At 42.7% G+C, this 70565-nt stretch overlaps 1 protein-coding gene across 5 annotated transcripts; it reads right to left on the reverse strand.

Moving 5' to 3' along the window:
- Positions 1 to 13239: 13239 nt before the first annotated feature.
- On the reverse strand, positions 13240 to 51797 carry KRCC1 (lysine rich coiled-coil 1). 5 transcript variants are annotated; one of them, XM_036751049.1, is made up of 7 exons: positions 51743 to 51797; positions 24517 to 24623; positions 23162 to 23269; positions 22904 to 23078; positions 20769 to 21053; positions 17409 to 17508; positions 13240 to 14596 (listed from the first exon to the last, which is right to left on the reverse strand). In XM_036751049.1, exons 2-7 carry the CDS (start codon positions 24553 to 24555, stop codon positions 13822 to 13824), a joined length of 1482 nt encoding a protein of 493 aa, XP_036606944.1. In that variant the 5' UTR covers positions 24556 to 24623; positions 51743 to 51797; the 3' UTR covers positions 13240 to 13821. The 5 variants fall into 5 exon arrangements, with proteins under 5 accessions (XP_036606944.1, XP_036606945.1, XP_036606946.1 ...); XM_036751050.1 differs by lacking the exon at positions 51743 to 51797 and having other exon boundaries at positions 20769 to 21050; positions 24517 to 24947; XM_036751051.1 differs by lacking the exons at positions 24517 to 24623; positions 51743 to 51797 and having other exon boundaries at positions 22904 to 23016; positions 23162 to 24500.
- Positions 51798 to 70565: the final 18768 nt, after the last annotated feature.

A 70565-nucleotide genomic window follows, 5' to 3' on the forward strand; every position in this document is an offset into this window, starting at 1 on the left:
GGGCCCCGGGAGGTTTCCCCTTCTTACCCTTTAGACCCTGAGATTCTCTCATCTTCCCTGAATCTCTAAAGAGCCCACGAGGTCCGGCCCAGGCTGCTTCCGACAGCTGCCCCTAGCCCCATTCCGTGGTGGCGGGATCCCTGCGTGGGTTGTGGGTCGTACAGCATCTTATGGGGTGGCGTCTGTCCCCTTTTCCTCCCAGATTCTCCCCTCCAACAGGAAGGAAAAAGCAGGGTTTGGGATCCACCCTAAGTCTTGGAGAGGGGTTCTGTTTTTCCCTTCAGATTATGAGCAGAGAGGAGCGGGTGCGTGAACAAGAAACCATGAAGACAGCATCTTCAAGAGAGGAGAGGTGATCCCTTTTCAGGTACATTGTAGAAGCTCTTCCCATTCAGGGACAGGTGTCACTATGACCCCTGAGGTCTCGTCCAACTCAGTCATCAAATACAATGCTCTCCAAAATCCACGGATGGGAGATTTAGCCCCTCACGGGACCTGAGAGGCCGTGGGCTCCGACCCTCCCATTTTATGATGGAGAAGCTGGTTGAGGTGACCGAGGTCACACAGATCACAATTTGAACTCAGGTTCTGACTCTAAATCCAGAACTCTAGAAATTTCACATGCACTCTTCTGTCTACACTCTTACACATTTAATGAAAGATTTAAGCTTTATAAACATAGGCTTTAGTGATAAGCACATAACTAATTAAGTGAGGTACAACCTTTTTTTTTTCCCAGTTTCTGAGTTTTTCTGTTTTCACTGGGTTCTCCATCTCTATATTCAGCAAAAATGTCTCCAGTACCTTGTAGGGTCTTGTTCTTCTCATGTCTCCACACACAGATGTTAAACACACATGTTAAAAGTTAATGGTCTGTTCAAAGATTTTTCCGAGCAGCCTTATATGTAATTGCTAAAAGCTGAAAGCAACCTAAATGTAGAGGAGATAGTTCAGTACATGATCATAATCCATGATCCTAATCGAATGCTATAATGCAGTTGAGACTGACAGGTATGAGTATTACAGAGAAATCTGGAAAGATCTTTATGAAATAATGCAAAGGAAGGCGAAAAAGTGCTCCAGAGAGAGTGGGCACCAACTAGGCTCATATGAGGAAAAATGAACAAGAATGAATGACAAGGACTCTGATGGGGACTGAAAAGTGAAATGATTTGGTATGTCTTGGGCTTCATTAAAGAATTATTATTGTGCTTATGAGAGGCAGCCTTTTAGTGATGGCAGAAGAGCCAGATCTCAGCATGAGAAGCACGGGCTTCAGAAGCCTGGGCTTGGTCCTGTATTGCCTGTACCATCCCAGGCACGTCACTTCACTTTTCAGGGCCCCACGTGGTAACTCTTAGAGTTCTCTGCCCCAGAAAGCGAACGAAACCCAAAGTAGAACAAACCCAAAAAGCTGCCTACATGTCCAACAACAGGGGAATTCTTAATTCAATTGTGGTCCAGTAATTTAAGGGAATCACCTAGCTGGGGTGGGGAGGCCACATACAGCCTTCTAGGTCCTTGGGGGCAGCCTTTTGACTGAGTGCAAGTTTTATAGAACAAATCCTTTTATTCAGGGGATTTGTTCTGTGAAGTTTGGATTCAGTCAAAGGGACACACTTGAGGACCTAGAGGGCTACGTGTAGCCTTGAGGATGCAGACAATTGACATGGGCGAGTCTGAGGAATATAAAGAAATCAGGAAGGGTCTTCTTCTGATGATAAGACCAGGGCTATACCAGATCCCTCAGTTAGAGACAATCTGATCGCTGAAATCCCAGGAAGGGAGTTTGTGACTGCTAATGGGTCAATGTGTGATCTTGGGGGTGTTGGAATTCCCAGCTCTGCCCCTTAGTGCTTGTGTGAACTTAGGCCAGTCATGACCTGGCTGGACCCCAGCTTCCTTGTGAGTAAAACAAGGGTGTTGGCTGATCTCTAAGGTGCTGTTCAGTTTGAAATCTTAGGATTCCCTCCAAAACTGATGCTTCTACCTTGGGACATGTACAGGGCAATCCTGGATGCTTCTGGTATAGTGTGTGTGTGTGTGTGTGTGTGTGTGTGTGTGTGTGTGTGTGCTCATGCACGCGCATACTAGGGCACATTCTTAAGGATGACAAACCTCTGGCTACTGCTAGCTGGTCACGTGTGACTCAGTGAGGATCAAACGAGACAATTTTTGTAAAGTGCTTGGCACAGTGCCTGGCACATAGTTGGTGCTTAATAAATGCTTGTTTTCTTCCCTTCCCCCCTTATTGGCCACTAAGCAGGAAGAAATGATGACTTGGTGGCTCTTTAAAATCCCTCGGTTGACTCCCCTTTTTCCATCTAAAGACTGGATAAAGAGTATTCTAGTCTGTTGGAGGGGAATGGGTGAAAAAGCTGCATCCCTTCCTCCCACCCCAGCCCTAATGACCGCTCCCTGGTGGTAGGCTCTGGGCAAGCCTTGGAGCAAGCTTTGGAGTTCAGGAGGTTGGCAATCCTGGGGTCCTTGGTCAGAACTGACTGGGGGCAGGAGGCATGCTTGGAGCAGATGGCCACCAGCTGGAGAATGAGCCCATGCCCCGACTTGCCAGAAAACACCAAAGACAGAGGAGAGTTGGGTGAAATGTCATGGTGCCCGTTCAGCTGCCCTGAAAACAGCTTCTCCCAAAACTAATTGCCACTGCTTGTTTGACCTGTTCCAGTTCTTCTATCAAGGCTACTTGTGAGACCTTGCCTTTCCACTGTGTGGAGGGAATGAGTGAATACCTGTCCCATACCTAATTCATATTGTATATTGAGTAGTTTTCTCTTCTCACCTGTGCAGAGACCACAGCCATGAGGTCAAACTGAACCCTTAAGTAGTTTTTCCCTGGTGTCAGAGTAGGAGTGTGATGAGCCAGAGGGGCTGAGGAGGAGCCTGACTCCCTTTCTAGGTGGCCAGGCTCTCCTGAGACTGACTTTGGTTTGGGATCAGACAAGAGGTATTCCATTAGTAGAGAGGTGCAGAGTATAGTGCCTTAGCCCAGGAGTGGTTTTATTGTTAGATAGCAGACATAGTAAGTAGCACATAGTAAGTGCTGTGTAAATGTTAACTATTAGGTGTGTAGTATCTATATGTGTGTATGTATGTATGTATATGTATAGTTTAGTCTATATACACACATATGTGTGTATAGTGTATATACAAATATATATATATATATATAGTATACACGTATAATAGTTAACATTTATACAGTACCTACTATGTGCCAGGCACTGTGCCAAGTGCTTTATAATTATCATCTCATTTGGCCCCCACAACAACCCTAGGAAGTAGCTACTATTATTATCCCCACATAACTGATGAGGAAATCTAGGCAAATAGAGGTTCAATGACTTGCCCAAGGTCACACAACTAGAGAGTATATGAGATAAGATCTGAACTCAGATCTTCCTGTTTCCAGGCCTGGTATTATATCTAATGTTCAATGTAGCTGTCCCAATGCATACATACACACGTATTAAAATATATAGAATATGTACATATGCTACACACATAGAGAATATATAGAAATATATAAATGTATGATAGACACACATAAGTAGACACAATATAAATATACAACACACAGAGAAAAACAGGTATATACATATATAAATATATAACACATATATAAATATACAACTCAGGGAAATATATACATACAAAGTATAATAATGTATATATACTTTATATATGCTATGTGTATATGTAAAATATGTTTATATGTGTGTATACTGTTTTATGTATGTATGTATGTCTTTGTATGTATATCTATATGTATGCATGTATATATGTATACATACACATACACACGTACACAGAGTGTGACCTGGTGTAAGTAGGCATAGCTGAGACAAGGCATCTGTCTGTCTGCCCTAGGAGAGGCTTGAGCATTGTGACTGTCACGTGTCACTGACCACGGAAGCCTTTGCGTTTTTGCCATGAGATGCAAGGCTTGACTCGTCCTCAGACAGGGGCCCCTGGGAGTCAGAGGTGGAAGGGCCTTCCAAAGCCAACCAGGCCAGCAGGCTCACGTTACAGATGAGGACACTGAGGCCCCCAGAGGTAAGGTGAATTTTTCAGGGTCCCACAGGCGGAAAGCAGCAGATTTTGGATCCATTCCTGCTCCTCCCACTACCACTACTCTGCCCTCAAGGTGCTCGGAATGTTTGCCTTAACAGAGAGAAGGCTCACAGAGCCGGTGGGTTGGAACGGGAGCTCAGTGGCCATCGAGGCCCAGACTCTGAATGGCCCCCAAAGAGTCCACACTGTGACATGTTTGCTTGAGGGTCATCCAGCATCTGCCAAAGAGGGGAAATCATTATCTCCCGGAGGCCGCCCAGGCTTCTTTTGGCTCTCAAGTGCTTAGAAAATTTTCCTCGACATCAAGCTTAGTTTGCCTATTTGCACATTCTCCTCACTGTCCCTGGTTCTCTTCTCTGGAGCCAAACAGAAAAGTCTAATCCTCTTCTATGTCGCAGCCATTCAAATACTTGAAGTTGGCTGGCGTGGCCCTCCTGAGTCTTCTCCAGGCAAACTATCCCTAGTCCGTCTTCAGGGGTCCTCATACAGTGGGCAAGAGGCCCTTTTCTATCCTCTATTGGCAGGCATTAACTCATCAATGGGTCACTCAGATCTGAATGTGGTTTGACCTGGGCAGAGTGTAGAGGGTTTATCACCCCTTGATGAAGAATAGGAAAATTCAAATGTTCCTCATTGTAACCCTTATGTGTTGTGTGCCTGCCTTACCCCAGTCCCCACTCTGTGGGTAGGGGTGGGAAGTGGTCTCCTTCCACCCAACAAATCAGCCTGCACAGGGAGTTGTTTACCCACTGGATGGAGGGGTGGGGGGAAAGGGAGCGGTGTCTCTGCAGCTGCTGTGGGTTAACCTACCGCATGTCTCAGGACTGGCACACCTGGTGTTGCTACCACTGTGGGAGCCCCTGAGAAAGTCTGCCTGTGGTGGGCTTCTTATCTCACTGGGGGGGGACCAGCTGGGGGCTGGGAAAAAATCAAACTATCACATCGCAAGTGCCAACAGTGCTGGGATAACTCAGATGCTCTGTCACTGAGCGGGCCATTATCCTGATTCCTTGAACAATGACATGGCAAGTAGACAAATAGGGCGAAGCTTGGCTTTGCTACTTCCAAGTGAGTTTTCCACATACACAGTCCATATATGGTCATTTAGTGCTGTTCAGGTAAAAGGCCAAGCATTCAATCTCTGGAACTAAGGTACCTCGATTCAGAGGTATTGGGACATAATGGGAAAAGCTCCAGGACTGGAGTCCAGACATGCTGGCTTAGCCAGTTCTAAGCTCTGTAAGTTTGGATCAATTGCTCATTTTCTCTGGGCCTCATGAATTCTTTTTTTAAAAACATATTTCCGCATTAGTCACGTTGTGAAAGAAGAATCAGAACTAAAGAGAAAAGCCATAAGTGCAATAAATATTTTTGTACATATGGGTCCTTTTCTTATTTTTTTTTATCTCTTTCAGCTACAGACCTAGTAGTGCTATTGCTGGATCAAAGGGTATGCATAGTTTTATAGCCCTTAGGACATAGTTCCAAATTGCTATTCAGAATGGTTGGATCAGTTCACAACTCCACCAACAATGCATGAGAATTCCAATTTTCTCGTGTCTTCTCCAACATTTATCATTTTTTCTTTTTTTTATTATATTAGCCTGTTTGATAGGTGTGAGGTAGTACCTCAGAGTTGTTTCGATATGCATTTCCCTAATCAATAGTGATTTAGAGCATTTTTTCATATGATTAAAGATAGCTTTAATTTCTTCCTCTGAAAACTGTCCGTTCACATCCTTTGACCATTTATCAATTGGGGAATGACTTGCATTCTTATAAATTTGACTCAGTTCTTTATATATTTTAGAAATGAGGCCTTTGTCAGAAACACTGGCTGTGAAAATTGTTTCCCAGCTTTTTGCTTCCCTTCTAATCTTGGTTGCATTGGTTTAGTTTGTGCAAAACCTTTTTAATTTAGTGTAATCAAAATTACCCCTTTGGTATTTCATAATTTTCTCTGCCTCTTGTTTGGTCATAAATTCTTTCATTCTTTATAAATCTGACAGGTAAACTATTCCTTGCTTTCCTAAAGACCTTGGAGCATTCTGCATCAGTTAATCAACCAGCATTTATTAAATACCTACTTTGTGTCAAGCACTGTGCCGGCTGTTCAGGATACAGATACAAAGCACCAAATAATCTCTGCTCTTTACATTCTAAGGGGTAGGGGTTGAGTGTATAGGGTATTCATAGGTCCCCAAAGTGAGCAATACTGCCTCCTGGGGAGTGCTGGAAGGATGGGGGTGTGGTAGTAGCCTTGGGTGCAACTAGGGGCGGCGTAAAATAAAAAAAGGGGGCGGTGGAAGCAAAAGGAAAGAAGAGAAGAAAATTTTGAAAAACCATTCATTCATGTTTCATCTGTTGTGTAATAGAGTTAAAGTCATAGGGATTACATTATTTGCCAAATAAAACACACAAAATACAAATTATAACGGATCAGTGGTCAAGTCTGCCAATAGGTCTTAATAAGCAAGTGTTGGCAGGTGAGTGTGCGGTGAATCGTTGGGAAGTCCAGCATGCATTGGCAAGAATATGTGCATGTCGGGGCAGCCAGGTGGCACAGTGAGTAGATCATCGGCCCTGGAGTCAGGAGGACCTGAGTGCAAATGTGACCTCAGACTCTTGAAACACTTACTAGCTGTGTGACCTTGGGCAAGTCACTTAACCCCAATTGTTCTGCCTTTCCCCATCAAAAGAAAAAGAATATATGTATGTCATGACTTGTTTATAATACAACATTATATGGTTACATGACACAATGTTTCATCAACAAAATTTTAATGCAGGAAAAACGCAAATTTATAATAAATTACTAAATTTAAGATGTGTCATTTAAAAAAGTTATATTTTTGAAATGATGCAAATTTTTAAAAAGACATTAAAGAGTTAAAGAAAATAGATTTCCCGGGGGAGTGCTGAGTAATTTTTTTTGAAAAGGGGGTAGTAGTCCAATAAGTTTGGGAACTTCTGGTCTATATTAATAATAGCTAACATTTACATGGGGCAGCTAGGTGGCACCATAGTGCACAGAGTACGGGGCCTGGAGTCAGAAAGACTCCTCTTCATGAGTTCTAATCTGGCCTTAGACACTGACTGGCTATGTGATCCTGGGCAAGTCACTTAACCTCTGTTTGCCTTAGTTTCCTCATCTGTAAAATAAGCTGGAGAAGGGAATGGCAAACCACCCCAGTATCTTGGCAAAGGAAACTCCAAATGGGGTCACAATTGAAAAGGGCATGTATACTATGTGCCAAGCACTGTGCTAAGGACTTTGTAATTTTTATCTCATGGGATCCTGTGAAGCAGATATTATTATCCCCATTTTACAGAAGCGTAAATTTACATTAAATGACTTGCCCAGAGTTACACACCTACTGTCTGAGGCTGCATTTGACCTCAGGTCATCTTGGCTACAGGCCCAATGCTCTAACCATGCACCATCCAGCGGCCCCCAACTCTATAGAAACACATGGAAAGGACTATTTTTTTTGAAAATTATTTTTATTGACATATTTTGTTTTTATATCACATTAATGTCTAAATATGCCACCCCTATACCCTTCCTTATAATAAAGATTTAAAAAGAAAGTGGGGGGGGGAAGCAATTTGACCAAAGTAACACATCCCGGGTGTCTGACAATGTATCTCATATTCCACGTGTACTATACGGGAGCATCCTGTCAAGTCCCTGTCTCTGCCACTAACTAGCTGTGGCCTTGTACAGTATCCTACCTTCTCCGAGACTCAGTTTCTTCTTTTATTAAAGGGATGGTTCACCTAGGCTGCCTCATGGGGATATGAAGTTTGAACCACTCCACAAAGGGCTCTGAAAGAATGCTGATCAATGCATTGACCAACCATGATTCCTTCCTGAGGACCAGTGATGATGCCTGCATGCTCTCCAATACTGAGAGGGGTAAGGGAGTTGTAGCACAGAGTGAGATGCGCAGTTTTAGACATGGCTGCTGTGTGTTTGTTTTGGCTGACTATGCCTGTTTGCTTTCTTTTCCCATTGGGGGGAAGAGAAAATAGTTAATAAAAATAATGTATACTAGTAAATATAATGATTTAATATTTAAAAATTAAACAATAGTAAATCAATTCAGTGCGAAGTTATACATGGTAGTTATATGAGATTCCAGGCCATCTTGGGGAGGGAAGAGAGAAAATCTGGAACTCAAAATTATGTAGAACCGTGTGTGGTAAACTAAAAATAAAAAAATATTAAAAAAATTAAACAATAGGATGTAATATAGATATATATACAATTATATAATCAAAACACACAAACTATATCATATTATATTATATATAATATATATTACCTGTAATTATAATTCTATTTCATATATAATTATAATTTATAACAATAATATAATTAAAGAATGATTAATTTTCAACATTAATAAAAAGGAAAGACAATTTCTCTCCCAATGAAACATAGAAAGGAGTATTTTGTTTTTGAAAATTATTTTTATTGACATGTTTTGTTTTTATATCACATTAATGTCTAAATATGCCACCCCTATGCCCTTTCTTATGATAAAGATTTAAAAAGAAAGTGGGGAGGGGAAGCAATTCGATCAAAGTAACACATCCCCAGTGTCTGACAATATGTGTCATATTCCACATGTACTGTATGGGAGCATTCTTACTGCATTGTTTTCTGGTTATTCTCATGTATATATTCTTTTCTCCCCAACTCCATCATGTGATATTTCAGGGTAGGTATTTAAATTCTGAACTTAAAAAACACCAAATATAATGGGCATTTCCACATATATGGTAGAACAGATAAAAGGGGATTGATTGTACGTGAAACTGTAAATCTCTGTTATGCTCACTTGGCTTTTCTTTTAAAATTGTTAAGGCCAGTGTGGTATTTTCAAAGCTGCCTGGCCTTCCTCCTGTTCTCTCCCATGCAATAATATCCAGCCTGCGCTCAGGCACCAGGATGCAGATCACAAAGCCTTTGCCCTCCACTCTGGGGTAGGACAGTCCTCGCCAGAGGCACGGTATGACTTCAGGGCCTCTCAAGTTCTGTTCCCACCCTAGGATATAATATAGAAAGGGCAAAACACCTGAATGTCACCCATACCCACCATACCTCCTGCAGTTGGCTAAAAACTAAAATGATTCAGAAAGTCATCCAGCAGAGGAGAGAGCTGGAAAGGAGGTAACAATTTTAACTGCAGCCTAGAGATTTTTCTTCGAAGACGCACTTGGTTGTTGGGTTTCTTTGGGGCTATTTCTGTCCTCTAGTCAGTGACAAATGAGTCAGTGCTCTGCTGGCCCAAAGAATTTGCTGGAATTCGGGATGACTTGGCTGAGGACTAGCTTTGAAATGCTGTGCTTCCAGCCTTTCTGGGCCTTCTTCCTTCTTTCCAGAGGTTCTTCTTTAATCAACCTGCGTCACAGTAGCAGGGCCCCATGCCTGTTGTTAATCCCAAGGATGACACCCCCCTGAGCAAATAATACTGCTAAGCCCCCAGATTCAAATGATATTTTCCTGGTCACTATAGACCACTCCCAGTTCCCCTACAAGGTCTTATCACTGATGGGAACAGGGTTTATCTTAGAAACAGACCTATGGAGACTTTCAGGGACCTTGGAAAGGGTCCCAATTCCTGAAACTCCACCATTTGAAATTCACTCCTTTGAATTAGATTTTATCAACCACTTTTGACAGAAGGAGGGGAGGGGACAGAGAAAGAATCAGAGAAAAAGGCACCAGGACTGATGAATTTGGTTGCTACCAAAAAATAAACTTGGCTAAGGGCCCATCCCGTCTTAGAGCCAGTCCTAATCTGAGACTGAGGGTGATCCCAGTGACATATGAAGAAATAGATGAATTGGGTTGGACAAGCACTAGCTAAACGATTGAAAAACACTGGGCAGCATCCAGGGGTTCAGCACCTAAGGGTAAGTGATCATGCCTTGTCCGGCCACGAGGCAAGTGTCCTGCTGCAGTCTGGGGTGATAGGCCACGTTTCCAAATGCTTCTCGACATGCCTGTGAAGAAGTGTTATATCCCCATCACACAGATGAGGAAATTAGGGGTGACTGATGCTGGGTCACAGAGCCAAAAAGGGTCCGAATCCAGGGGGCCTGACTCAAGTCTAGGGCTCTTGTTTAGTTGAGGAATACAGACCTCCCAGGATGTGTCCCCTTACCACACAACTGTCTTCCTTCTTCTCTCCTTGTTTTGCAGCCTTGCTGAAAGTTTGGACTCTGCCTCCAAACCCCGTCCTGAGCCACACTGTATGTGGGGGTGGAATCCTGACCTCTTCTAGGTGATTCTGGGTGTTAAGTGGATTTATGATAAATCAAGCCAGACAGGGGTCTCCAAGTGACATGACTGAAATGATGAAACAAAAACAGGAGGCCCTAATAAGCAGTTAGGTGTGCAAGAATGAATCTAGATTCCTAGAAATAGGGTCTTGACAAAGTATAAGAAAAAAATGGATTCATCAAATTGACAATTTGGAGGACAGGCAAGATGCCTGAACCCAAAGCCAGTTGGACAGAGAGGGTTTCTGAAGCCAGGAGTAAGAAGGGCAGTTATTTCATCATTCAGGTGTTTGCAGAGTTCCATTTCACCATAGGGAGGGGGGTTGGGGCTGGAATCTAGGGAGAAAGTTCTGAGGACCCTCCAACGGAGGTGGATTAAAGTCAGTCATCTTGGGGATAACTGGAGTGAGACATGTAAGAATCAGCTATTATTATTGTTGGAATTCAGAGCCCTCCACAATATGGAACCACCCTTACCTTTCTAGCCTTTCCTCCAAAAAACTCTTACCTCAAGCAAAATAGGACTGTTGGTTATCTTCAGATGGATCCTTCATGTTTTAGCTAGTGTCCTGTACTCGAAATGTGTTCCTGCCCCTCACACTTCCCATGCTGAATTCCTACCCACCCACTCCTCAAAACCCACTGCAAATGCCCCCACAAGCTGAGGCTGATAGGTGCAACTCATCGTAGAAGGGCTATCTTTGTCCCTTGGACTGCACATACCATTTTTTGTATCTTTCTTATGCATTTATCATGTACAGTGAGTTCTGCTATCATTACTGTAGCTTGGAAAATACTAATTTGCTCCAACTAGATGGATATATTAGGGAATCGTTTTAGCATGGTGCCAATTTTGCGTTTGCTGATGCACGAGTTCCTACTGAAGATTTTACCCATCTGAATCCTAGCCCTATAGGAACACACAAGACATATGCGAGTACCAGTTACTTGTTCCCTCTGTGATATCCCAAAGACTGTGTTTCGCATTCTTTTCATTTGTGAACTTTTCTAGGTATGTTAAAAAAAAAAAAGACAACATTCATTCAACAGCCCAAAGAGGTTAAGTGTTATATTTAGGAGTGCGGCCACCAGGAGTGCAGGCTGAGGAAGAGCCTGAGGCCCCAGCTGTCACGAGTTATTGTAATGTTTATGTACTTAACCATTTAACATCTAAAACTGTTACCATTTTTATTTAGGTTTCTACCTTTTTAAAAAATGCAGTAGTGAAGAAGTTTTTGTGTGTCGTGCCCTGAACCCCTTTCCCCCATAGGCCCTGTACTTTTGTGTGATTTTGCCCAAGAGCTGAATCTTGGTAGGATCACCTGTACTTTTGCATCGTACTTGATGATTCCTGCCCCCATTCTGAACGGTGAGTCTCATCAGGGCAGAGCTTGTGTCCTATATACTTCTGGATTGCCTCCCCTGCCCTGTGGTCAGCAGGGTTTATGATCATACAGAAGGCCCTTTTCGAACGGTGCTAAGTTTTCAAAGATTGAGGACAGGCAGGCCAGGAGAAGCTGTATTACTTTTCAAACACATCTTCCCTCATCATGGCCAGGAATGTTTTCAATTAATTTCAAAGAGAACATACAGAAAATGGCTTCGGCTAGAACACTGAAGAATCAGGAGGCAGAATTGGTGTGAAGGCTAAATGGATGCAAACCTGGTCCACCATTGAGTTTTTCTAAGAGGGAGTGAGAGTAACTAAACTGGAGCTGGGGAAAGGAATGGCTGGGCTGGCCTGATGTAGCTCAGTGTGATGGAAAGAGGGCTGGGGTGGTGGGAGCCAGGAGGCCCGGTGACAGGCCTGGCTCTACCTCTAACTGGCTGGGAGACCTCAGTCAAGTGACTTCATTTCTCTGGAGCAAAGTTTCCTCATCTGTGAAATGATTTTAAGCTAGATCATCACTTCTCAAAATGGGGGTCCCTAAGCCCCTTCTAGGAGGTTCTTCAAGCTCAAAACATTTTTATAATAATTCTAAAATCTCTTAATTTCAAATACAGCCAATATCAAATGCTCTTGGGGTTCTCCATACTTTTTAGGAGTGTAAAATGGTTCTGAGACCAGTTTGAGAACTGCTGAGCCAGACAATCTCCTAAGTCCTTTCTATCTCTAAATTCTGTGATTCTACATTCAACTTCATTTAAACAAACATAACACAACACTGCAGGTTGATTCCACCTGTTCCAATGTGCCTTTCATAACTTAGCTTTGTTTATTTGTGCAGGGACTGAGTCGGGGTCCAGGTAGGATGGGGATGTTACACCATAGTCTTAGGAAAGGGTCAACAGCTCCCCATCCTCTGTGTCCACTGGGCCAGACTGCTAGTGAGGGCGGTCCTAAAGTGCTACCTCATTTTGTGTGCTTGGACAGTCTGATCTATATTCTGTGGCAGGAATAGTGTCTTGGGGTGGGAGAAACTTCCTGTCCATGTTCTCAAGGTAGAAAGCATTTCACTAAGCAAGAGTCCTCTAATCCAGGGCTTCTTAAACTAACCTTTTCCACTCACAAGCCCTGGCCACCCCTTTTCCCATTCTGCAGTTTGTTGGTGTTTTGTGGCCTGAGGGCAGGTGCAGTGCAAAGCACGTGTGCTTTGGGTTCAGAACCAAGGCTTCTGTGAAGCTGCACAATGCAACATGGGCAAGAGCTGCCAGAAACACCTTGATTCATTATGTGTTTGATTTTTAATTGATTTTTGGGCTTTGCGTGTACAGAAACCTTTTACTGTTGGCAAATTTGAGAAGTGCTGCTCTAATCAGCCTAGGCTTCCCTGCTCTTGAACCTCCTCCTTACCCGCTGTGGTCAGAGCAGCTGTTGTGGCCAAATAACAGGAATGAAGTACTAAGTCCAAATCATTCAGTGAAAGATACAACTCTATTATAAAGGGAAGACATCATTTATATAGAATAGCACATAAAATTAGAATATTTTTAATATGAACACTTCCCGAATTCATGCTGAAATCTCATCAGTATTATTTACTTGAGAACATTTTGAACTATGTCTATCTGAATTTATCCTATGTCATTTGTACTTTCAGACCTGGAAAATACACTGTAAATTAAGTCTAAACATGGAAAAAATAATCCTACACTGCTCCATAAAAAAACAACAAAGCAAAAACAAAACACCAAACCTTAACTCATACTAAAACAGGAACCTAAGCAAGAAAGAAATTCAGAAAGGTCATTTGAAATAAAGGATAACTTAAAGATATCATTGCCACCTGGGGAAAAAAAGTAGTCTTCCATACAAAATGAAGCAGCATTACCTAGAAAAAACAAGGCATTTTCATGAAATCATTTTTAGAAAATGTTAAGAGAAGTTATTTCTCCTCATTTTAAAGTGCTGAAGGCCAATGACCTTCTGGTAGCCTCTTGATGGCTGGTGGTCTGAGGCCATGTTGCCATCAGGTACCTCTCATCAGCCGAGAAGCCTCAGAAGCCCAGGATGGACTCGTCCCACAACATCTCCTCCTCTGTCCTCCTGGGCAGGGGCTTCTTCTTCTCCTTCCGGTGTCGGCGGTCTTCTTTGTCGGTGGCTACTTCCTGATTTCTTCTCTCTTTCCTATGCTTAGGCTTTCGTACACTGGTGGCATCTGCCTCTGCCTTCCTCCTCCGGACGGCCTTGTGGTCTTTGCCTGAGTCTTTGTCCTCCATGGTTTTCTTCCTCTTCTTTTCCTCATTTGGCCGGACTTCTCTCTCGTCCCTTGGATGCCTCTTCTTCCTCTGGTGAGTCACTTTTGGTTTATGACCCGCTTGGTAGGAATTGGTACTGTTGTCAGAGGAGATGCTGGATGGGCCTGAGTTATCATCCTGCTGAGTGGGCCCCAAGGCCATTAATTTTTCTGAGAACTCTTCCTTGCTGGGCTGGCAGTGGCCAAGAGATTCCAGCCTGAGTCTGCTGTCATGGACTGGTGACCAATGGGACAGTGTGTTCTCTACTGTTCGAGTGAGGGCATACGTTCCTGGGCAGGCCTGGAAAGTCTCGGGTGGGAGTCTCTGCTCAAATGCCGCCAGTACACTTTGGGGCCTGGCATCTCGCTCCTCCTTGTGCTTGTCCATCTCAAAGTGCTCCTCCGCCATCTTTCTAAAGTAAGTCTTGGGCTCCAGCCCTCGGGCTTTCTGTACCTGGATGTAGTCGGCCAGCTCATCTTGGAAAGAGTGAAAGGTTCTCTTTGAATTCTTCATCAGATTGACAACCAGGGATTCTCTGAAGGAAAGAAGGGGGAGAAAGGTTTGGTTACTGGGCTGCTTTGTTAAGAATATGTCCTTTCAAAAAGTCACTAGGCTCAAGGAAACAGTGGGAGCCAATGGAGCACAGCTGGATTTGGAGCCAAAGGACCTGGGTAGTTACCATGTGGGCAGGTCATGTCCCTTCCCTTGGCCTCAGTTTCCTCATTTGTAAAAAGAGGGTTGGCTAGATGATCTTCAAGTTCCCTCCCAGCTCTAAATCCTTGGTTCCTCAACTGAGATCTAAAATCCAGAAAACAGACCCAACTCCACTTCTAGAAGCTGCCCCCAGGGTCTCCAGCTCATTCACAAATCAACTTGACTGGGGCCCTGGCCTTGGGCTCTCCTCCCCACTCTCTGCTTAGGAGATACAACTTAGGCCAGGGTTTTCTGAGCCACAGGGAGAAGGCGCTGGAGGCCACATGGTCAAGTCTCGGTCATGTTCAGAAGGCTCAGATCATTGTCAAAGGTCAAACTAGGGAAGGTACTTGGTTCTTGGGCCTCTGAAGACAGGCCTGAGAAAAGGGCCCTGGAGATTCCAATAGGGACATACTGTGTGGCCAGGGGCAAGGAATTTTATTTTTGAAAATTTTAGTTTACCAAATTAAATAAAAATAATGTGTGCTTATAAAATCACAGAAAAGGAACTCAGGGTCATCTCATCTAGTCTGTATCTGAAGTGTCCAGCTCCTCTAGACCATTCCCATCAATCTGCCTTTGCCTGAATACCTCCAGTGACAGAGAACTCATTACATCAAAAGGCAGCCCCACCCCTTTTGCTCAGCTCTACACAGACTCCAGCCTCACTCCTGGGTTGTTCACCAACTCTGTTCTCACCCCGAGGGTCAAGCAGACTGAGTGTTAACCCCACCCAACAACAATCTTACAAAGGTTTGAAGATGCTTCATGGTTGCCCAAAGTCTTTTCTTCTGAAGATTAAATTCCCTGACTTCCTTCTTATTACAAGTTAATAAGTCCCCTTATCATTCAGGTCATTTCTATTTGGATAAAACAGCGCTCATCAAGGTCCCTAAAATGTGCTCAGAGATGGACGTTCACACTCTAGGTGGGGCTGCTCAGGAAGGAGAACAGTGCAAGGACCTCTTCCCCTCCTCTGCTGTTGTCTTTCTTAGGATGAGGCCCAAGGCCGCCTTCCCTCCTGGGATGCCAAACCACGTCCCATTACACCACAGCTCTCACACTGAGCTTGTGGGCCACTAGGTCCCCCCACCCAAGTCTTTGTTCTACAAACTGCCTGGTTGCATTCCCCTCTCCTCTTTTTGTGTAGGCTCTGTTCATCATTCCTGCTGTGGAGATCTTTGTGGATTCTGAGTCTAGCAGCTTTGGATCACCTTACCAATAGGAGCTGACTGTGCAGCTCAATTAAAGCACATGCATACATGGGCTGAAGTAAGAGCCATCTGGAGGGCATGTAAAAACGTCCCTCAGTGCACAATGTGAGTTGAGATGGAATGATATTCCAGTTCTTCTTGTGAGGGTTTTAATTTCTTTCCCCTTCTGTGAATTAGATGAGGACCAAAGTATCCAGCTGTGTTCTCAGCCTTGTTCTTACTCTGTCAGGGGCTGGGACCGGAGGGAGAAGGGCAGGGAAGGGAGTGCGGCACTGACAAGTTTCACAGGAAATCTGAATGAGAACTTTTCGAAGAAAAACAAGCACAGCACAAAGAGAGAAAGAACATGGATTCACCCTGAAGTGTCCATGAACCTTAATGCCCACAGGAAGGCGGCAGAAGCTCCCAGCAGAGCCAGCCTGAGAGACGGGCCTGGCGAAGTGCTCCAGAGCCACTGAGTATTTCTGAGTGAAAAGGACTCATTCTGATGCCTCCAGAAGAAAGACAAGAACTACAGACAAGACCAGGGCAGTTTGCCAAAAAATTTAACTCCCAAATTAAAAAAAACAAAATAGAAAAGACAAATTTCCTAACTAGAAAAAAATGAAAACAGAAGATGTGGACAGCCAGCTATATCCTGTTTAGGCCTCATCGGACCTCTGCAAAGCAGCCTTTTTAGATCTCTGCACGGCAGGCTCAATTGAGGAAGGGCAAAAGGCCATGTTTAGGATAAGAAGATGTGGCAAAGAAAACCCACCTTCGTAGCTGACTATCCACATGGGAAAGAAATGAAATGTTTCAGTATGATTACCCATATGGGAAAGAACAGAAATGTTTCAATTCAGTTAGCCTGTAGGAGACTGCAGTCTTATTCCCAGGAACAAGGAGATAAAAATATTAACCAATGCTCCATTGTACTCTTCTGAGAAGTCAGGATGACTCAGCGATTAACCTGTATAAAGTACTGTCAGTAACTCCATTAAAATTAGTCTATTGCCTGACTATACGACTTGCCTAGCCCCATGTTTGTGTCTTTTTGTGTCAATTACTTCATCATATATTTGGGCACAAGAAATACTGTATTTTGATTTAAACACTATCACTACGATACCCAAACCCTCAAAAGCCAGCTCTCCCACTGCAGAGCCCTCTAGCTGACTCTTCTGAACCAAAAGAAGCCCCCGACTCAAGTCAGGAGACCAGTCCTGGCACTGGCTGAGCTACCAAGCATGGCTGCCAAGCCAGAAGCCCACTTTCCTGGCCTAGCCTGGGATGTTCTGGAAGCTTCTTTCTAGAGGCAGTTGGAAGGTAGGGAAGCCAGAATAAGGAGACTCAGGCGTCTAGGATCTGCTCATGCAGAGGGAAAATCTGCAGGCAGACACTAATGTACAGGGGCCCTAATCACCCGGGTCACAGGAGCATTGTCACAGAATTACTTACTTAATCTGGTGTTTATTTCCTTGCATGTGGGACTGGTACATTTCTATAGATGTAAGGGTGATACTACAAATGGGACAGATGTAGTTACCCACACCAAGTGCTGAAAGAACACAGAATTCAGGTTAATGTCAGTATGCAGACACATCAAAAAGAAACCCACTTATCTGATCCCATTACCAGGGAATACCACCTTGAGCCAGGCTGCCCAAAGTGGCTCCCGCAGACAGGCCAGCTCTGCCCCTAAGGGATCTCACCCTGCTTCCCCCATCTCTGAGGCTCTACAGCTCTCCTTTCCCAAGCCCTCGGCTGAATCCAGGAAAACCATCATCCTCTTAGGCACAGCTTGTCGGCGACGGATGTGGCTGAGCTAGAGATTGTCTCCTGGATGTGCACCCCACAGGTCTTAGGGACGCCCCAAAGATGATGAGGATGAAGGTGATGATGACGACAAGACTAAGAAAGGAGTCCGAGTGAGGCCGAGCAGCGGCTCGAGCAGGGGAAGGTGGCCCGTCAGCTGCCTCCACTCCCCTGCTCTGCCAGGACCAGCTCAGACTGTGGAATAGCCCGGAATCCAACGAGACCCCTGACTTCTGCTGCCTCTTCCACTAAGGTGTCACCTCCTCCTCCTCCTCCTCTATTTTCTCTCTCTAATACAACTGCCTTTTTAGCTTGTTCCTTTTTCCTCATGCTTTATTTCCTAGCTCCATCCCCTACCAAACCAGTTCTTTGTGGCAGGCAGAACCTTAAGGCCACTTATTCAATCAGAGCAAGGGGATTTAATCCCAAGCCCCAGCCCCTGCTCCCCGAAAGATGTTCATACCTTTCAGGAGGTTCCTACCCAAAGTCCCAAATAGCAAGCGCATCCCACCAGGGCTCTCAGATCAACCCCCATGACTGCCCATGCTGAAGTGGAAGCAGGCTGGACAGTGTCCAGGGGCCTGAGCTCTGCCCACAGCTGCCGTTAACCAGCTGGACTTTGTGCAGCTGCTTACACTCATGGCCTTAGCTCCCTCATCTGTAAAATGAAGGGTCTGGATAGATGGTCCCTAAGGTCCTCAAAGCACTACAACTTTCCAAAGGGGTTTTAACAAGACTTCATGGCATCTAATACTCAGGAACACAGGAACTGCTCAGTTATATTTGTTGATTCCCAAGGGGCAAAAACTTCTTTTAAATGGGGAGGGGGAGCCCTGTCAGAACCTAAAAGTGTAACTTGCCCTAATCAACCAGCCACAGATTCAAATAGTAATTTGTAAATGTTCCTCAAGAGATGATGAAGCTGATGAGCCACGCCCACTGCCCTTGTTAAGAGGACAAATGGCTAATAGAGAATGAATACCCAAGCTCAGTAAAGTGAGAGCACCTGGCTGTCCTCGATGAATCTGAACATCAGGTCCAGATGAATCACATTTCTGGAACTGAAAGAACTCGAGAATGTGGTTGTCAAGCCATTCGTGGTCATGGAGAATGGGGGAGGGATACCACAAATGTCTCAATTTGTTAAAAAAAAAAAGGTAAGAGAACATAGTCTGTAACTAAACTCCAGTGAGATTCAATTTCTGGGAGACAAGTGGCTTAGTTCAATTAAATGGGTTTGGAACTGGACGAATGGTCCAAGATGGTAGTGGTTTGGTGTCAATGCAGCAGGAGGTCTTTGGGGAAGTGCCCCAGGGATCTGTGTTCTTCAATGTTTTTAATCAGTGACATGGATAAAAGCATAAATGGTAGGCTCATTAAATGTGCAGATGACACAAAGTTGGGAGGGATAATTAATATTATGATGACAGAGTGAGGATCCAAAAATATCCCAAGAGGGCAGACTATTGGGCAGAATCTCTTAAGATGAAATTGAATACAGATAAATGTAAACTCATGTACTTGTGTAGAAAAAAACTAATGTTCCAAGTATAAGGTAGGGGAGAACAGTTAGTAGTTTGTGTGAAAAAGATCTGGGGGTTTTTGTACACAGCCAACGTAAGAGAAGTCCGCCATACTGTATGAGAGCCCCCAAAGCTAAGGTGGTCTCAGGCCACGTAAGACGGGCAGAGTTTTAAGGTCAAAGGGGGTGACCATACCTGTTGTGCTGGGTTTGGTTCTGGGGCCATGGCTTAGGAAAGTTGCAGATAAGCTGGAGAGAATCAAGAGAGGACAAGGGGGACAGGAAGGGTCTTGAGCTCCTGCCAAATGAACTGGGGATATTTAGCTTAGAGGAAAACTGTCTGAAAGACCATTATGTGAAAGGGAGATGAAATTTGGCCTGCTTGGCCCTAGAAACTGCAAAGAAGAAAATTTAGGCTTGATATGAGAAAGACCTTCCTAACAACCCCCTGAGTGGGATAAGATGTCTCCATGAGGCCTGGGTCCCTCGATTGGAGGTCTTTAAGCAGAAAGCTGTCCGAGTACTTGTAGGGCACGCTGCAGTGAGGACTCCTTTTCAGGTATGGGTTGGACTAGACAGTCAATGAATTCCCTTAAAACTCTCAAATTCTGTGATATCTCCAAAATTCTACTTTAACTTACAAAACCCTACCACACCTTTAGTATTTGGCTAAACCAACTTCTCTGAAGGCAGGAGGTGCTCAACAAATCCATTTTGGTTGGCTTGCATGATGGGGGAAGGTGGGTGACAAGGATATGGAAGGGAAGACATTATGGCTGAGTGGGTAGGACAAAGCAGGGTGAGTAAAAGAGCAGGTTGTGAGAAGGGTAACCAAGTACTTCCTCACTGTCCCTGCCGTGTCCTAAGCTCATTCTTGCCTTAGCACCTCTGCTCATAATGTCCCCAATGCCTGCGATGTCTGATTATCCTATCTTACCCCTCCCATGAGTTCAATCCTTCCTGACTGAAACTCCCCATATAAAGGCTTTTCACTTCTCTGGATCCCTCTGGCATGCCTATCCAGGACAACCCAGCGCCTGATCATCTGTCCCACACTGTCCTTTCAGGTAAATCTGGTCTATACAATCAGTTGGTAAGCTTCCTGAGGGCAGAAGCTACATCTGCTTGGTCTCCCTGAAACGCCAACATAGTGGTGGGTACAGAGTAGGGGCTTTCTATGTAAGGGTCGGGGCTTTAAAGCTGAGAGGCATCTTAAAAGTCTCCAACCCTTTCATTCTATAAGTGACGAGACTCAAGTCCCAGAGAAATTAAATGCCTTGCCCCAGGTGCCATAGAAGCTAAACTGGAACCCAGGACCTCTGGCTCCAAATCTAATGCTTTTTCCAAGGCACTAGCTTGTTACTCTTTGTGCAAAACTTCAGATGCTAGACTATGAGGGCATCTCTTCCAGATGAGCAGAAGGGCACATGCATTTGCAGACGCTTGCTACAGGACAGCTCTAGGGTAATTCTGCTACTCACCACTGCTTGCAGACTCAGCAGGGAGCGTCTTTTGCCCGATCTCTTCTAGGATCTTCTTCCGGGTCTCGCTCCTCTTGTGCTTCTTGCCCAGGTAGTGCTGCTGCGCCATGAGCGGGCTATTAAAGGATGCACAGCAGAGTTCGCAGTATCTGTCTGGATCGTTCAGATCCAAAGTGGGGCTGCCACAGGACAGGGGAGTTTCTTCCATGGCCCCTTCTGGGGAAGCTCCATCAGAAGTGGGCTGCTGTGGTTCTGGCCTGGCACAACTAGCAACAGGAAGACCTGCTGAGAGAAGAACAGACTCCTAGAAATAATGTCTAGAAATATCTATAGAAAATAGAATAAAATAGAATTTTAATAGAAAAATCCATTTCAATACAGGTGACAAACATTTGTTTATGAAACATTTAAAACATTTCCACATCAAGGAACTCTTCAAAAATCCACTATTCTTACTATGTCCACTCAAAGCCATTGAGTAGGACTAGTAAGATCAGAGTAAACATACACGTTTGCACATGTGTGTGTGAGTTGGAATCCAAACCTGGTCACCACGTTTTTCTGTGCAGAAAGGCTTCCAAAATCTTGGTACACCAAAGAATTAGAGAGAGCAAAGCTCAACATGGCCAACTAACCACTAGAAAACCTGACTACTATGGATACATTCTTCTTGGCTTACTCTTAATGACCAAGGAATCAGAGTCTATCTGGAGGAACACATTATGTCACTAATTCAATCTTGGCTTGTTCTCTGTTTGCTTTGGGGTGAAATTCAAGCAATTATTTAATATCACTCAAACTGTATATTCCCAGCCCCATGTTATTTCAAAGTTCTTCGTTGTACCTGCTCCACTGATGTTGGCTCATTCAGCCTGGGGGTCCTAACTCTTATGGGACATTATGATTCTATTCATCTTTGGCCTGCCTTGCAACATACTGTAAGAGAATTGGTCTGCTACCTTATGGTTGCTAAAATTGATCCTAATGAAAAATCCATTTTAAGCATAATACACATGCTAAAATTAATCATGAATTTTATATAACCTAAAATAAATATTGTGAGAGACTGATAACATATTTAGTACTCTAAGATCATCCTGATGGTACACAAGGCTTCGCATGGTACTGGTTTCAGCATGTGACGTTGATACGATAATGACTTGGCAAAAATGCAGTATGCTATGTTGGTGAATAGCTCACACTGGGAAATGAATTCCCTTCCTCCAAAGCAGGGCAATCAATAAGAGAGTGGTAGATTACTCAGTATAGACATGCTAAATCACAATCTTTATAATAGGACACTAGCCTCAGACTGTCCTCTTTTTCAAAACCCAGGCTGGATTTCCCAGGTTTGGATGGGTTTTTCCAGATTTCCATCCAGTTTCAGAATAGATGTCTCCATTTTAGGTTCTCTTGGGCAGGCTCTCACAGTATATTTCACGTGTTCTGTCTCCCCAACTAGACTGTCAACCTCCCCAGGACAGAGATCTTATTTTATGCTTCTCAGTAGGTGCTTAATAACTGTTTGTTGTTGATAATGACACACCTTTTCTGGATCTTTACAGGGAAACGGGGATGTGTAATTTGCTTTCTGTTAGCTGAGTAGAAGGAACTCTACCCAGGGTATGCATGCTGTGGCCGTAACTATTTTATAGTAAAGATACTGGTTGGGTATGGGATGAAGTGAAGGGAAGTGTAGAAAAGGAAAAGCACTGAGATTAATAACGGAGAAGGAGAGAGACTGACAGTCAGTTGGGTAATGCTTTATGATTTAATTCTGATCTGCTGTTTAATTAGAAGCAAGGAGAAAAGGGGCATGGCAGGAAGTAGGCAGCTTGTTGTCAGACAATGGCCACATGAAGCAGAGTTAATTCACCTGTTTTTATTTGGTTTTATTCAGATGAGAGGCCTAATCTGCAAAGGGAGGTCAAGTCCAATGGGCAATCATACTCTCCAAGTTCAATGTTAGGGACACAGAATGAAAGAAAAGAATTAGGAGGGTAGCAATGAGTCCCTTCAAAGAGACACTTCCCCACAGGGATGCTTCCAGAACCAAAGACGGAGGGCAGACTTTGAAAAACGACAGCTGGAGAGCACAGGGAGTACAGAAGATAAAGAGGTGAATGGAACCTTACCCTTGTCTGGCTGAGAACTTGGTGGAGACGTCTGAGCATGTTCTCCCATTAACTGCTTCAACTTTCTGGCATGAACTTTCCCCAAATAGTGAGACTGAGCAACAACTGGGGAACTAAAAATCATGTTGCAGAGATCACAAAATTTGTTTTTGTCCACCACTCCACTCCCATCCGTCTGAAATCAAGCGCAGTCTCAATTATAAAGATTCAACAACTTGGAACCTGTTTAACATCACAATAGCAACGTGTAGCACTCACCTGGCCAGTGAGAAAGTCCAGCTGCCCTCTTTTATCAGTCCCCTGGGCTTCATTTTGCTCCCCATGAATTTGGAAATAAAGTCTAACCTTTTGAGCGTGCTTTTTGCCCTGGGAAAAAAGATGACAGGACTCAGTGAAAAAGCACAACCTGCCCCTCGGCCTTGAGCGGGGCAGGCCTCGTGAGGGGGGCAGGCTGCTCAATGGGGGTAGAGTTGGCAGGGAGCCTTTTGCGGGCTTTCCAGTCCCTTAACTCTTCATTAAACAAAGTCCCAGCACCAGGAATCTAGTAGCTCTTTTGAATGAGCAGCTTGTCCATCTGGAACTGACAAGAGTAACCACAACCCAACATGGAAATGTTTCTAAGGGCTGGATTTGGAAAATCTGGCATTGTTTTCCGTGACTGGCTGCGAACATCCTCTTGCTCTTCCAGCCTCGCTCCAGACCCGGACATCCCCTTTACCTGGCAGCCCTTCCTTCAGGAGGGCTGGCTGGCTCCTTGGCCTCCAGTGAAAAGGATACACAGGCTGGTCAAGGCCTCATTCCTCTCCAGGCAGCTTTCTCTACCATTCCCTTCGTCCTCTTCTTTTTAGTTCCCTTTTACAGTGTTGTCTCCCTCCATTTGAATGTAAGCTTCTGGAGGGCAGGGACTATCTTTCTTTCTGCTTGTACTTGTAATCCCAGCCCCTAGCACAGAGACTGGGACATGGTCTGAATACTCAAAACCAAAACATCTCTAATAACCATAACAACTAAAACATTAGGCTAAGCTAACCCTGGGCCTACGTACAGTTGAATGAAGAGCATGCAGGAGCACTGTCCTGAAGTCCTGAAGCAGACTGTCCACCAGAAGTGCTATGCACAGAATCCCCACTACCAGAAATGGAAGGCAGCCAGCACATGCTCTGGGTTAGGTGAGGTGGATGTGGCCAGGGTGCTGGTCTTCCCTGCTGGCTCTGTGTAACTTCACAAACACATTCATAAACAAGGTAATGACTTGAGATCATGGAACAGGAATAACCAGAGTGGGCGTTTTATTGCTGCCACTCCCTGGCTGGCCATGCTGTGTTTCTGGGTGAGGTACTTGACTTCTATGGGCCTCAGTTTCCTCACCTATAATGGGTTGAACCGGTCCCTTCCCCCTCGAACTGTCTGAGTCTAAAGTCAGAGCCCTAAATCAGGCACCCCATTTTGGTGGCTCAGATCACGTCTGGGAATCTACCAGCCAATGATCAAGCTAAGAGCTTCCCATCCAAGGCTCATCATTTCTCTCCTGTTTTTTACAGGGACATAAGGATATGATTGCTCTAAAAACCCAACCTGGTTCAGGACATGATTCCTCTTTGCTTTCAGCTTACCTCATAATGTGAAATCCTTTGGGATTCAAACTGTAGCATTGCGCCACACACTTTACAAAAGTTGTCTGTAAAAAGTTCATTCCTTTTATGTTCATCCAAAATAGTATCTACAAGCACAAAAGGGGAGGGAGGGGGGAGTAAAGCAGGGCATCATGGGAGTAGACCATGGGGGCTGCTTCTCTTTCCCTGCTACCTGCTACAGACTACTTTACTCAATTAAAAAAAATAACTATGCAGAGGTTTTTCTTTAAAAAAAAAAGATATGTAAATTTTGTTTTCTGCTTACAAGACTACAGGCACACTTTATACTCTTAATACCAGGAGGCAAAACGCTAAAGAAAGGGAAAGGGAAAGCCATGGGTACAGTAATAGGTGGCAGGATGTCATGGGTGCTGACCTCTGGGTCTCTGTATTGAAAGGTTATCACAAAGGCTGGCTCTGTTACCTAATCCACATGACTCCCCAGTCCCAACCCCACCCCTACTAGTGCCCTCTATACAAGAGTGGACACATAAGACATCTGGCACAAACTGGCGTCAAATGTCATGGAACAATTAATGATATGTACTCTTTGGCAATGGTTCTGACTTGGGCTCAGAAAACTGGGCATAAATGTTTCTGTTTCCCAGCACATGACCAAACTAAATGCAAGGGGTATGTTTTAAGACAGTCACTGAGTTCCAGGTACTACACCACCCATTACCTGAGAATCACAAGGAACCACAAACCTACTTGAAGAAAGGTGGGCACACATCCTCTGTAGTTGACACAAACATGATACCAGCTATGTCACAAGACTTCTCCCACTTGTCTATCCAAGCTACAAAGGACAGTTCATTTTAAACATGTACAAGTTATACTGTAAGATATCTTGCTGTGGACTGTCATAACTTACCCAGATAAAAATCTCAGGACTTATCTTTGGGATCTACATTCCAACTCTGAGCTCCAATAGCTAAAACTGATCTTGTGAGAATTGGCCAGCCCGAGTGTGAGATACAAATCACTCCAAGTCTTCTATAACATACTGTAAATATTCAGTGTGTGTGTTTGGGGGGTGGGGTGTAGTAGAAATGATGCTGGGTTTGGAGCCTGGCTTTTCCACTTACTATCTGGGCAACTGTGGGCAAGTCATTTCTCTTCCCTGTGCCTCAGTTTCTTCATCTGTACAATAAGTAGTTTGGACCAGGTGGTGTCTGAGGTCCCTTGGGCTCTAAATTGATGATGAGTCTATTGCTATTTGACCAATGCCTACTGACCACTCACTGTGTGGAAGGCCCAGTACAAGGTGGTGCTGGGCATACAGAGAATAAAACATGTCCGGTAATCTCCAGGAGCAGACTGAGAGTAAGATGAGATGTGTAAGCAGTCCCTGTAATATAAGGTAGAAAGTGAGGGAAGAAAAATGATCTGAGAGTTTAGAAGAGGAGGAAATTACTTCTGGAAGTGGATCCAAGAAGCAGACAGCACTTGTACCTGGTCTTGAAGGAGCAGTAAGAAGTAGCTGGGAGAAGCTGGGGAGAAATGTGTCCAGGGAAAGGCCCTTCAAGGAGAGGGAACGCTTTTCGGACATGTTCACACAAGGTATGTTTTACAGCATCACTGAATGGATGAGAGGTTTATTCGATAAATCCCCAAAGTTTGAGTCCAGCTTAAATATGTCCCTGAGGTATGTTAGAAATCACTTAATGAGCTATTTGATTCTATAGACACCTTTGATTTACTTTGAACAGCTCTTTAAAAACAGGCATATTAGTGTGACATAATGGAAGGAGCACCCAGTTAGGTGTCAGGAGCCCTGTGTTCTAGGCCCGGCTACATCAATATCTCTGTGTCACTTTGGGTAGGGCACTGTGCATCTCTGGGCTTCCACACCTTAAAAAGGTGGGGTTCAGTGGGACCATCTCTAATTATCTCCCAACTCTGCTATGCAAGAATGGTTCTATCATTGTCTCTAAAGCCAGCCAACTAAAAAGGCTGCCTAGAGGAGTCACTCCTATTTCAGATCTTCTCCTGTGTCACACTGAATAAGGGAAACTTGATTTTCTCTTGGGGGGGGGTGGCACAGACTTGAAAGTTCACTGAAAACTCACCATCAAAAAAAGGTCAATACCTCCCCCTGGTGACTATCAAAACTTACTGCAGAGGAAAACAGAAACATGTTCATGGAAATCCTAAGAAAACAAGCGGCTTTTCAGAGGCTTGAGAGAAACTCAAGTTGAATACTAAGTAGTCATGGGCCAAAGGACTGGGCAGGACCAAATGGGATGGCGCTGGGGAGGGAAGGAGTGCTCCCCAGGCTTGGATCCTGCCTTTAGCATTATGTGACACTGGGCACGTCATTTACCCTTTCCAGCCTGTTTTCTCACCTCGTGAAAGGTCTATGAATCCCAAATAACTGCAAATCACATGTTTATAGGTGAGGATGCTAAAGCCCAGAGGTTAAGTGAAGCACCCCAGAAAACACCAGTCCCAATACAGCGTGTTCTCTATTACACCATGCTGCCTAATCTTGCCACCCCCACCTTCCAAAGCAGTTCTCTTTTTGGGGCTTCCTTCTCTCTATAAAAGTCATTATCTCTGGCTGGTAGAGACATCCTTGACCCTCTTCCCCCACATCCAGTAAATCACCATTTCCTAAGAATTCTTCAAAGAGAAGCAGTTGAGCCTTGGAGTTGGGCAGACCTGGGTTGACATGATGCAGCTGACCCTTTATGTGGCCTTGGATGAGGGTGGAGTGGAAGGAAGTGATGTGGTCAGACCTGAACCTTAGGAAAAGTGACCCTTAACCTCTAGGTACCTCTAGGAACAAGCTGGGTCTCACCCCCATTCCGATAAATGGGGAGTCTTGGTAGCCTTCTCTTCCCTAGCATTTCCACTGTATGACTCATCACCATGTATTGTAATATCTCAGGCCCACCAACGCTCCCTCCTCCAGTCTACCCTCCCTCAGACACCCCTGCCAAATTCACCTGGCTGAACTACTGCTCTGCACGTGGCATTTCCACTGCCCAAATAGTCAGTGATTTTGTACTTTGGCATTCAAGGCCCTGGTCAATCTGGTCTTTACTCCTCCTGGCTGACTCAGTCAAGTTTTGATGAAGGGCTTATACTGCCAGACACTGTGCTGGGGCTGAGGATACAAAGAAAGGCAAATCCAGCCCCCGCCCTCAAGGACCTCTCACTTTAACAAACTGGGCACATCCAAGATGGCTACAGAGTGGATAGAAGGTTGGGAGGCAGAGGGGAATCCTAGGAAAAGCCTCCTGCCTAAGGGGGACTAGAAACGAGTCATGAAGGAAGCCAGAGAGATGAGGAGGGGGCCCTCCAAAGGAGGAAGGGACAGACGGTGCATGGAGCAGTAAGGGGGCTAGGATGCTGGATGGTGAGCATGTGGAGGGGAGCAGTGTGTGGGAAGGCTGGGGAGAGGAAGGGGCCAGTGTATGAAGGGCTTTCAATGCCAGAGAACTTTGTCTTTGATTCTTGAGGCAAGAGAGAGACAAGTGGTGTTTAGTGAGGCAGCTACTGGGGGCCATGGGGCCCTGGGCCTGGGTCAGGAAGACTAGAGTTCCAATCCAGCCTTAGATACTTCCTAGCTACATGACCCCTGCACCTCTGCCTGCCTCAATCTCCTCATCTATAATGGGGATAATCACAGCATCTCCCTCCCAGGGTTGTTGTGAGAATAAATATTTGCACATCACTTTGCAAACCTTAAAGTGCTATCTCTATGCTGCCTATTGTTCTGAAATCAAATCTCCTCTATGACGCCCCTCCGGGCCACAGGCTCCTTTCACCATCTGGTGGCACCCACAGGCTAATGGGCTGGACAGTCAGCTTTCTTCCCCATTAGACTGTAAGCTCCCCTGGAATAAGAAGAGTGCCTTGGGCTTCTCTGCCTCCTTCCCAGCCAGCACAGTGTGCTTGTGGAGGATTATACCCGAGAACCTTTTCTTACCCTGGAGGCTGTGATTTATAACAAGGGAAAATGCCCTCTGAGGAGCAAGACAGAAGACCCTGAGACACTCCTTCCTCCTCCTCATTCATCACTGGGGGGCGGGGCAAAGTTTGGACAAAGGTACAAGAATGGGGAGTATTAGGAAGTGGAAATGACCTCCTAGATAAGGTTCTATTCCTTCCCCTGTAGCTGCCCAACAGGGACGAGTAGGATTTAAGTTGAGTAGAAGGTTTTGTTTTGTTTGACGGGCAGGAGGATCCAGACCTGTGGGGAACTTCTAGTGTGTAAACTCCCTTCACTGACACAGGTCAGCAACTTATCTGTAACTGATATAGACTTAGCGAGAGTCTAGGACACTGGAAGTGAAGATAATTTGCTCATGGTCACACTGAACCCACGTCTTTCTGATTTCTATCCACTACTTCATGTCACCTCCTTGCTAATAATTTGGGTCTTTATTACTTTCTTCTCACTTCTATAAGGAAAGTTTTCCTGTGCACACACATTTCTAATGTCCCAAGTCTGTGCTGCCCTCCACCTTTTCTAAAGTTGTCATTCAACTAAAATAAGGTAATAGCGAAGAAAACTCTGCTTTGCCTCCTCCCTCCCCCCAACCCTAGTCCAACCTGACTAGGGCACCTGGGTGGTGCAGTGGATAGAGCACTGGGCTTGGAATCAAGAAGACTGATATTCCTGAGTTCAAATCTGACCTCAGACTCTTATTAGCTGTGTGACCCTGGGCAAGTTATTTAACCCTATTTGCCTCAGTTCCCTCATCTGTAAAACGAGCTGGAAAAGGAAATGACAAACCAACCACTCTAGTATCTTTGCCAAGAAAACCCCAAATGGGGTCACAGAGAGTCAGACATGACTGAAATGACTGAACAATAACAAAATCCAACCTGACTGGAGGCAGAAACTGAAATATAATTAGATTGCTGTGTGTTCATGATTTAGATGAACATTCTCCTAAAATAAATGAGGAATCAGCGATCAGAGCCTAGAAGACAACTCTTTGGGGAGTAATAAGCACGGTGATCCCAGGAGGGCTGGAGATCTCTCTGCACAAAGTAGATGAGGCTAGTCCAGATCTGTTCAGGACAAGATAAAGACAAAGTGGAGGGGCTCCGCTCCCCGGTATGGATGCCCAAGCCTGACTCAGTGCCACTGACTGAAAACAAAATAGAACAGAATGCTCGCCAGAGAATGTCTGTAAGCTGAGGCAGTTTCAGGAGGAGAAGGGTGGTGGTCTGGGAGGCCACACAGGGGCAAACTAGCAAAAAAAACAAGACAGCAAGTCCAAAGACTAGGACTAGCAGAGGCTTGGAATGGAGAGTTACCAGGTCCTGCTTTCAAGTGCTAGTTCTGCTGTGACTTTAGACAAGTGAGAATTCATTACTTTGGGCCCTAGTTTCATAACCACCATCACGATAACAACTAGCATTTATATAAAGCTTCAGAAATATTATCTCATTTGATCCTTACCACAGCCCTGGGTGATAGGAGCTATTATAATTCCCATTTTACAGATGAGGAAACTGAGGCAGACAGAGGTTAAGTGACTTGCCCAGGGTCACACAACTAGGGAGTATCTGGAGCGGCATCTGTACTCCGGTCTTCCTGACTGCTGGCCCATTGCTCAGAGCCCTCTGTGCTCTGTAGCTGCCTCAGTGTACCACCCTTATCTCCAAAGAAAAAGGGGCTGGCCCAGGTGATCCCTAATGTCCCTCTGGGCTCTAACATTCTAGGATTCCTCTGCTGAGGAACTGAAGATAAGGAGCACCTCTGATCCACAGGATGTACCTAGTACTTAAACTGGTGCAAAGTCAAGCCAGGATCTGTCTCTTAGTCTGTGTGAGAGCACAGTGTCACTATCAAGAAATCTGCAAATGCACCATAATGTGGCTTATCACCTTCACCTCCCTCACACCAAAGGAAAAATAGCTGAAGACTCAACTAGGCTTTTGTCCTCTACTTCAGGGGCCATGGAAGGGAAGAGGCACCATCAGAGAGAAGAAAGGAGTCATAAGTCACTGTGCCTGGTTTTTGGAGGAACTCCCAAACTCTACAGGCCTCACCCTCAACCCCAAATCCACTGTGGAGCTGGCCATGGGTTCATTTCATACTGAATCCTCTTGGTCACTTAGAAATGTCTCGAGGCTTGACCGTATTTCTAAGCAGTTACGGAAAGAGAGATTGCCATCTGATAGGTTGTTTTCCAAAAGTTCACTTTGAAGTTGGGTCTTGGGGAGGCCAAACACCTCCCCCCCTACCCTGTATCCTACAGTTGGTGGTTGAGTTCTCAGCTAAAACATCTTGTCTAACTTGTAATTTAGGTGAACTATAATGCTAATAGCACTTAATATTGGTTCTCTGTCTTGAGCATGGTTAAGGTACGAGGATAGACATGTGGCACAGGAGGGAGAAGGAAAGTGCTTTAAAAAATGTTTAATGAAATAGAATGATAGGATCTCAAGTCAGATGGATGAAGTGTTAGCACCTGTCTAGTCCAGTTTATCCAATGGAGGAATTACTTCCACATCACCCCTGTGCTCGTGGTCACCCCTGAACACCAAAGCCAACTCACAATGCTGCCCGTTTAACTTTTTAACAGCTCTAATCCTTAGTTGCCCATTTATTTTTCCTTAGAGTAAGCTGAAATCTATAATTTCCACCTTATAACTTTCACTCTAGTTCTGAACTCCAGGGCAAAACAGGATAAATATATTCTCTTCTTGGTAATCTTTAAAGTTTTGAAGGCAGTGTGATTTTGTGTGGCTTAGCCCTGTTTATATTTTTCATATTCTGTATTCCAGAGAATTTGAAATCCATAAAATCCAACTGCAAATCTGACCAAACTACTAAGAAGAATGAAAACTACATGTGTCTCTGGGCAATCTGTAGCACTGATCCACCCTGAACGCCTGGTACTAAGAAATAATTAATCATCTGTTATGGTTCTTTCCTATCAGACTATAATTTTATGGATCTAACTATCTGAAGACTTTCGCTTGCTTTCTTGAATTCTCGTTAAATTACCTTCTTATTTATGCCATTCATATAAGGATTTGCCAGAATTTTATTTTTAACAACATTCATGCTCACAAACTTAACAGATTGATAATTCCCTTTGTTCTATCTTTCAGTTTGAGCAGGGAAGAGGCATCATACCTATTTACAATTAAGAATATATAAATCATGCTTTTCGTAGAACAGAGTATATGTAGCCTTTTATCTTTCTTCAGGAAAATGAGTTTACAAATAGTTTACAATCACCTATTATAATTAGATCAGTTTAAAATGTGCTGGGCCAACAGCAAGAGATAGAAAGAGAAATTCCATTCAAAGTTACTGAAGGCACTATAAAATATTTGGGAGTCTATTTGCCAAGACAAACCCAGGGCCTATATGAACATAACTATGAAACACTTTTCACGCGAATAAAATCAGATCTAAATAAATGGAAAAATATCAGTTGCTCATGGTTAGGCCAAGCTAATATAATAAAAATGACAATTTTACCTAAATTAATCTATCTATTCAGTGCCATACCAATCGAACTACCAAAAATTTTTTTTTACTGAGCTGGACAAAATAATAACAAAATTCATTTGGAAGAACAAGAGGTCTAGAGTATCTAGGATATTAATGAAAAGACATGCTAGAGAAGGTGGCTTAGCCACACCAGATATTAAACTGTACTACACAGCAGCAGTCATCAAAACTGCCTGGTACTGGTTAAGAAACAGGGGTGTGGATCAGTGGAATAGGATAGGTACACAAGTAGAAGAAATCAACAAGTTTAGCAATCTACTCTTTGATAAACCCAAAGAGGCCAGCTTCTGGGCTAATAATTCACTATTTCACAAAAACTGTTGGGAAAATTGGAAAATGGTAGGGCAGAAACTGGGCATAGGCCAATATCTTACACCATATACCAAAGTAAAGTCAAAATGGGTTCATGATTTAGGAGTAAAAGCTGATACTATAAGTAATTTGGGGAAGTAAAGAATAGTTTACTTATCAGATTTATGGAAAAGTAAAGAATTCATGACCCAACAAGAGATAGAGAACATTACAAAATGCAAAATGGATAATTTTGATTATGTCAAATTGAAATGTTTTTGTACAAAAAAAGCTAATGCAACAAGAATTAGGAGGGAAGCAGAAAATTGGGAGAAAATCTTTGCAACTGGTATCTCTGATAAAGGCCTCACTTCTAAAATATACAGGGAACTGAGCCAAATATATAGGAATACAAGCCATTCCCCAATTGAGAAATGGTCAAAGGATATGAACAGGCAGTTTTCAGAGAAAGAAATTAAAGCTATCTACAGGCATATGAAAAAATGCTCTGGATCACTACTGATTAGAGAAATGCAAATCAAAACAACTCTTAGATACCACATCTATCCTGTCAGATTGGCTAAAATAACAAAACAGGAAAATGATAAATGCTGGAAAGGATGTGGGGAAATTGGAACATTGTTGCATTGCTGGTGGAGTTGTGAGCTGATCCAGCCATTTTGGAGAGCAGTTTGGAACTATGCCCAAAGGGCTATAGATATGTTCATACCCTTTGACCCAGCAATACCACTTCTAGGGTTGTATCCCAAAGAAATCACACAAGCGGGAAAAGGACCCATATGTACAAGGATATTTATAGCAGCTCTTTTTGTGGTAGCCAAGAATTGGAAATCAAAGGGATGCCCATCAATTGGGGAATGGCTGAACAAGCTGTGGTATATGAAGGTGATGGACTACTATTGTGCCATAAGAAATGGGGATGATGCAGACTTCGTAACAACCTGGAAAAACCTACACGACATAATGCTGAGTGAGCAGAGCAGAGCCAGGAGAACGTTGTGCACAGCCACAGATATATGGATTCTGTGAGGACCAACCCTGACATACTGCGCTCTTCTCAGCAACCTAAGGGGCAAGGACAACTCCAGGGGACTCATGATGGAGAATGCTATCTTCATCCAGAGAAAGAACTGTGAAGTTTGAATACAGAACGAGGCGCACTACATGCTCGCCTTTTCTGCTTCTCTTTTGTTTTTGTTTTTTTTTTTGTTTTTTTTTTTGGTTCTGTTTCTTCTTTCTCATGATTCATTCCATTGGTCAAAATTCTTCTCCACAACTTGACTGGTGCATAAATTAATTCAATGCGAAGTTATACAGGACAGTTATATGAGCTTCCATGCCGTCTTGGGGAGGGAGGGGGGAAGGAGGGGAGAAAATCTGGAACTCAAAACTATGTAGAACCATGTGTGGTAAACTAAAAATAAATAAATTAATTTAAAAAAAAGAAGAATCAACCAAAATGTAGTGATTGAAGTACATTTCTGAAACAGGCCATTCAAGCCACCATTGGAGCAAAGGTCAGCAATTCACAAACTGTGTTTTACTACAGAATACATTCCATTCAATTCAATAAGCACATATTAAGTGCCTATTACATACAAAGCACCAATGTTAAGTGATGAAAATTCCAAGACAAAAAAAGAATTCATGTCTGTCCCCAAGAAGCTGACATTCAGTTGGGGGACAGAAAAAGAGATACTCAGAGAAGTCAGGTTTTTGAGAAGGTTTGAAAGTTGGATGAGCTGTATTTTAAATTCGAAGGTTAGTTATCTGACTGTAGTGTGCCACACGACTTGGTGTTATCAGTAATGGAATCTATCCACAGAGATATGACCATTTCAGATGTTCAAAAATGTGATTTTGATGAATTACAAAACTGATGTGATCATGTGAAAACTCTTAACGAATTTTTGCTCTCCTGGTATTATCCTAACTTTTAGGAATTAAGTGAGTCAGGGATTTAAATATAGGATTCCTAGTCACTCTACAACTCTGAGGTATTTGATTCCAAGCAAGTGAAGTCATTTATGTTAAAAATAAAAAATATCTGTGAAAAGGGGAGTTCTACTTAGCTCTTTGACCGTATATTCCAGAAATTTTGAAGGACACCCTCAATAAACCATTACATTTTACATGCCAAATTTCAGAATCCTTCAAGAAAGAAATTTTCAGTTCTAGAAAAGTTGGATTTGGTATAAGCAGAAAGAAACTTCTGATTCTGAAGAAAGAAAAAAACACATATATACATACACATACATATATACATACATACATATATAGTCTTACATGATAAATTTCCTGCCAGACCTTTAAATAGTCTGAGAAAATTTTTAAATCGTTGATTCTAAGTTCCACTCGGTCAGGAACCCATCCTAGTGTTATTTTTTCTCAGTCATTATAAGAAGCCTCTGCATATAATAGCTTAATAAATGCTGGATGAATTAAATATTGTGAGTAGGTAAATAAACAAGAGTAAGAATAATTCTATTCCCTGCTCGGATCACATCTGAAGTACCTCATTTTAGGAAAGACATAAGTCAGCTGGAGGGTAACAAGATAAGAACTACTGGTATAGTAAAGGTGCTTTAATTCATATGAGAATCAGCTCGAAGAGAGCAAGCCATTTAATTTCAAGAAGACACGACTTGGGGAGATGATAGCTATCTTCAAGTGTATGAAGATGATGCTTGTTCTGTTTGGTCCCAAAGGCAGCAATGGGCAGAAGCAGAGCCAAATTTAGGTTTGGGGTAAGGGAGAATTTTCTAACAAGTCACACTGTCCTAAAGTGGAATGGGATGCCCCTTACCGAAGGTTTCCAGCCAAAGATGGGCTGGTGATGTTTCAGGTCTACTCTGGAGGGGAATTCTTTTTCAGGTACAAAGTGAATTAGATGGCCACTGGGCCCCTCCAGGGAGCCGCTGGAGTTCAGCAGTTTTGAAATTCTGTGAATTCTGAATCTTGGAAAGACTACACAATCTAGTCTTTTAAAAACTGAAAAATAAAATTAAAACATTTACAATGGATTAAAGAAGGTCTGAAGCAGTCATGTATGAAATGAATTGACTGAAGAACTTCAAATGAAGAATTTAGTCAAGTGCCAGTCTCATATGATCTACAACTGATAATTTATACATACAAATCTGTATTGTTTAAGCCCTTAAACAGTTATAATTCAGAAAAAAATGTTTTTAAAATGTAACTTCTGACTTCTTGTATAATAGAAGACTGGGAGTGGGTATTAGTTGAATGATAAGAACAAATGCTAACTTGATAGATTTTTTAAAAAAAGTCATGAAAGGTAAGTTCTTCTCATTTTAAAAATAACAGGGAACCCAAAATTCAATTCGATAAACAAATACTTTATATTTCAATTGCACAGTAATGGCAAGAATAGGGAAGAAATAAAAGGGAGAAAGACAAAAGGGTGAGACGGGAAATAATGAGTCACCCAGTTCCTGCATGCAGCTTTTTATAGGACAGCCATGGCAAACCATGAAAATAAGTTGGCAGGGGGGTGGAGTAGAAGGTTTTGTCAGAAAATCTGGGGCTGATGATCAGCTCTGTTATTTACTACTTATGTGACATTGTTTAAGTGACTTCATTTCTCTGGGTCTATTTCCTCATTCATGAGAGGATTGTACTAAAACTAGATAATTCCTTCTTGGCTCCAAATCCTAATTTGACAATGCATGAAATCTTACAGAATTCTATGAGTTTTCAAGATCTTGGGACTAAAGGTTACCCATTCTTACAAGTCAGGGAAATCCTTGGGAGATAGCCTTCTGAGTGAAAGAGCAGATGCCAGAGAGATTGCTGGTTACATTGCTTAATTTTAGTTGGGTTCCTAAATGTTATAGCTACTAGAATCCAATTCTTCCCTATACACGGGAATAGGGACAGTGAGATAGGAAATTAAATACAACACTTAAGAAGCCCAGGTGGTATGGATAAGATCTGGGAGAATTATTGGTAGTGCTAGACCAGCTAGGGAAAGGAGAAATGTGATCACAGCAGGCCCATTCAGAAATGGGGTTTGTAGGAAGCAAACAAGAGTTGGTCAGGAGACAATGAATGAGGCTTCATGGGTAGACCAGTGGGGCCTTGAAGGAGGTGGCTGATCCCATCAGGGCTTTGGCGTTTCCCAGGGTGTTAGAGGTTTAAAGGCCAAAATACTCAAAGAGTACCTTGGAGGTGGAGAGTTGTGAGCATGGTCTAAAAGGGCTGGAAATGTTGGCTTTTCTCACTTCTGGCTGACTTGATCTTTTTTCCTGTCTCCCTTAATTAATCATAATATAGAACTGAAATATGTTTTTGGTAACAATTATTGAATACAATTTTGTTTCTCAGTTAAAATTTTTAAAATGGTTAAACTGAAGGCTTTAGGGAGACTATATGGTATAGTGGAGAGAAGTCTATAGATTGATAACCAGGATTCCTAATCCCATCAATAATGAGTTCTCTAACCTTGGGTCACAACTTCTATGGAACCTCATATCCATTCAAAATAATAGTTACATTCAGCTATCAATTCCATAGTTAATTTTAAGAAAAATCAACTGAAGTTAAAGTTGTCTTCCACTTGTAAATGTTCCTTAAATGATTTTCCTTGTTGTAGGGGTTCAAAAAACTTCCCCATCTGTTTTTAAAGAAAATACATTCAAAAGTCATTTTGGGCTCTCATCAGATTTGACCTGAGGAGGGGAATACCATAAACACTCAATTGGGTATCTTACCCCACAGGAAAGAAGGAGGAAGAAGATAAAAAAGGGAGGATGATAGAAGGGAGGGAAGATAGGGGAGGAGGTAATCAAAAACAAACACTTTCAAAAAGGGACAGGATCAAGGGAGAAAATTGGATAAAGGGGGATAGGTTAGGAAGGAGCAAAATATAGTTAGTCTTTCACAAAGTGAGTATTGTGGAAGGGTTATACATAACGATACGCATGCGGCCTATGTTGAATTGCTTGACTTCTTAGGGAGGGTGGGTGGGAAGGGAAGAGGGGAGAGAATTTGGAACTCAGAGTTTTAAAAACAGATGTTCAAAAACAACAACAAAAAAAGTTTTTGCATGCAACTAGAAAATAAGATACACAGGCAATGGGGCATAGAAATTTATCTTGCCCTACAAGAAAGGAAGGGAAAAGGGGATGGGAGGGGAGTGGGGTGACAGAAGGGAGGGCTGACTGGGGAACAGGGCAACCAGAATATACGCCATCTTGGAGTGGGGGGGGAGGGTAGAAATGGGGAGAAAATTTGTAATTCAAACTCTTGTGAAAATCAATGCTGAAAACTAAATAAAAAAATAAAAAAAAAGAGGATATAACTCTTCAAGCAAACTATGGAGCTCCTTTTAGGACTTTAATGATTTAAGGATCAAAAGAGTTCCATATATTTTACCCCAAGTATCTTCTACATGACTGCCTGCATTTCTTAGCCTATAGCCCATACTCCAAAGGGAATGAGGCTTCAGATCTGGGAAAATTCTAGAATGGATCACTAGAGATAGTTGGTGACTATCTAGACATGGAAGTAGTGCTTACAAAGAACCAGCATGACACCATGAAGAACAGCTTGTGCCATACCAGCTTCATTTCCTTTTGTGACAGGATTTAAACATGATTCCTAGTTGAGGGAAATGCTGTAGAATACATAGCATTTACCTATATTTTAGGTAAGCATGTGATAAAGTACCTTGTACTTTTTGGTTCACGGAGAAGATGGAGAGATGTGGACTAGATGGAAATACATATAGAAGGATGCAGGACTGGCTGGATGGTTGGACTCCAAATGGCCACTGAGTTGATGGCTTGAAGTCAATGTGGTCTCCAGTGGGGTATACCAGGGATCCAAGTTTGGTCCTGGGCTGGGCAAAGGCATAAATGGCTTGTCTGTCAAATCTGTAGGTGACACCAAGCTGGATGAGAGACAGCAGATTCTGCCAGTCTACAGCAGGAGTAGACAAAGCATGGCCCACAGGCCAAACCTGGTCCTCTGCCTATTTCTATATGGCCCTTGAGCTAAGAGGAGTTTTTACATTTTTGGAGGGTAGGGGGTTAGGCAGGGCAATTGGGGTAAGTGACTTGCTCAACGTCACACAGCTTTTAAGTGTGTCAAGTGTCTGAGGCTGGATTTGAACTCAGATTCTCCTGACTCCAGGGCCGGTGCTCTTATTCACCATGCCACCTAGCTGCCCTGAGTTTTTACATTTTTAAATATGTAAAATATTTAAATACATTTTTAAATAAAGCTTTACTACAGATTTGACCCTGTAGTTTGCAAACCTAGGCCTAAAGCATGGGAATGACTTCAGTAAGATGAAATTCAAGAGGAATAAATATAAAGCCTTATACTTGGGTACAAAAAATATTTTTGCAAGTACAACACGGCAAAATTATACAGTTAGATAGCAAAGTGTATGAAAGAGATATGGGGGGACTGCAAACTCCCTGAGTCAGAGGGTGATGTGGCTGATTTTACAGATCATAGGATCACTACTTGAGAGCAGAAGGTGGCTTTAGAGGCCACCATACAGAACAGACAGCAGATAATCACACTGTCTTCTGCCCTCATCAGACCTCCCTGCACTGCCTGTTGCATTCAAGTCCAGGCAGGACACTGAGGACAAGTAGGATGGTGGAGGGACTTGAAGACATTTCATATGACAATAAGCTGAAGCAACTGGGGGTGTTTAGCCTAGAAAGGAAAGGTTGAAGTCGACATGAGGGCTGCCTTCAAATATCAGAAAGGCTGTCACATGGATGAGATTCAGACTACTCTGTTTGGCCCTGAGAACAAGCACATTTAGGCTTAATGTTAAGGATGATCTTAGCTAGAGCTGAGCTGCCTCAAGAGACACTGAGACCCCTACCTGTAGGGATTCCAGGACAGGCTGGATGACAACTTGCCACGAGGGTAACAGAGACAGGTGTGGGCTGGACTACATAGCCCCCAAGTCCTTTCCAGCTCTCAGATTCTGTGCTTGGAATAAGTCAGGCCCAGCTCTGCTAGCGGATAACCCTTGGGTAGGTCATTAAATCTGTGCCTCAGTTTCCCCATCTTTAAAATGAGCATATTACTTTGTACCACCTTCCCTATGGGGTTGTTGTGAGGACAGAAGGAAAAGTGTATTTTGCAGTACCATAAGCTGCTATATAAAGGTAAGCCACAAAGTGCACAAGGCCTTGATTTGATGGCAAAGGCACTGGACCCAAAGCCAGAAGACAAGGGTTCAAATGCTGCTTCTGCCACTTATTGTGTGTTCTTGGACAAGTCATTTTAACTCTGAGTTTGTTTCCTCATCTTTAAAATGGACATTTTTGTTCTACCTCATCCACAGGACTAAGTGAGCTTGGGAAACATTTCATGTGAGCTATATTATTTAACGACCCCAAACTGTATGACCTGATTTCATTTCCTCTCAATACTGGAGCTTCTATTCATTATTCCCAACAGTGAAAGGGAAAGGCCTGCTGGTGATGTGTGCTGGGCACACAGTCAACTCTGAAAAGAAGATGCTTGCTTGTCTGGAAATGATATTCAGCTTTGAGATACAGATTTGTGAGGTGATGAGCTCACACAAAGAGCTGGTTTACAAAGATCATGAGAGGGTCTCAAGCTGTGTTCTGATTGGCAGAATGTGGTGTGTGTATGCGTGTGTGTGTTACACATGCTCGAAAGAAGAGGTTAGATTTAACCCCAAAGATGGTACAGAGCTGAAGCGGGGGAGCATTCCAATGACTACAGGGGCAGAGAGGGGACAGAGCTCCAGGAAATGAAATGCCCTGCAGACAATAACGCACCAGCAAGGGATCCCTTGATAGTATATTCTGACCCTTTTTTCAGTTTTAGTAGTAGTACATAGGGAAGGGGAATAAGGAAATGTTATGTGGTTTAAAAAAGAACCCAAAGGAGGCCCTGAAGAGAAATAAAAATGAATACTGGCTCATATTTATACTAGTGTTTTTTTGATCAGAAGAAGAAACTGAGGAAACAGATTGTACTAATATTGCCTCCATTTTTCAGATAAGGAGACTGATGTTCAGAGATCAGCCTGAGGTCAGAGCTGGGGCCAGGACCTGGATCCAGGTCTTCTGGCTCCAAGGAGAACTTTCCCCATAGCACCACATGCCTGGAGGAGACAATAGGTGGGGTGACTTAGGAGAGGAGCCCTGTTGTGGGCAGGATTATCTCCTGGCCCCAGTTCAGGGCACAGCCCCATCTTCCACACGAGTATAAGAAGAAAACTGATTCACAAGGCTACAGTGTCAAAATCTGTCTCTGTGTTCTATTTGATGACATTTTCCTGATCCCTCATAAACCTGACAAAGGAGGTTAAGGCTAGAGATACCAGGAAATACTTCAGAATCATAATTAGTGTTTATGCAAATACGTTAGGCCCAAATTAGTAATTTAGGGGCAGGTGAAATAATAAAAATTAAAAGGCTTTACAAAGTTTCTCTGGATACCACAAAAATTCAACGGGATGCTCTACAACAGAGGCCCTTTTTGGGTATATAATGGACCTTTTGATAGTCTGGGGAAACCTGTGGCCCCTTGCCAGCATAATGGTTTCAAATGAATAAAAATTCCTCGGATTACAAAGAAAATCAAGATGTATTTTCCTCCCTAATTTCACAGACTTCTGAAATCTATCCACAAGCCCCTTGGGGTTCCATGTACTCCAGGCACATTAATCCCTGTTCTAGAATAACTTTCTTCCTTTGCAACCTTTCTACTTATAAGGAAATGTAATCCAGTTAGCTATAAAATGGCCTCTGTAAACTTTAGCACAATGCACTATCACATAACTGTAAAGTCCACTGTGCAGAATGGATGAGAATACTTTGTTGACTGGAGAAAAACAGGATAGGAGCTCAGAAACTGGCTATCATGTGATCAGCTGTAAGCTTCTTAAGGACAGGGACTGGTTTTTGCCTCTTTTTGAATCCCTAGCAATTAGCACAGTGCCTGGCTGATAGTAGGCATTTCATGTTTATTGAACTGAGAAGTCTGGAATAAGACGATGAAAGGGAAAAGGATGCAAAGCTATTATTATTAAGTAAACTTATTTCACAATTTTGAATTTAGGCGCATTCAGAGTAAGGTGTAGTTTTGCTTTGCTGAATACAAAGCCCCTGCACTAATTAAATCTTTAAAGCATCTACTGGTGTCATTCCATGCCAATTATGACAAGAGGGATCCTGGGACATTACTGTACCGTCACTGTCTTGGGAGTACCTTTATGTACATCATCCTATTTGATAATAATAACCATGGCCAGCAGAGGCTCTATCAAGATGAAAAGGCTTCAAGTGTGCATCTGGTTGTCTGAGGACCAGGTGAGATCAGTGTGGTGAGGCTCATCACCAGGCTGGCTGTATGGCCCATAGCAATTATCACTTGCTGTCTAAGTCTTTGCTGGCCGGACAAGTCATCAAGCCAATGAAACCATGAGTCTTCGAAAGTACCTTAGTGACTACGCTGTTATGGGGCCATCAAGTTTGCACAATGACCCTGTGAGGTGAATAGTGCAAGCACTGTTATCACCACGATACAGATGAACAGAAACAGAGGTAGAGAGGAGAGGGACACCTGTAAGGTCCCAAAGCTAGTCAGCCACCTAGCACCATGGACTACATTAGCACAACTTCCCCAAGAGCACAGAAGGGATATGCACAGCTAGGGGCCGCTTTCTCTGCTGTGGACCTCCTTCCCATTACAGATAAGGAGAGAAGCACAGAGAGATAAAGGTGAAGCCTGCTCCAGATAAAAGATGGGGACCTAACTGTGGAGTCAAGGGATTCCAGACTTGAGAAATTCCTGAGGAAGGGCCATGGGGAGAAGAAAGCCTCCAACTCCCTAAAGCGGTCATAGATTTGAATCGAGATGTCACAGGATCATAGACTTAGACCTGGGAGAGGCCTTCAGGATCATATACCTCCTCATTCTGCAGATGAGGAAACTAGGGCCCAGAGAGAATAAGTTAGCTTGTAGTGGTGGCTTACTTTTGATTGGTTGTATGGATATTTCTAAACATTGTCTCCCAGGCACCTGTCCTTGGTCCTGAGCCAGTCTACATTTTTATCAGTTACTTGCATGAAACCACAGAAGGCATGTGTGTCAAGACTGCAGAAGACACAGCTGAGAGTGTATACAAAAACACCTTGACAGACTAGAAGGTTGGACTGAGTAAACTTTTTTAAACCTGGAGGGAACTTCCAATAAAGAGCTACTTTTACCAATGCATCTTCTCTGCACCTTAGGGTGCTAGAGCTTCCCTGAGCAGTGAGAGAATGAGCTACTTGCCCAGGACAAGGCACGACCTGACCCCAGGCAACTTCTGACTCTGAGACCAGCTCTCTTAATGTAGGTATCAGGTACTATCCTTGGGTTCAAAAAAATGATCGCCCCAAACCCCAAGTACAAGATGACAGCAGTGTAAGTAGAGAAGAGCCCCTATGAAAAAGAACCAGGGAATCTGTAAATCTAAGTGAATGGTGCAGTATGGAAGCCTGGGCTGAGAGACAGTGTCCAGAGGAAGGGAGACAAGAGTGCCCCTGTGCTGTGCCTTCATCAAATCATGTAGGTAATAGTGTCTTCAGTTCTGGGTGACACATTTTTCAAAAGACAGAGAAAAGCTACAGGATGTCCAGAAGGCATGACAGAAATGGCCAGGGGCCTGGAAAACATGTCCCAAGGGATCAGAAATGGGGGGGGCAGGGTTCACTACAGAAGAGTTACTAAGGGGCAGGACAGCTGTCTTTGAGAATTTGGAAAAGCTATCAGTCAAGAGGAAGAGGGATCAGATGCATTCTGTTGGCCTTAGGGAGCAGAACTAGGAACAATGGGGGAGGGGGAGGAAGCAGGAGTAAGAGTTAGGCTTCTCATCAAGAAAATCTTAGCAATCAGCAGCTTTACCATTATACTCCAAAAGTATAATGAGTACTCTCAGTAGGTAATGAATTTCCCCTTTTGGAAGGTACTCTGAAGAACTCCCAGTATTAACACCTTGCTTTCCCTAGTAATAGCTACAATCAACATTCCTTTCTTTGAAAATAATTTTCAATTTAGACATTCAGGGTTTTCTTTTTCTGTGAAATCTTTTATTTTTTCATAGAAACTGCCATTTGGTTTCAAGCCATATGTTAGAAAGCACAAACTGTGCAAAGTTAGGGCCAACTGCCCCCTGATTTTCCTACACTGATCCCTTTTCTTTTGGATTGGACCTGAGAATCCCTGGTGTAAGCAATATCCTTCACCAGTGCAGGCTGGGCCCTGCTCACCAATGAAGTCTGGGGGAGAAGCTTGGGACAGCGCGAGGTTAGATGACCTGCCCAGTCACCCAGCCAGCAGAGATACCAATTTACATCCCTTTCTTAATCAATTCTATTAGATAATATCAAGTGACTTTAGACATCACTGCTTTTTTTTTTTTTTGACAAATTTAATGATAAAGTTTGAGGCAGGAAGGATTATAAAGATTCTGTGCTTACATAATGTCTCTAGAGATGGACTAAGATGAGAACTGACTTGATTCCTCCAACGGGAGCTGCTAATGCTTAGGCAGCTGAAGACATGAAGACCACTGACGGAATTTAAACCACTTTTGCTTAGTGTCGAGTTCTGCTGAGAGGCTTATTGTTACTCTAATGATTTTGTGGAAGGTTAGGTCTATTTACTTATTTGATAAAAATGAATCTTTGGAGAGAAGGGTGGGAGCATGCATAGGGAGCTGCCCATTCACTGGTTTGAGTAATTCCCAGGTGGAAGTTCCCTCCACTGATGCAAACTTGTAGGAAATCTCCATGGCTGAGGGTACTAAGAGGTGAAGGGGACGTGTCCAGGGGACACAGAGTGAGAGAGTGAGTGAGTGAGTGAGTGAGAGAGAGAGAGAGAGAGAGAGTGAGTGTGTGTGTGTGTGTGTGTGTGTGTGTCTACCACTACTTGTCAGAGTAAAGACCTGAACTCTGGTCTTCCTGACTCCATGGCTGGCTCTCCAGTGCCAGGGGTAGAGAACCTGCAGCCTCAAGGCCACATGTGACCTTCTAGGTCCTTGGGTGCAGCCTTTTGACTGAGTCCAAGATCTACAGGACTAATCCTTTTACAAAGGAGACTTGTTCTGTGAAGTTTGGATTCAATCAAAGGGCCCCACTTGAGGACCTAGAAGGCCACATGTGGCCTGGAGGACATAAGTACCTCATCACTGCTCTAGCTACTAGGCAACACTTCTCCAAATGAACCTAGCAATAAATTACCTAGGTAACTATCATTAAAAAAACAAAACCCAAGAAACTATGACAGTGACCTCTCCTGGGGCGTGCGTGTGTGTGTGTGCACGTGTGTGTGTTCCTAAGGTTTCTGGTGAAATTTTAAGCAAGTTCAAAACTACCTCTTTGAGGAAAAATACTTTTGGCCATTACTTAGGTTTTTATACTGAAGTGAGAGTTTAGGGCTAACTAATCCTGACATATGGTACATTGGGAACAATGTGAGATTTCTTGATGTATTAAAAAGGCTAAGTGTTCCGTGATTTGAATAATTTATATTTGCAAAGGGGAAAAAGAGGGCTGCTTTCATCAGGAGTGCTGGTTTTATATTTTGGACTCCTCAAATTTCTATTCCACAAACACTTGTTAAGGCTGCCTCATGTGCTAAGACCCTGGGGATAATTCCCAAGAAAAAAAGGAAACACCAAATTACATTTTGTTCCCCTCCCCTGAAATCTGAATCCTACAGGTGGAACAGAATGTTGAAGAACTGAATTACCATAGTTATGTGTGAGGGAATGCAGTATTTTGTAAAGCCATGACATGACTCTCAAATAACTCTCTCCACAAAAATAGAAAGATGTTTTCATCTTCTAAACAGGAAAAGAAAAGTCGATCTGGCCTTTCACTACTGATGAAATCCTGGCAACCAGTGAGCAAAATGTGGCGCTGAGCTGTGGAAAACCCAGGGCCCTGAGCCAGCTCTTGCTCTGTTGACAGTGACAATAGACAAAGAACTTTCTCTTTTTTATCACTCAAGTCGAATCTCATTAAAAGGAACTTCAAGGGATGTCCACATTTCTTTCTTGTCCTGGAAATATATAAGCACCCATAGAAATATCCTCTTCTCACTGTATACTGTATCCACTGGGGATCTCAACAGCTCCATCAATTCAATGATCATTTCTATGTAGCTGATTCCCAAATCTATTTAGCCCTAAACTCTCTCTTGACCTTCAGTCTTGGATCACTTACTGCCTACTGGATGTCTCCAACTGGATGTCCATAAACTCAGCATACAAAGCCCATTAACCTTCCTTCCTAACCCTCTGGCTACCAAACTTCCCAGTTACTGTTTAGGGCACCATGGTCCTCTCTCAGGCTTGCCACCTCAGGGTCATCCTCATTTCCTCTTGCATTCATTCACCCCACAAACCCAACACTTTGCCAAATCTTGTTTCCTTTACCTTCACAACATGTATCACATACCACCCTGGTGCAGGCCCTCCTCTCTTTATGCCTGGATCATATCAGCAGTCTTCTGTTGGTCTCCCTGCCTGCCCCAGGTTTTCCCCCAGCTCCAGCTCATCCTTCACTCAGCTGTCAGAGAGATGTTCCTCAAGGTTTAGTCTGTCCACGTCCCACTCCCCAGTGCTTCAGTATTACAGAGAAGATGCTATTTGGTTCTTAATGCCCTTCACAACCTGGCCCCATTCTACCTCCAGCTTCCTTACACTTTACACTCCACTCCCCGCAACCTGGCAACCCATAGACACTGGCCCCCTTCACTGTGCCACGGACATGACCCTGAACCTCTTCAAGGACTGTCCCCCATGCCTGGAATGCTCTGTCTTTCCAAGTTGAGCTCAAATCTCACCTTGTGCAGAAGGCCTTTCCCAGTCCAGAACACCCTCCCAGGGCCTCCTCCCTGAGATTACCTCCCATTTACACTATAAATATTTTGTATCTACATGGTTGTCTGCATGTTTTCTCCTCATTAGAAGGTAAGCTCCTTGAGGGCAGGGACTGTTTGTGCTTTTCTTTGTGTCTCTTAGCACACTTAGTCACTTAGCACAGTGCCTAGCACACAGTAAGCTCTTAATTAATGCTTGCTGATAATGAACTACAAGCCTGTTATAAAACCAACCTCTGCACATCTTAAGATAAGTGTAGCCTGTGGGCTAGGTCTCTTAAGAAAAACAAATCAAAAGCACAGGTCTTAAACTTTCATCATCCTATGTGAAAAAGAAAACCACCCAATAACAGCATTAATATTCGATAATGTGTTTGCACTTGTATATACTGAAGTTCCAGTATTTACAACAGGGCCTTAGGTACAGTTCCTTTGCACATAATAGTAAGAGTACTTTAAGGTTTGCAAAGGGCTTTACAAAACTTCTCTCATTTGATTCTCACAACAGTCTTGGGAGGAAGGTGCTGTTATTAACCTCATTTTACAGAAAGGGAAACTGAAGCTGAGAGAGGTTAAGTGACTTGCCCAAAGTCCCACAGCCAGTATGTGACTGAGGCAGGATTTGCACTTGGGTCTTCCTGACTCCATCTAAAGAAGCCACTTTGGCTGCCTCCATGGTAAGAACTTCCTACTCATTTAATTCTGTCAATTTTTAGACAATGCTATCTGTAACAAGTGCACAGGATTTCAGTCTAACAGATTATTTTTCATGAAAGATCTACAGTATAATACAAGAATTTGCTGTCCTCACCTTCCTCCCTAGTGCTGACACAATCAGCAAAGCCCTTAGTGGGATCTCCTTGACAGCATGGATTGTCTTGGGGTTTTTCCCTAGATCTTAGCACAGCCCTTGGAACACAGTGCTTGCTAAATGCTTTTTCAGTCATTCCTTCCTTCGTTCTAAGTATGACTCTGACTAGCTAGTTAAAAACAAAAAGCATTCCTTGCATTGAATAATTAATTTCTAAATTTTCTAGAAGGATAATGCTGTGATGCAATCTGTTGCGTTTTTCTTATGCTGGTAATTAACTTGAATCTGATAGCATCTGGATCAAAATCTACGTATCTGCCTCATAGTCTTGAAGATAAACTTTCACTTTAAGTATTTTAGAGAAATGCTGTAATAGAAATCATTTGATTGTTGTTGTAATCATGAAGCTAGGAATTTTCCTCATTCTCAATGAAGAGTATCTTACATTTTGTTTTCTTTAGATGCGGAAACATAAAAATCATTCATATACTTGAGAGAAGAGGGCCACAGGTGGGTGAACAACAGTGTTTTTAGTGTTACTAACATTTAAAAAATTTGGCTCAATGGAATACCAATATCTTGGAAAATAGAATGATGACTCTTACCATGAGCTCTTAAAATGCTCCCCTTCATGGAAGTGTCTTCATTTTGTTTTGTTTGGTTTGAGCCTACCCCCAATATATTTTCATTTCCCCCAATATATTTCAGCTTCTGTTTCTCAGCTCCTTGTAGAGTTCTTGCTACACTGACCTTTGATCATCCCTTCCCAGGAGACCGACAAGATCCTGATCAGCCAATTACAGCTAAAGCAGAATGAAAGTGGGGTTTAGGATTTGAAAAAGGGGCGCTTTTGTTATAATAACCTGAGCAGGATCATGAGAGGCAGGAGGAAGGTGTGATGGTCCTTTAGCTACACTACCAGGAATGCACTAGCTGGAAGTAATATAATGCCCATTCTTCTTTTCCCCTTGTTCTTACTTATCTCCTATCCAGAACTTACAACTACAGTATTATATGGCTCCCAGTACAGGAACAGCCAATAAATACTCCTTATGACTTAAAAGCCCTAGGGAGGGAGCTGCTTGAGGAATAATGCTCCCATGAGAGGCTAAGCGACTTACAAGTGCCCAGGATCATCAGCTATGTTAGACACACGTTTTGAACTCGGGGTCTTTCTGACTCCAAGCCTAGCACTCTACCCATCAGGCCAAGCTGCCTCCTTATAAATGCTTAAGACTTTTAGAAATGTCTGAACTTAAATGTGAGTGCTTCAAAATGACCACTTCTGTCAAGTCAGAAAGCTTGGTACAGGGTTAATCACCTGACAGTACATAATGACAAAAGGTTCATTTCTTTGACTAGCAGAGGAACTGTATTTGATTTTTAAAAATATCTGAAAGCAGAAGAATATGACACTAAGCAAAGCTGGGTTTTTCATTATTCACTGAATATCACCATGGGGTTTGTGTTACTAGTCAGGGTTTCCCCTGTAATGTGCTTTGGTGTTAACTGTAACAGGTAAGGAGATGCCATGTAGAGAATACAAATGAATGATGGAATCACAGAATCTGAGAACCTCTGGGGAACCCTTGATCTCGTCTAGCCAGAGCCCCTTGTGGTGCAGAGGAGGGGATGTGACTTGCCCGAGGTCACAGAGCAGGCTCACTGCAGAGCCAGGATAAGATCACGGGGTGTCCTGACTCCTAGAGCCCAGTGCGTCCACTCCACCGTGCTGTGATATAGTGGTTTGTACTGCAGGGACTGTGTACCTGGCACTGCAATTTGTGAAGAGGACCTGAATAAGCTCCAAAGACTGCACATGCTAACCAAGTCAGTTCTTCTTTCCACAGACAACCATTTCCTTTAAGATGGTGACTGACCACAGCCAGCCGTCTATATCACATGACAGGACACTGAGAAGGGCAAGCCTTTGGACAGGTATAATGTTACACAAGCCACTACAACTAAAAACAGATCAAACTTCCATTTTAGGGGCAGGAAGGTAGCAGTAAAATGCCCAAGTGATTTCCACTTCTGAATATAAAGAACAATTACATAGACTGGTAACACAGCCTAATTCTTTTAAGGGGTTTTTTAAAATTTACAGAATGCTTTGGCCTATTATATAGAAGACTATACTAATTTTCTACCTGTAGTGATTTACATAAGACTGTCACCTTACTCACTGTAAAAATAATTTCAGGGATTTTTAAAAACCATTATTATAGTGCTTTGTATAGCACACAAAAAGAATTTAAAAGGAGGGGGAAACTTCTATTTTTATAGTGTGCTCCAGTGGTAAAAAGAAAATACCTTGTTCCTCTTCCCCGAAAAGTTTTTAAAAATAGCATTTGAATGTTTACTCTCCCTCATGGGGGGATGGGGAGGATATCTTCTTTTAAATGGCAGTTTTAAAACCAAGGAAAAAAGTTATGAAAACATTTAAAGTTTCAGAGCACTTCTTATACAGCAAGTATAAATGAGCTGAATTTTTAAAAATTCACATTATATCAATGTTTCCCTGAAGCCTACTAGAATGGAATTCATCCAAAGAAAAGGCAAACAAGGAAGCATGTAGGCCTTGATCTGGTGGAGGCTGGGTTCTTTTAGGAAGAAGGGCCTGAAGCACTGCAGAAGTGTGATTCTCAGGAGAAAAAAGTGCTAGTATAGTGAGGGCAGGACTACAGGGTCTGGGAAGACGTGTGGAAAATGACTAGGGAGCTGAGCTTATGAAGAATTTTACTACTCTTTGTACTTAGTATTTCATGGGCCTAAAAATCTGCTTGATTATCCCATGGGAATGAGAAAGTCACATCAGATCTCTGCCACGTAGGGGACCATGGTTCACAGGATGAACCAGCAGAACAGGCCCTACAGGGGACCCCTTTCTAGTGCCCGTTCTGGCCCACTCCATCTTCATGTATGAGCTGAAACCCTGGGAGGCTGTTTGTGCACTGCCAAGGACCCCAGCCTGAAAATGATGGGCAAACTGGACAGTCTCACTCTGCCCGTGTCTCCTGTTCTTTCTCCCCAGGAGTCCCGGGTGGTTGGTTGGTCTCCCAACAAACCTTCTCCTCCTACTCTACCTGGCTAGACTTGTCCCCACATGTTGGGTAGGCTCCCCCTCCTTCCCTGTGCTGCCCACTCTCTACCCTAAAGGCAGCCTGGCATACAGCACTGTACCTGGGAGTCAGATGGCCCTGGGTTCAAATATGGCTTCAGACATTCAACAGTTGTATGACACAGGGACAAGTCACTCTAACCTCTATCAGCCCCAAGCTCCCCATCTTTTATATATGGAAGACAGCCAAGCAGCACATCTTGCCAAGGTTCCCGAAGTTTAGGCTGGAAAGGCCCTCAGAGGTCCACGAGTCCAAGCCCCTCAATCTACACAGAAATCTAAAGCTTCTGAGTTGTCCACGCTACGTGTGCATTAACAGACTTTCCTTTTCTTTCACTGGTGTTTAATACCACTTTTAGTAAACCATACCTGAGATGCTACCTACCCTGTGACCTTGGGCAAGAATTCACTGAACCTGCGTGGTTTCTGCTTCCTCCTCAGTAAGGAAGGGGTTGCACTGAATGGCCTCTAAGGATCCTTCCCAGAGCTCCATGATCCTATTCCCTTCTAAACCCATTTTTAATTAGAGATGAGAATATTAGAGAATAGAGTGACTCTGGGATCTGTCCTTGGTCCTGTGTCGTTCTGCCAATGCTAAAACGTTTTCTACAAACTCATTTTTAGAGCTACATCTGTCTATAGCCCTGACATGAAGCCATTTGTCCAGGGTCATGCAGCCACGTATGTCAGAGACAGGACTTGAACCCAGGCCTTCCTGGACAGTTGTCTATTCACTGAGCCAAGTGCCACAATGGTAACAAGAAGACAGGGGATAAGAACTAGACTCTGAACCCTGATTTCACGGGTTTACGGAACTCCCAGTTGAGGAAGCTCCTCCTACTTTGGCATGTTCTCTGCAACAATTAGTCTGAGAGAGTGGAACAGATGACTTAGGGGGCAAAGTCACTCATGCACACACACATATTATATATAACATAAATGTCTATGTAGGTATGAATGAATGTGTATGTATGTATGTGTTTTCACTTTACCTCTCCCCTTCCAAGCCTTGGACCCTCCTTACTAAAGGCTCCTAACTCTCCCCCATCTCTTGTCTCCTAACCTTTCCATAGCCTTTTCCGGGGGTACCCTCTTTCTTTCTGACCCTTCTCTCCCAACCCTTCTATATTCCCCTTTTTCCTGGGGTCCCCATTTCCTTCTGCCTTTCTCCCTTAACACTTGCATATTCCCTTTTCTTTCTCTGCCCCTTCTCTCCTAACCCTTCCATAACCCCCTTTTCCTGGGTCCTCCCATCTCTGCCCCACCTCTCCTAACCCTCTTCCCTGGGGTGCCCCCTCTCTCTCTGCTCCTCCTCTCCTAACCTTTCCATACTACCCCTTCTCCTGGGGTTCCCCTCTCTCTCTCTGCCCCTCCTTCCTGGGGTCCCCGCACTCTCTCTGCTGCTCCTGCTCCTGAAATCTCCATCTCCCCCCCTCCCCCGCCCCCTCCGTTCCTTCGGCCCCTCCCCCGCTGCTGGGCGGGGCTGGTCACATGGGCGTGTCCCCTCCCCCCGCTGGAGGGATGGGGGCGCCCCCGCCCCGCGGCGCCCCCTCCCGAGGCGGGCACTCACCTTCTCGGAGGCCGGGGCGGGAGTCTACATTACAACTAGTGTCCCCCCTCCCCGCCGCCGCCGCCGCCGCCGCCGCCGCCGCCGTGGTGGAGCCGCCGCCGGCGGGGGCTGCGCAAGAGGGGGCGGCCCGGGAGCCCACGCCCGCTCCCCCCGCCGCCACCGCCGCCGCCTCCGCCGCCACCGCCGCCGCGCACGACGAGGACGAGCCCGGGGACGAAGCCTCCCCCGGCGGCGGCGGAGGCAGCAGGGACGGCGAGGAGGTGACAGCGCTCGGCGCCGACGCCATGTCAGCGGGGCGGCCCAGCACGCCTGCGCAGGAGGCGGCCAAGCGCCGCGCGGCCGGCCCCGCCCATCCGGACCCCGCCCCGCCCACCATCTCCCTCTCCAGCCCTCCTTCTCCCCAACTCTGGCCTCGTTCTCAGGCGCCCCGCCTTAGCACGGAGAACGTCGGCTTCCCACGCTCTGCGTCACAGTGGGCGACGCCGTAGGCCCGCCCCGGGAGCCCCGCCCACCCACTGTAGCGCGTGCGCCTCCTGCTAACTGCTCGTGGGGCTCGAGCTGGGGGACGGGGCAGGCTAGAGAAGCTACTGAAAGCGCGTTCGAATCCCGCCTCCGTCCTTGGCCCTGGGTGGGTTGCCCGGCATCCTCATCTACTTAGACTGGGAGACCTCTCGGTCCCTGCTAGATATAGGACCTTAAGAAACCCAAAGCACGTGTCTGCCCCCGCAGTAACGTATATGAACGAAATTGACTTCCCTGGAAATCCACATTCCTGGAGGACCAGCTGTTCCCAGGAGTCAGGTACCGATGCTGTGGGGGAGGGGCGAGTTTGGGCTTCTTCCGGTCTGAGGAAGAGATGCTGGGCCAGAATTAGGAAGAAGTAGAACGTGCAGCTAGAAGCCCTGCTGGCTGCGGGACTGAGCAAGGGACTTGTCCTCTTTGGGCTCTCAGACTGACCTGAGTGGCAAGGAATGAAAATGATAAGGACGGTTGTTCTCCTAATATAATTATTAGTAACTGCATTATTATTAATTTGAATAATAACGCTGCAAATGTGCTACAAATAACAGGCAATAATAAAGCAAAGAATTCAGGATAATTTTTTACTGGAGTTATAGTAGTGTGACAAAGCTTGTCTCCATTCAGTGTTTGGGCTTCCTTGGGGTGGGGAGAGGGGAGGGATGGGAAGAAGCATTTGTTGGCACCTACTATGTGCCAGGCACTTGGGCTAAGTGTTGCGGATACAAAGAAAGGCAAAAGTATGCGAGATTTGGGAGTCACGTGGAAGTAGGCTGTTCAGTTCCCAACTGCTACCTGTTACTTGTATGTCCTTATGCAAGTCAGTCAGTCCACAAGCATTTATAATCATTTAATATGTGCCAGGCACTGTGCTAAACTGGCAATACAAATAGAAGCAGGGAAAAAAAAAGACAAGCCCTGCCCTCAAGGAGCTTACACTGTAGTGGGGAAAGACTTGACCTTGATAGGTCTCATGTCCATTGTCCATTGAAGGGGGATGGGCTACACGAACTTTAAGATTCTTTATAATTCAATCCATGACCATTTTCATTCTGTATAGAATTATATTTTAAAAAGGAAGGGTCAAATCTCCCCAGTAGGCTAATTAGGCAGATATAATTGGAGGAGGGCTATTACAGGCAAAGGTCTTCTGAAATCACTCATGCCTGTAGAACAAGCCCCATGTAGCTTTAGGACCACTTGATGGACCTCAGGTTCAATGTGCAGGGTATTTTGGGTAATCATGGTAATGTGTCCGGTAGTGGGTAGAGGGGACTGCCTTGGTGTCAGGGAGACCTGTTTGTCACATCCACCTCTGATGCCTGTGTGACCTTGAACAGATTGTTTAACATATCTGTGTCTCTGTTTCTTCATCTGAGTAAAATGATAGGGTTGGATTGGATGCCTCCTGAGGTGCCTTTAGCTCTAGGTATATGTGATCCTATAAGACTAATTGGCTATGAGACTCCTAAGAAAGCCACTTAACCTTTCATTGACCCAGGCAGTGGTTTAAGACTCCTCAAAAGTCTATTTTGTATCTAACCACTGCCTCCTTTTATCACCCCTCCTTCTTATCTCTTTTTATTTTGTGTGTGTGTGTGTGTGTGTATGTATGTATGTATGTGTCTAATTAACAGTGTTTTTTACTGAGCCAGTCTCTAACCTGAGAATGATGAAACAGCAGGCCAGAGACAAATAATAAGGGAAGCCATTAAATTAATTTCAGAGCGAGGCATGTTCCCTTAGCTGAAGTAAAAGCACAGGTCATAGACAAATCACAACTGGGGAAGGAGGGCTGATGTATTACAAACATTCATTTCATGGTTTCCCACAAGAAACCCTTAAATCCCACAATACCACAATTATGGAGTCAAGTCTTTGGGGGTTGTGACCACCTTCCCTAAAGTACAGAAGCAGACTTCTCCGAGAGGAACAGTTTTCCAGTATTTGATTCCCTTCACTTAGGTCCAGTGATTGTGAGCCTTGTCAGAGTTTTGATTAATCAGTTTAAGCTCTGACTCCCAAGCCGGAGCCAGCTCTTGAGAAAATTAAATTATTGGCATATTCGTTACACATATCATATTGATTAACATGAAATACATATATTTTTCCTTTTTTGAACCAGTTCTGATAAGAGTGAGGTTTAAGCATTGCCAGCCCCCACATTTCCTCCTCCATTGTAAAAACTTCCCTGCATGCCACTTTTATGTGAGAAAATTCTCTCCATTCTGTCTCTCCCTTCTTCCTCCCACGGCATCCTTCTTTCTCCTCCTTTCACTATTTTTTTTAGAAATCATTCCAACATAATGGACTCAGACCCATGCCCTCTGTCTATGCAAACTCCTTTTAACTGCCCTTATAATGATGAAGTTCTTAGGAGTTACATGTATCTTCCTCACATATAGAGATGTAAACAGTGTAACTGTATCAAGCACCTTGTGATTACCCATTCATGTTTACCTTTTTATGCTTCTCTTGAGGCTTTTGTTTGAATGTCAGATTTTCTATTTGGTCTTTTCATCAGAAACGCTTGAAAGTCCTCTGTTTCCTTGAATATCCATTTCCCCTGAAAGGATTACTGTCAATTTTTCTGTATAGGTGATTCTTACTTGTAATCCTAGCTCCTTTACCTTGTAGAATATCATATTACAAGCCCTCTGTTCCCTTAATATGGAAGCCACTAAATTTTGTGTGATACTGACTGTAGCTCCACGATATTTGAATTGTTCCTTGCTTGCTTCTTGTATTACCTTCTGTTCGACCTGGGAGCTCTGTGATTTGGCTATAATATTACTGGGAGTTTTCATTTTGAAATCTTTTTTCGGGAAGTGATCACTGAGTTCTTTCAATTACTAATTTGCCCTCTGGATCTAAGCTATGTGGGTAGTTTTCGTTGATAATTTTTGGACATATGATATCTGGGCCCTTTTCTTTTATCATGGCTTTCAGGTAGTCCAGTGATTCTTAGATTTTCTATCACCAATCTATTTTCATGTTTTTATGATAAGATATTTCATATTTTCTTCTATTATTCATGCTTTTGTTTTATTGTTTCTTGCTGTCTCATAGAGTCATTAGCTTCTACTTGCCCAATTCAAATTTTTAAGGAATTATTTTCTTCAGTGATATTTTGTACCTCTTTTTTCCATTTGGCCAATTGTGCTTTTTAAGTTCTTCAGTAAAGTTTTGTGCCCCTTTTTATCATTAGGCCAATTTTGTTTCATAAAGTATTTTTTTCAGCATTTTTTGTGCCTCTTTTACCAAGCTATTAATTTTCTTCTCATGATTTTCTTGCATTACTCTCATTTCTTTTCCCAATTTTCCCTCTACTGTTATTAATACTTTCTTTAATTCTTCTAGGACTTCTCGTTGGGTTTAGATAACAATTAGCATTTTCTCTTTGAGTTTTTTTGGTAGCTGTTTTCAAATTGTTGTCTTCTTAGTTTATGTCTAAGTCTTCCCTGCCACCATATTAGCTTTTTATGGTCAAATTTGTGTGTGTGTGTGTCTTGCACATTTTTCCAGCCTGTTTGTTGACTTTGAACTTAATGTTAAGTTCACCTTGGGATAGGGAGGGACTGTACCAATCTTCAGGCTTTTTTGTGCTCTTCTTTCCAGAACTAGTTCTGGGAGTCTGCAAGTTTTTGGTGCTTCCAAGTTGGTGTGATCCTGGAAGAGGCACAGTCACTGCTCTCCTGGTCTGTATTCTGGTCTGTACCGAGGAAGGGTCACTGGTCTCCTGCAGGCACAAGTACAAGTGTGCCTCTTGGCCCTGGAACTGTGATGCAGAACAGTATATGGGAAATAGAATTAGCCATCAACCCCAACTGTTCCCATTGTTAGCAAAGGTGCCCTTTAATCTCTTTCTAAGCAGGTGTTCACCTCTCCCAACATCTCTGGACCAAGAGTTCCTGAAGCTGCTGCTTCTGCTACTGTAGTCATTTGTTGCTGGTGCCACACATGTGGGCTTCAGATAGACCTCAGTCCTGTATTACATGCCAATGTCTTAAATTTTCTCAGGCCAGAAAAATATCTCACTCCAACTTTTTGTTGGCTTTGCTGCACTACAGTTTGATTTGAGGCATAATTTTAAAGTTGTTTAGAGCGTGTTGGGAGAGTTCAACTTTACCTCCTAATAATCCCCCAGCTCAGATTTTCTAACTCCAAGCCTGGGATTCTCTCTACTGCACTGCTCTGCCTTTTCCCTAAACCAGAGTCCTTCCAGGTGCTTGGAGCTCCTAGCCTGGGTCCCATAAGTTATTCAAGATATCATACAGCAAGTTGGTAGGCAGAGTTGAAACCAATATCTATGATCTTCAAGGACTTAAGTATTAGCTGACCCTGTTGCACCAGCTTACCTGCTGAATGATTAGGATGCACCATAACCCTAGCCTGTCACAATGGAGTGCCCTTCTCTGAGATGCCCAGATGAGGGTAGTGGAGTGCATTAGAAGGAATGGTGAATTCTGAATCTGAGGAACTAGGTGCAGATCCTGATTCTGATACTTGTTATTTATGTAATCTTGGAAAAATAATTTAATCTCTTTTGCCCCCAGTATCTTCATCTGTAAAACAAGGGGTCTGGACTAGATGGCCTTGAAATTCCCTTCCAGCTCTAAATCTATGATCTTAATATCTCTCTAGGTTTGGGATTCTCATTTGAAAATAAAGTTGGGAGGGAGGCATTGGACTAGATGACCTTTGTCTACGAGGCTATGAACCCATAGTTTGTACCTTGAATTCCCAATTGTATCTAAAATTCTTAGACCAAATGCTTGTGGTCTTCCTCTCCCATTAGGCTTCTCCATGCAGTGCCTGGCACAGGATTCTGCAGTCGGAGTTTACTCAAGGTTGACAATATAAACTATTTGGGCAAATAGGCAAAGGAGTCCTACCAAATTCTTTTTATGATACAAACATGGTACTGATACCTAAACCAGGAAGAACTAAAACAGAGAAAGAGAATTATAGACCAATATCCCTAATGAATATAGAGACAAAATTTTAAATAAGATATTAACAAAGAGATTACAGCAACTTACCATGAGGATAATACACTATGACCCGGTAAGATTTATACCAGTAATACAAGGCTGGTTCAATATTAGGAAAACTATAAGCATAATTGACCATATCAAGAACAAAACTAACAGAAACCATATGATTATCTCAATAGATGCGGAAAAAGCTTTTGACAAAATAAAACACCCATTCCCATCAAAAACAATAGAGAGCACAGGAATAAATGGAGTCTTCCTTAAAATGATAAGTAGTATCAGCAAGCATTATATGTAATGGGGAAAAGCTAGAAGCATTTCCAATAAGATCAGGGGTAAAACAAGGATGTCCATTATCACCACTGTTATTCAATGTGGTACTAGAAACTAAATTAGATTTAGCGATAAGGAAAAGAAATTGAAGGAATTAGAATAGGCAAAGAAGAAACAAAGCTATCACTCTTTGCAGATATGTTATACTTAGAGAATCCTAGAGAATCAAATAAAAAACTACTTGAAATAATAAACAACTTTAGCAAAATTGCAGGATATACAATAAACCCACATAAATAATCAGCATTTAGGGGCAACTAGGTGGCGCAGTGTGTAGAGCCCTGGCCCTGGAGTCAGGAGGACCTGAGTTCAAATCCGGCTTCAGACACTTGACACATGTACTAGCTGTGTGACCTTGGGCAAGTCACTTAACCCCAACTGCCCTGCCAAAAACAAAATAAATAAATGATCACCATTTCTCTATATTACTAACAAAGCCCAATAGCAAAAAATGGAGAAATTCCATTTAAAGTTACTATAGACATTATAAGATATTTGAGAGTCTACCTACCAAGACACACCCAGGAAATATATGACCAAAATTACAAAACACTTTTCATACAAATAAAGCCAGATCTAAATAATTGGAAAAATATAATTTGCTCACGGGTAGGCCAAGCTAATATAATAAAAATGATAATTCTACCTAAATTAATTTACTTATTGAGTGCCATAGCAATCAAACTACCAAAAAGTTATTTATAGAGCTAGGAAAAATAATTTAAAAATTCATCTGGAAAAATAAAATGTCCAGAGTATCAAGGGAATTAATGAAAAGTAATGCAAGGGAAGATGACCTAGCCATACCAGATCTTAAATTGCATTATAAAGCAGCAGTCATCAAAACTGGTTGGTACTGGCTAAGAAATAGAGTGATGGATCAGTGGAATAGATTAGGCACACAAGAGACAGTAGTTAATCACTATAGTAATCTACTGTTTGATAAACCCAAAGACTCCAGCTTCTGGGATAAGAACTCACTATTTAACAAAAACTGCTGGGCAAACTAGAAAACAGTATCACAGAAACTAGACATAGACAACATCTTACACCAAGATAAAGTCAAAATGGGTATATGATTTAGATATAAAGGCTGATACTATAAACAAACTAGAAGAGCAAGGAATTTATAGAGAACAAAAAAAAAATTTATGACCAAACGAGATAGAGAACATTACCAAATGCAAAATGGATAATTTTGATTACATTAAATTGAAAAGTTTTTGCACAAAGCCAATGCAATCAAGATTAGAAGGAAAGCAGAAAGCTGGGAAACAGTTTTTATAATCAGTGTGTCTGATAAAGGCCTTATTTCTAAACTATATAGAGAATGGAGTCAAATTCATAAGAATACAAGTCATTCCCCAATTGATAAATGGTCAAAGGATATGAACAGGCAGTTTTCAGAGGAAGAATTTAAAGCTATTGGCAGTAATATGAAAAAATGCTCTAAATCACTATTGATTAGAGAAATGCAAATCAAAACAACTCTGAGGTTGAGGTTGGCTAATATAACAAAACAGGAAAATGGTAAATGTTAGCGAAGATGTCAAAAAATTGGAACACTAATGCATTGTTGGTGGAGTTGTGAACTAATTTAACCACTCTGGAGAGCAATTTGGAACTGTGCTCAAAGGGCTATAAAATTGTGTATACTCTTTGATCCAGCAATACCACTTCTAGGTCTGTATCCTAAAGAGATCATAAAACTGGGAAAAGGACTCACATATACAAAAATATTTATAGCAGCTCTTTGTGGTAGCCAAGAATTAGAAACTGAGGGAATGCCCATCAATTGGGGAATGGCTGAACAAGTTGTTGCTTATGAATGTAATGGAATACTATTGTTCTAAGAAATGATGAGCAGGCAGACTTCAGAAAAACCTGGAAATACTTACGTGAACTGATGCTAAGTGAAGTAAGGAGAACCAGGAGAACACTGCACACAGTAACAGCAACATTGTGTGATGATTAGCTTTGAGAAACTTAGCTCTTTTCAGCTATATAATGATGTGATACAGTTCCAGAAGTCTTCATGATGAAAAATGCTATCCACATCCAGAAAAAGAACTATGGAGTCTGAATGCAGATTGAAGTCACTAAAGCATGCATAGTCTCTGACTTGGGGATACCTCTAGTTGACTTTGTAACTCAAAGAGATCTAAGAAAAAGGAAAAGAACCCAAACATATTTATAGCAACTCTTTTTGGGGGTGGGAAAGAACTGGAAAAAAGGGAGTGCCCATCAACAAAGGAATGGCTAAATAAATTATGGTAAATGAATGTCATGGAATGCTATTATGCCACACAATATAATGAAAAGAAAGATTTCCAAAAACATGGGAAGGCTTTTAGGAACTAATGCAGCATGAAATGGGCAGAAATAGAACCATTTAATAATAACAGCATTATAAATACAAACAATTTTGAAGGACTTGAGAACACTGATCAATGCCATTCAAGGTCAATCATGATTCCAGAGGACCAATGATGAAGAATGCTACCTACCTCCTGACATAGAGGTGAAAGTCCCCAGATGATAAATGAGACATACATTTTTGGACATGGCCAATTTGGGAATTTATGTTACTTGATTATGCATATTTATTACAAGGGTTTTGGTTTTTATTTTAGTATGCATGGGGAGAGGTATAGAAAATAAATATTTGTTCATTTGTAAAAATTAGTTAACAAAATAAATAAATGAGTCAACCAATAAGCAAGCATTTATTAAGCACCTACTCTCTACCTGATAGTTTGCTAAGGTTGGGTTTCAAATACAAAGAATGAATAGATGTTTAAATTATAAAAGTTTCCTGGGAGCTTGGTTAACATAAGTCAGTTTAGTAGGGCCTGATCAATCAAGAAAAGCCAATAAAATAAGTGGTATGACGAGGATGGGATGCCTTCCCTTTCTTGGAAGGATGACTTATACTATGAAGGACAAAAAGAGTGCAGATTTACAGAAAGCAAGATTTGGGAGAAATTTTACTGAGTTATGCTACCTGGACTTCTGGGACCTAATGGAAGAGAGTGCACAGCTGTGGGAAGGTGCAAGGACCGCAATGACACAAAAGAAACAATATTTGGTTTTCAAAACTAGCCTTGAAGATAAGGGGTTTTTGTTTGTTTATAAAGACTGGGCCTCTCTCACTCAGGCTGGAAGTTCAGTGGCCATTCATGGGATTGATCTCAATGCTGATCTCTGTGGAAGCTTTAACCTGCCCTATTTTTCCTAACTGGGTCAGTTTGCCCCATGGTAGGCAGCCTGACGTCCCACCCCCTCCCAGGATGTAATGCCACCTTCACGGAAAAATATGATGCTAAAGGCAGGCAGTTCCTGGCCTGAGAGAAGACAGGCAGATGTTATTCAATAGATAAGTTCCTAAAAAGCTGTGTGCAAACTGAACTTTTACATGCTTAGTGCCAATAAGTGCCTTAGGTATCATTTACCCTTTCTTAGTCTCAGCTTCCATGACTGAGACCAGATGGTTGCTGGGATTTCTTCCACCTCTCAAATTCTTTGGTTCCTCATCTGTTGGATTTGATGGCTTTTCAATTTCCTTGCAAATCTAAATCTATAATCCATTTTAAAGGAATTGTGTAGTGAATCACTTTAGAATACAAATAATCCCTCCCTAATTTCTCTGTTCCATAAACTTCTTGTTTTATTGACACTTTCATTTGTAAAGATCTCTTTGTTAATATCTTATTTAAAATTTTGTCTCTATATTCATTAGGGATATTGGTCTATAATTTTCTTTCTCTGTTTTAGTTCTTCCTGGTTTAGGTATCAGTACCATGTTTGTATCATAAAAAGAATTTGGTAGGACTCCTTTGCCTGTTTGCCCAAATAGTTTCTCTATTTTGGAATTAATTGTTCTTTAAATATTTGATAGAATTCACTTGCAACTCCATCTGGCCTTGGAGATTTTTTTGGGGGGGAGTTCATTGATGGCTTGCTTACTTTCTTTTTCTGAAATGAGGTTCTTTTAAGTATTCTATTTACTCTTCTGTTAATCTGAGCAATTCATATTTTTGTAAATATTCATCCATATCATTAAGATTGTTAACTCTATTGGCATATGGTTGGGCAAAGTAGCTCCTAATTATTGTTTTAATTTCCTCTTCATTCGTGGTGAATTCACCCTTTTCAATTTTGATATTGGTATTTTGGTTTCCTTTTTTTTTTAATCAGATTAACCAAAGGTTTATCTATTTTATTGTTTCCCTCCATAAAACCAGGTCTTAGTTTTATTAGTTCAATAGTTTTCTTAATTTCAATTTAATCCTTCAATTTAATCTCTCCTTTGGTTTTCAGAATTTCTAATTTGGTATTTAATTGGGGATTTTTAATTTGTTCATCTTCTAGCCTTTTTAGTTGCATCCCCAATTCATTGATCTCTTCTTTCTCCATTTTGTTCATGTAAGCAGTTAGAGATAAAACTTCCTGTAAGAACCACTTTGGCTGCACCCCATAAATTTTGGTATGTTGTCTCATTATTGTCATTCCCTTGGATGAAGTTATTGATTGTTTCTAGGATTCATTTTTTGACCTGCTCATTCTTTAGGATTAGATTGTTTAGTTTCCAATTAATTTTTAGTCTTTCTAGAGTTTTGCTTTTGGCAACTGCCTCCCTCAGTCTTTCCTCTCTTCTATCCACCCCCTCCCTTTTCTTTCTCTTTCTCCTCCTTCCTTTAAGGTAAGTTAGATTTCTACACCTGAGTATGTTATTCCTTCTTTGCACCAAATCTGATGAGAGAGTAAGGTTCAAGCAATGCTCATCTCCTTGTTTCTTTCCCTCTACTGTAATAGGTCTTTGCACCTCTTCATGTGATGTAATTTACTGCCTCCTTTTCTGCCGCCTCCTTTCCTCTTCTCCCAGGACAATCCCTTTTCATTTCTTAATTAGACATTTTATCATTCCATCAAAGTCAACTTATACCCACACCTCCTGCCTGTATACCCCTTCTAAATGTCATAACAAAGTTACAGTTCTCAAGAGTTACAAGTACCATTTCCCATGTAGGGATGCCCTGTATTGAATGACATTTTTTTTCCCTTTCCAGTTTACCTTTTTATGCCTTTCCTGAGTCTTATATTTTGAAGATCAGATTTTCTGTTGAGCTCTGGTATTTTCATCAGGAAGGTTTGGCAGTCCCCTATTTCATTGAATGTTCCAGTTTTGTTGAGTAGTTGATCCTTGGTTGTAATCCAAGTTCTTTTGCCTTCTGGAATATCATATTCCAAGCCCTTTGATCTTTGAATGTGGAAGCTGCAAGGTCCTTGTGATGGAACTGTGATTTCATGATATTACATTGTTTCCTTCTGGCTGCTTGAAGTATTTTCTCCTTGACTTGGTAATTCTGGAATTTGGCTGCAATATTCCTTGGCATTTTCATTTTGGGATCTCTTTCAGGAGGTGATCAGTGGATTTTTTTCGATGACAGTTTTACCCTATGGTTCTAGGACTTTAGGGCAGTTTTCCTTGATTTCTTGAAAGATGCTGTCCAGGCTCTTTTTTGTGATCATGGCTTTCAGGTAGACCAGCAATTCTTAAATTATCTCCCCTGGATGTATTTTCCAGGTCATTTGGTTTTCTGGTAAAGTATTTTATATTTTCTTCTATTTTTTCATTCTTTTGATTTTGTTTAACTGATTTTTGATGTTTCATAGAGTCATTAGCTTCCACTTGCCCAATTGTAATTTTTAATGAATTATTTTCTTGAGTTAGCTTTTGTACCTCCTTTTCCATTTAGCCAATTCTACTTTTTAAGGAGTTCTCTTCAGTGAATTTTTGTGCCTCCTTTTCCATTTGGCCAATTCTAATTTTTAAGGAGGTGTTTTCTCCAGTGGATTTTTTCCACTTGGCCTATTATATTTTTTAAGGAATTGTTTTTACAGTCAATTTTTGTCCTTCCTTTTCCAAGCTATTGACTTTCTCTTGCATACCTTTCATTTCTTTTCTCAGTTTTTCTTCTGCCTCTTTTATTTGACTTTTTAAAAGTCCTTGAGCTCTTCCAAAAAGGCTTTTTGGGTTTGAGACCAGTTCCTATTCTCCTTTGAGGTTTCCATGTAGTTATATTGACAATGTTGTCTTCTGAATTTGTGTTTTGCTCTTTACTCTCCCCATAGAAAGAATCTATAGTCAGTGTCCATTTCTTCTTTTTGCTCATGATGTTTGCCTATTCCTTGGCTTTTAAAATTGAGCTGTCCTGCTGGAGCACAGGGGTCAGTGTCCCAAGCTTCTTGTGTTGGGGTCCAGGGGCCTGGTCACTGGCTTTGTGTGTTGGGCCCTCAGGTCCAACTAGGAGGCTGTGGGTCCAAGCCAGAGGCTGTAGGGGTCTGGCAGCTTACCTGGTGTTGAGCTGGGGTCCTAGCGGTGGTGGCTGGTATGTGCTGAGGCCAGGTGGGGTTTTTCTGCATTTCCCTGGGGCTACACTGAAGCTTGGGGTGGGGGGGCTGGGGTTGGCAGTATCTGGCTGCAGGAGGATTCCTGCTCACTGGGGCTGCAATGAAACACGTGGAGGACTGGCAGTTGAGGACACCTGTTTGGCTGAGGTTACATTGAAGCATGTGGGAGTTGGGCTGCTGGAGGGTGCCTGCCCATCTGGAGTTACATTGAAGCACAGCATGGTTTGAATGCTGGAGGATGATTGCCCACCAGTGCACATGGTAGTTCTGTGGGCTGGAGTCTGCTGGTTCTCCTGGTTGTGTCAAGGCATGCTGAGGGGGGAGAGGGTAGGTCCTGGTGTTGGCACTTGCCTGCTCCACCACCCTGGGGCTCAGGATCTCCTGTTAGTTTGCTGAGGTGGGGCTTGCTGCTGTCTTGCCAAGATACCTCCCATTCTGTACTCTTCCCCTTCCACCAGAGCAAGAGAGATCTTTCCCATTAATCCCCCAAGCCTCCTGGGCTAAAAAACTGCTGCTCCCCATCTTTCTGCTGACTCTGCTATTCCAGGATTTTTCCTGGGGTGATGTTTTCTGGGTTTTTAGAGGTCAGTAAGGGAGATTGAGAATGACTTACTGCTTATTCCACCATCTTGGCTCCCAGGAGTCTGAGAATGACTTTTTCTCAAGCTTTTTCCTTCTGACCTCTCTGTAGCCTTTGTCACTGTTGAGTACTGTCTTCTCCTTGATATGCTCTTCTCTCTAGGTTTTTATGACATGGCTCTCTCCTACTTCTCCTTCCTCCCTGAGCCCTTCTTTTCAGTCTCATTTGCTGGAGCTTCATCCATGTAATACCCATCAGCTGTGGGTGTCCCTCAAGGATTTGTCCAGAGCCTTCTCCTCTCTTCTCCCTCTATAGTTTCATTTGGCGATCTCATTAACTCCCATGGATCATCTCTATGCAAATGTCCAGCCTAACCTCCATCTTGAATTTTAGTTTTACGTCTCCAGCTGCATATTGGACATTTTGCACTGGATTTCCCTCAGATGTCTTAAACTCAACATGTCCATGACCAAAATCACCATCTTTATTCCCAAACCTCCCATCTTCCTACCTTCTCTATTGCAGTCAACGGTGCTAATATCTTCTCAGTCTCCCAGGCTCACAACCTAGGTGTCATTTGGATGACCTTATTGGAAAGGTCTCTAGTTTATCCTATAATGTCTCTGGATTTTAGATAAATATTATTATTCAGTCATATCTGACTCTTTGTAACTCCATTTGGGAATTTCTTGGCAAAGATACTGGAGTGGTTTGCCATTTCCTTTTCCAGCTCATTTTACAGATGAGGAAACTGAGGCAAACAAGGTTAAGAGACTTGCCCAGAGTCACAGACCTAGTTTCTGAGGCCAAATTTGAACTCAGGTGCTAGTGATTCCAGGCCCAGTGCTCTCCTTAGCTGTCCTATTGCCATATTAAGGAAAGGTCCATTTGTGTTCCTATGTTTTCTAATATTTTTAACAGAATTATGTGTACTTTATCGTACTTTACTAAAAAATCATTTTCTATATCTATTGATAGAATCACAGTTTTTTATTACTACAGCATACTGTGTTTATAACTTTCCTACTGTTGAACCAGTCCAGCATTTCTGGTATAAATCCAACCTGGCCACAGAATATAATTTTTGTGATATATTGCTGTAGCCTCTTGGTTAATATTTCATTTAAAATGTTTATGTCAGTGTTCATTAGAGATGTTGATGTCGTCTTTGAGCTTTGACTCTCTGCTTTAGACATCAAGACCATATTTGTATCATAGAAGAAAATAGGTAAGATTCTCCTTTTTCTATTTTTGCAAGCAGTTTGTGAAATAGTGGAATTCATTTTTCTTTGAATGTTTGAGAGAAATTGCTTATAATGCCATCTCTTCCCTGTTTTTTTTTCCTTTTGTGAGTTCATTTATGGCTTATTCAATTTATTTTTCTGAGGTTGGGTTAATTAAATTCCATTTCTTGTTCTGTTAATCTGAGCTTTCAGATTTTTGTAAATATTTATATAGTTGAGCAAAATAGTTTCCAGTAATAATACTAATAATAGCTAGCACTTATATAGCACTTTAAGGTTTGCAAAGCACTATATAAATATTATCTCATTTTATTCTCACAGTAATTTTGAGAGATAGGCACTATTATTATCCCCATCTTACTGAGAAAACTGGCATACAGAGGTTTAATGATGTGCTTTGGGTCACATAGGAAGTGTCTGAGGCTGGATTTGAATTCAAGCCTTCCTGCCTCTAGGTCCAGTGTTCATTTGTTATGAATTGTCTTTTTTAATTATTCATAGTGATAATTAGTTTTTCCTTTTTCTTTAAAAAAATCAAATTAGCCTAAAGTAGCCTATATTTTTAAAAAACAGCTCCTCATTTTATTTATTAATTCTTTCTTTGCTTTTGATTTTGTTCATCTGTTTTTTTCTTTCCAGAAATCCATCTTTCCTTTCTTCCTTCCTTCCTTCCTTCCTTCCTTCCTTCCTTCCTTCCTTCCTTCCTCCCTCCCTCCCTCCCTTCCTTCCTGACTTTCTTTCTCTCTTTCTCTCTCTCTCTTAGATTGGCCTTCCTATCTTACCCAGTGGCATCAGCCACTCATGGCCCCAATCCCACCGCCAGTCAGCGTGAGAGCTTTGGCCTGCTCCCTTTTTAACATGGGCTGGTTTACCCCATCCTAGACAGCCTTGTATTCCACCCCCGTTCTAATCCCTTTCACCCACTCCTGTGTGCTCACCGTATTGGTTCTGGAGTTAATGTGGACACCCAGTCACCAACTCAAAACTCCTGAACTCAAGAAATCCACCATCCTTAGCCTCCCCAGAGGCAAAGATTTAAGTGATGTACCAAAGTGTTATACACTTAGCTAATTTCTGGTTAGGGGTTAAATTTATTGATTTTCTAGTTTTTTTGTTACAATTCATTGATGTTTTTCTTTCTTTTGTTAAAAACATTTAGATATATAAACTTTTTACATTTCTAAGGACTACTTTGAGTGCATACAAAAATTCTGGTTTTCTCATTGTTGTCATTATCTTAATGAAATTTTCTGTTGTTTCTATGATATTTTTAACTCACCAATTCTTTAGGATTAAATTAATTGGCCTTTGATTATTTTAATCATTTCTTCAGTGGCCCTTTCTTGAATTAATTTTACTGAATTGAAGTCAGTAAGGAGTTGTTAATATATATGCTTTTCTGCATTTGTTTGTGAAGTTTTTAAGACCTGATGCATTATTAATATCTATAGAAGTGCCATCCACAGGTGAGAAATAGATATGCTCCTTTGTAATCCCATTCAGTAATCTCCAAAGATCTATCATTTTCCAAAATCTTTTTTTAGGTCCTTATTTCTTGTTTATTTTTTGGCTAGATTTGTCTAACTCTGAAAAGGATATGTTGATGCCATTTTATTGCCTATGTGTCTCTCTTCCCACACTTTACCAGTGTCAAATTCCAGAACATTCTGATTAAAAGTGTGACTATTGCCACCTGCTTTGGTATGTTGCTCCAGTACGAGGACTTGTTTCCCAGCTTTGGCCAGGACAGCTGCTACTACTAGGCTCTCAATGTCACTACCCATCACCACTGCATCCAGCTGGTCTCGCATGCAGGTGATGGGGAAAGCTGCAACACATAGGCAGAAGAGAGGGAGTCAGCATCTCAGACAGTACCAGGTGATCAGGAGGTAGGGTATGGGAACAAAATGAGAGTCTCCAACTCTCTTGTTTCTCTAACTCAAAAGCAGTGAGAAATGTCAGTGGAATAAGTATAGCCTATTATAACAAAAACTTTTTCCTGTCTGCTGAGCAAGACTTGAATGAATAGACCAGATTGAGCTAGGAAAGGAAAAGGTGACTTTAGAACATGGAGCCCAAGTAATAATATCATCACTTGATGGACCGGGGATCAGCACAGGAGAAGGAAAGAAGGTATAGCCCAGTGACTTGCACATAATAGGCAAGGAAGGAATGTTTGTTGAATAGAATAAGAACAACTATATGTGCTGGTGTGTGATCACTGTACCTAAATAAAAACTGCTGATAAAGCCTGGGTGCCCAGGCATACCTGGTGGGAAGGCTTTAAAGGAAGTCAGGTACAAATTTTGTCAGTATTGTGGTATCTAGTCTTGACCAGTTATTATATTAGTTATTGCATCTTCAGAAATTAGGGACATGTGTCAGAGGTCCATTCAAAGAACTAAGGACCAGAGGTTAGGTTATACTTTGTTCTCCTGTAAAACATCACTACAGCATTGTACAAGTAGGGAATCCGAGGCTCAGAAAGCGGATGAACCCATGACTCCCTGGACTCCAGAAGCAGAACTGTAGTCCCTCTCCTATCTGTGTCTCCCCCACCCTGTACCCCTTTCCCTATGAGCACCTTGCTTAAGGACCCTCCTCCAAGCCTCTCTGTCACCAGTGCCCACGGAGGCTTCCTCACGTCCTCTGTGAAGGAGTTGGGGCCGCTGCCACCCAGGACGAGCCTCCTGACCCTGGTCACTAGCAGTAGGACCCCGCCACCAGAGCCAACACTGTCCACAGCCACACCATGCTTGTCCTCTCTGGTGCAGCTCATGGTGTAGGGAAAGCAAATACTTCAAGGCTTTTTCAGACCTACAAAGACAGAGAATAAAGGACCTCCACCAGGCTGCCCATTCCACTGGGCCCGTGGGTGCAATGCCAAAGCAAGGATCACCTGGTGACTGCAAACAGATACCTGTTAGTCACCCTCTGATGCTCACTTCCTCCCTGCCCCCGGGGCTTCCCGACCCGAACTCCAGATTAAAGGGTGGCTCTGGGCCAAGTAGGGCCTGAACTGAACACTGGGGGTAAGATCATAAATTCATCTTCCAATGGTGGCTTTAAAAACTGCTCCTCAACCATTCTGGGAAGGAAGGCAGGAATAAGTCGGGGTTCCTGCTCTCAAGGAGCTTGTGATCTACCGTGGCATAAGAAATACATGAGACAAACCAAGATGGAGGGAGGGGGGAGAGAGAGAGAGAGAGAGAGAGAGAGAGAGAGAGGGAGGGAGGAAGGGAGGGAGGGAGATAGAGACAGAGACAGAGACAGAGACAGAGACAGAGACAGAGATAGAGATAGAGACAGAGAGAAGATAACATTTATTAATAGAAGCAGTCTCTGGTCTGTTTCCCTTCCACACTGGCTTTTGTGCTCCCCTGAAGACTTGTTCCACCCTAATACCTGCCTTGCAAACCCCCACAGCAGGAGGAACCCTCTCAGCCAAGCTGCCCTCTGAATTTCCAACCTACCATCCAGTCCCCCTGGGTTGCCATGCTACCCTTCTTCCTTCTCAATGCCCCTCCCCTTCAACTCCCCTTTATTTTTTGTTTTCCCCTAATAGACTGTAACTTGTCTAGCATACCGCAATGCCTGGCACAGAGTAAGCTCTTAATAAAACGCTTTATTTCTCCATCTTTTTATTTCTGTCTTTAAAAAAAGGCAATCCCTGTTCTTGAGGAGTTTACATTGTAATGGAGAAAGTCAACACATAAAGAGGATCTGCAAAGCTGAGGAATGGAGGTAGAAAGGAAGATACCCATGTGGGGGCAGTGTCTATGAGGGGGACACAAAGACTGGAGAAAGCAATTTGATTTACTGACTTTTACAATAAATCTTAAAACATTTTATATCTTTTAAAAATATTTCATGTGCATTGTGTTTTCCTTTGCTTTTGATCACTTGTTTTACATAATTTGGCAATGAGTTCATAAGATTTTATCCTATTCCATTCTTCCTCATGAAACCACATTTTTATCATATTGGATATTAAGTGCGTATTCCTTGAATAATCCATTTTCACAAGTCTTGCTTTTATTACAGTTCCTAGGTTTTCAATGAATTATAACCAGGTGAGGTTCAAGGCCACTGAAGCATGATTCTTTCCATCTTTGGATATGGGGACTGGCTGGTGAGCCCAGCTCTTAGGAGACTGTGCAGAGTTCTAGACTGAAGTCATCCTCACATAATCTTTGGAGCATGTGTAGACATTCTGTAACTAGAACAGGTCTGCTAACAAGATGAAGAGAGGAAGGAGCCTCTTTGATGGACTAGAGCAATGCAGCTGGACCTGAGGGTCATTCAAAAGGATCTTGGTTAACCAGGTGCTGTCTTCTTGGTGAGAGAAGAGAGGCAGGCCTTCCCCATTCAAGTCAATATGTGACCCAGGAACATGGGCCTCAGTTCTTTCCCTTGGACTTTATTCCATTAAGTGAAGGAGATTATAGGCTAAACCATGTCAATTTCAATAATAATAATAATGATAATAATAATAATAATAATAACAATAATAGCTAACATTCATATTGCATCCACCATGTGCCAGGCACTGTGCTAAGTGCTTTACAATTATGATCTCATTTGCTCTTCACACCGGTTCTTCAAGGTAGGCATTACTATTTTTTAATCCCCATTTTACAGATAAGGAAACTGAGACATAAGTTAAATGACTTGTCACACAGCCAGTAAGTGTCTGAAGCATGATCCGAACTCAAGATACTTCTTGACTCATTCCC

Source organism: Trichosurus vulpecula, chromosome 3 (genome assembly GCF_011100635.1).
Source record: "Trichosurus vulpecula isolate mTriVul1 chromosome 3, mTriVul1.pri, whole genome shotgun sequence".
Taxonomy (NCBI): Eukaryota; Metazoa; Chordata; class Mammalia; order Diprotodontia; family Phalangeridae; genus Trichosurus; species Trichosurus vulpecula.

Bases quoted from the DNA above. Each gene is read 5' to 3' on its own strand.
- KRCC1 (XM_036751049.1), bottom strand. From the start codon at position 24,555: ATGCTACAGTTTGAATCCCAAAGGATTTCACATTATGAG. The intron at 23,079-23,161 runs GTGAGTGCTACA...GCTTGATTTCAG, and splicing joins TGGACTTTCTCACTGGCCAG to ACGGATGGGAGTGGAGTGGT. The intron at 14,597-17,408 runs GTAAGTAATTCT...TCTTTCCTTCAG, and splicing joins GGAAATAAACACCAGATTAA to AGAATCCCTGGTTGTCAATC.